The 71,751-nt window shown below is 37.4% G+C and overlaps 6 protein-coding genes across 7 annotated transcripts in view; 5 read left to right on the top strand and 1 right to left on the bottom strand.

Moving 5' to 3' along the window:
• The window catches only part of plaat1 (phospholipase A and acyltransferase 1), an 8,135-nt gene extending 7,977 nt beyond the window's left edge, over positions 1 to 158 (top strand). The window contains exon 6 of the mRNA XM_051673385.1: positions 1 to 158. This exon is cut by the window's left edge and continues 278 nt beyond it. The gene's annotated coding sequence lies outside the window, so the exon portion shown is untranslated.
• Positions 159 to 1,018: 860 nt separating this feature from the next.
• On the top strand, positions 1,019 to 18,094 carry LOC127426502 (eukaryotic initiation factor 4A-II-like). Its single transcript, XM_051673361.1, has 11 exons — positions 1,019 to 1,104; positions 1,807 to 1,858; positions 1,938 to 2,070; positions 5,671 to 5,810; positions 5,981 to 6,149; positions 9,242 to 9,351; positions 9,757 to 9,900; positions 13,429 to 13,566; positions 13,798 to 13,887; positions 14,053 to 14,132; positions 17,511 to 18,094. Exons 1-11 carry the CDS (start codon positions 1,076 to 1,078, stop codon positions 17,653 to 17,655), a joined length of 1,230 nt encoding a protein of 409 aa, XP_051529321.1. The 5' UTR covers positions 1,019 to 1,075; the 3' UTR covers positions 17,656 to 18,094.
• A 4,100-nt stretch (positions 18,095 to 22,194) lies between these two features.
• orc2 (origin recognition complex, subunit 2) lies at positions 22,195 to 38,216 on the top strand. 2 transcript variants are annotated; one of them, XM_051673343.1, is made up of 16 exons: positions 22,195 to 22,436; positions 22,774 to 22,926; positions 27,953 to 28,039; positions 28,151 to 28,243; positions 28,331 to 28,362; positions 28,451 to 28,508; positions 28,630 to 28,802; positions 31,122 to 31,220; positions 31,294 to 31,403; positions 31,488 to 31,620; positions 33,429 to 33,525; positions 35,648 to 35,794; positions 35,886 to 36,057; positions 36,290 to 36,351; positions 37,532 to 37,650; positions 37,723 to 38,216. In XM_051673343.1, exons 1-16 carry the CDS (start codon positions 22,358 to 22,360, stop codon positions 37,804 to 37,806), a joined length of 1,698 nt encoding a protein of 565 aa, XP_051529303.1. In that variant the 5' UTR covers positions 22,195 to 22,357; the 3' UTR covers positions 37,807 to 38,216. The 2 variants fall into 2 exon arrangements, with proteins under 2 accessions (XP_051529303.1, XP_051529304.1); XM_051673344.1 differs by lacking the exon at positions 35,648 to 35,794.
• Positions 38,217 to 38,366: 150 nt separating this feature from the next.
• On the bottom strand, positions 38,367 to 42,897 carry cfap410 (cilia and flagella associated protein 410). Its single transcript, XM_051673375.1, has 7 exons — positions 42,708 to 42,897; positions 42,532 to 42,550; positions 41,104 to 41,150; positions 40,794 to 41,023; positions 40,558 to 40,702; positions 40,375 to 40,471; positions 38,367 to 38,690 (listed from the first exon to the last, which is right to left on the bottom strand). Exons 1-7 carry the CDS (start codon positions 42,782 to 42,784, stop codon positions 38,550 to 38,552), a joined length of 756 nt encoding a protein of 251 aa, XP_051529335.1. The 5' UTR covers positions 42,785 to 42,897; the 3' UTR covers positions 38,367 to 38,549.
• A 1,101-nt stretch (positions 42,898 to 43,998) lies between these two features.
• On the top strand, positions 43,999 to 66,418 carry LOC127426477 (ATP-dependent 6-phosphofructokinase, liver type-like). Its single transcript, XM_051673330.1, has 22 exons — positions 43,999 to 44,215; positions 44,876 to 44,949; positions 45,026 to 45,103; positions 51,645 to 51,834; positions 54,378 to 54,543; positions 54,795 to 54,839; positions 54,931 to 55,039; positions 55,447 to 55,542; positions 57,820 to 57,912; positions 58,159 to 58,284; positions 58,389 to 58,453; positions 58,534 to 58,597; positions 58,702 to 58,848; positions 58,935 to 59,005; positions 59,253 to 59,340; positions 61,900 to 62,052; positions 62,209 to 62,373; positions 62,492 to 62,553; positions 62,640 to 62,751; positions 62,891 to 62,990; positions 64,917 to 65,022; positions 65,472 to 66,418. The coding sequence occupies exons 1-22, from the start codon at positions 44,134 to 44,136 to the stop codon at positions 65,617 to 65,619; spliced, it is 2,340 nt and encodes a 779-aa protein (XP_051529290.1). The 5' UTR covers positions 43,999 to 44,133; the 3' UTR covers positions 65,620 to 66,418.
• A 2,656-nt stretch (positions 66,419 to 69,074) lies between these two features.
• LOC127426523 (60S ribosomal protein L37a) lies at positions 69,075 to 71,094 on the top strand. Its single transcript, XM_051673388.1, has 4 exons — positions 69,075 to 69,145; positions 70,060 to 70,188; positions 70,417 to 70,499; positions 70,923 to 71,094. The coding sequence occupies exons 1-4, from the start codon at positions 69,143 to 69,145 to the stop codon at positions 70,984 to 70,986; spliced, it is 279 nt and encodes a 92-aa protein (XP_051529348.1). The 5' UTR covers positions 69,075 to 69,142; the 3' UTR covers positions 70,987 to 71,094.
• Positions 71,095 to 71,751: the final 657 nt, after the last annotated feature.

Genomic DNA, 71,751 nt, shown 5'->3' with positions numbered 1-71,751 from the left:
TATTTTGTTATTAACAGTAGTTTCAGAGCTATTTAGGAGTTTGGTAGTAATAAAGTAGGTTATGGCTGAAAACAATAAATGTCTGCAATGCATTTTTGGTGTGGGAACATAAGGTATTATTCAAGGAAATTAAATAAAAACTATAAAAAACTTTTGTGTATGGGGAAATTGAAAGATGTATTTATTTAATATAAAGTTCATATGATTTATATATTTAAGGTGTGATTCTTATACTCATAAAAATATTTTTTGGCTTGTTTAGTTAGTAAATGTATTATTATTAGGGCTACCAATCGATTACTTCAATAAATTAATCTTAATTACACGTATATATCCATAATCAAGGGCGTAGATTAGGCTTGAATATTGGGGGGGTTGCAATCTGACGCATTTACCCATGTCTCCATTGATCATGGTATAAATAATGGGGGGAGGGGGGGTTGTACTTGCTTGTTTTGATTATTGGGGGGGAGGAGGACGAATTCCTCCCCCCCCCCCAATTAATGTGCAAGTAAAGCAAAGGGTCGAATTGTACCGTAATGGCACTAACACTATATTAAATTCACACAATAAACTCGTTAGTGGGGGCACCAGAATGGTCTGAAACGGCCCTGTATATAGTATATATTTCTGCCCATATATCTACTGCCCCAATGTAACCATTCTAGATCCGGGCCAGAGCCTATCATTGGCCTGCAGTCCACAACAATCCATTTTGCGGTTCAATTCATCAATCTGTCAAGAGATAGACTTGTTTTAAGAGCTTTTCTAAGGACTCATGCATCAGAAGGATGCTTTTGGAGAGTCTGACTTTGGTTGTATCGCGTCATAAACACAGCGTTTTTAGGACGCTCTGTCAAGTAAAAAGTAGTTACAGTGCGGGGGGCATAATTAATAGTGATAATTTCTTAAACTCATCATTTTTGTATAATTTATTGAACTGAATTAACCCGTTAAATCGACAGCCCTTATAATTACATCATAAAACTACAACTCCCAGAATGCAGTTGTATTTTTCAGTTGCCCATGCGCAGTGAACTTCTTCTCGGCTCGCGCGCTTCAACATCGTCGGATCATGTCAAGCGGTTCCGCGGATTATAACAGGTATGAACGCGTGAAATACACGTCCGACACGTGTGTGGGATGTGATAGAGCGGAATAAACGCGAGCTCTGTGGTCACGTGTGTGTTTAAAGAGCGCAAACATGAAAGCTATTAGTAGCAACGAATCCTGGGCCCGGTTTAAACACACACGCACACACACAACCAGTGTACACACTATACACAACACACGTCACTACAGCTTATAAACACACTGTCATCCACCACAATCATTGTCATTTCATTCCGACAGCTTTTTACTGTCAATTAACGCGTTATAAATAAACACAGTCTGTAACACCGTCATACACATGATATAAGTGGTCTATAACGACTGACCAAGAATAAATCTGTTCAATTTCACAGTCTTTCTCTAGTTAGTGATCAATCTAGAGGTTTGACAGCTGTCAAATTGCTTTATTTGCATGACAGGAGGAAGAATATATAATTATATTACATATGTTCAGTAGACACAGTACATACAGTAAATACAGTATGCTACTTCACAATATACAATAATTACAGGCTCTTATAAAACATATAGATAAAATGAAAACAAGTCTGAACAGTATGAAAGTATGCACATGGACGATATGGACAGCGTACTAAAAACACACTAGATAGAACAACACAACAGAACACATTTCACATAGTGTCGGATGATAATGAGCTAATATTGCATTAATGGTGTTTTGGTTGGTTTAAGCTCCAGAGATCATGGAGGTCCTGAAGGGATGGAGCCTGATGGAATCATCGAGGTGAGCGAATGTTACAAACAAGAATGAAGTTCTTTATATTGTATATTTATTTGCTGTTAACGCTGAACTGTGTCTTCAGAGCAACTGGAACGAGATTACAGACAACTTCGATGACATGAACTTGAGAGAAGCCCTTTTACGGGGGATTTATGCCTATGGGTTTGAGAAACCCTCAGCCATCCAGCAGCGAGCAATCATTCCATGCATTAAAGGTGAGGACAGGGTTAGTCACTTGTTTACATTCATCCAAAACATCCGACTGGGTTCGTGTTAGAATGCCTTTAATATGCACTAGGCTGAAAATGGGTTTCTCTCATAAAACTAAGCTTCAACCGTAGTAGTCAGGATTTCTATATAAAATATTATGTTGAAATTCCAATCTGAAACTTGAACAACCTGAGCACAGGTAAAGCGAATAACGTTGATCATCTCCTAACAAGGTCTGGGTAGATTAGATGGTAAGAGAACAATCAGTTCTCGTAGTCAACGTGTTGAATGCAGGAGAAATGGGCAGGAGTAAAGACCCGAGCGACTTTGATAAGGGCCAAATTATTATGGTCATCATTGAAGCGGCAAGGCTTGTGGGGTGCTCCTGGTCAGCAGTGGGGAGTACCTACCAACAGTGGTCCGAAGAGGGACAAACCACAAACTGGCGACAGGGTGTTGGGCTCCCAAGGCTCATTGATGCACGAGGGCAACGAAGGCTATCCCGTTTGGTCGGAACTGACAGAAGGTCTACTGTGGCACAAGTCACAGAAAATTGTAATGATGGTTATGGGAGGAATGTGTCACAACTCTAAGTGCATCGCAGCTTGTTGTGTATGGGGCTGTGTAGCCGCAGACCGGTCAGAGTGCCCATGATGACCCCTGTCCACCATTGAAAGCATCTACAATGGGCACGCAAGCATTTAAACTGGACCTTGGAGCAGTGGAAGAAGGTCACCTGGTCTGATGAGATCACGTGGACGGCCGTGCACGTATATGCCATTTGTTTGGGGAAGTGATGGCACCAGGATGCACTGTGGAAAGACGACAAGCCAGCAGAGGCAGTGTGATGCTCTGGGCAATGTTCTGCTGGGAAACCCATTCATGTGGATGCCAATTTGACACGTGCCACCTACCTAAACATCGTTGCAGACCAGGTACACCCCTTCATGGTAATGGTATTCCCTGATGGCAGTGGCCTCTTTCAGCAGGATAATGCGCCCTGATACACTGCACACATTGTTCAGGAATGGTTTGAGGAACATGATGAAGAGTTCAAGGTGTTGACTTGACCTCCAAATTCCCCAGATCTCAATTCAATTGAGCATCTATGGGATGTGCTGGACCAACAAGTCTGATCCACGGCGGCTCCACCTCGCAACGTAAAGGACTTGAAGGATCTGCTGCTAACGTCTTGGTGCCAGATACCACAGGACACCTTCAGGGGTCTTGTAGAGTCCATGCCTCGGCGGGTCGGCGCTGTTCGGCGGTACGCAGAGGACCAACAGCATATTAGGCAGGTGGTCATAATGTTTTGGCTCATCAGTGTAAATTGTGAATAGTTCTCATTACCGTAATTTATCATTACTAAAACATGTACCAATAAGAATTTAGATGATATACTGTATAATAATATTTTAACAGTTATTAAATGCCAATTTATCCTTAGATCAACCATTAGAAAAATTGCATTTGAAAATATATATATAAAAAAATAAAAAAGGTATGAATTTTGTTTTTAGTAACTTTTTTTGTATTTATGTATTTTTTATTACTGGAAAAATCAAGTTGTCTTAATCAAACATTACTTGAAATGCAAGTTTTGGGCTCATAACTCAAATATCTATGTTCGTTATTTTTCGTAAAAATCCATAGACTTCCGATTTTAAATGATAATAGCTCAAACTACAAAATTAAGGCTATGGGGAATACCCATAATGCCTTGCATTTGGATTATTTAATTATGTTTCCTTGGTCAAAGGGAACTTATGGAGGCATTTAAATAGTTGTTATTAAGAATTCATAGAGGTTTTAGCTCTTTTGTTGTATTATTTATACTGTTTTTGTGTGGTATCATCATTAGGGTGATCTGTGTCTCGTTTGGTCAAGTTGGACCCTGTTATCACTATCTCAGTTTTCCTTGTTCATGTGCGACTGAAGTGCATTTCTGTGGAGAAATACGTTTATTTCATGATTGACCTAGAATTATTGGGTTTCTGAAGGTCGGAAGGTAGAAATATTAGCATGAATATCCCCCATACCAAATTTGCAGTCTCTGGGACAAACTCTGTAGCGCCACCATCAGTTAAAAATTCATTTTTCTTTTGTGCGTATGTTTTGAACCATTTGTCCTAGAAATTCTTTTGCATGTAATTACTCTCCTCCTGATGATACAAATGGACCACTTAAATTAAAAACTCTGCTCATAATAGTGGCCGCCATCTTGGATTATGATGTTTATCGTTTATTTGCTACTATTCCTGATTTGCCTAAATAATGGCTCAAAATAATCTCCAGACTGAATTCTGATTTTTGAATTTGTTGAAAAGTTATGTTAACACAAATTTAACGAGATCAACATAAAACAGGAAGTGAGGCTATATCTTGCCAAATGATTGTCGTATTGAAACGAAACTTGGTAAGCTTCATCAGGACCATGATCTGAGGGTACATGGAAGGTTTTGTGACAGCGCCACCTATGGGTAAAACATTTGAAAAATAGATATTTTTGCCCTAAACTTTTGAACCGTATGTCCTAAAATCATGTGAGTTTGGTGTCTTTGGATTCCTTGGGTCATGAGGATTTCAAGGATACCCATATCAGCCATACTGCCTCCCTAGCACATTGATTTTTATCAAAAAGTTAAATATCTTCTGAATGCATTGTCATGCATCACTGACATCATGTCCTGAACGTACCTAAATAGATTGGAGACAGCGCCACCTATAGTTCAAAAGATAATCCACACTTGTGTGCTGACTCCAACCTTGGCATGTCTCTTTCATCATGTTATTATAACAAAAGAAAATAAATAAATGCTCCTTTTGTTGAGCTTCTAGATTTAATGACCAAATGTAATTGAATAAAATCTTGATTTTGCATGTTTAATGGTGATAACTTATATTTTATTCCAGAGTTTTGAAGTATATTTGTGTTTAAACACTATTCAAGTGAAATAGCAGTTTCATAGAGGAAAATAGCTGATACAATGTGTCTGATCAGAAGGTAAAAGCAGAGGCTTTCAAGCATTATCATGTTACTTTTTGTAAAATAAATGAAAAGTAATGGAGATCTGTTAAGTTACGTTTTTAAACTTTGAAGTGTGAGTACTGTAAACAGTATATATATGACTGTTCTTGTGCTCCCTAGGCATTTACATTCAGAGATGATTCAGAAATGTATTCCTTAAATTTCCTTTAGTTGGTCTTAAAAAGGTCTTAAATTTAGCTTCATAAAACCTGCAGAAACCCTGAATTAGTTAATCATAATAATCTTCTTTATTTAAGCTGTGTTAATGTATGACCTAAATTTGAGTCCATTCAATGAAAATTCTTAAGTATGAACAACAACATTTAAATAGAAAATCTGAGTTTAGTCTACTTGCATCTAGTTACCTTAACTTAAATAGTAAAGATTATTCTATATGAACACCAAGTTAATTTAGTGAACTTAATTACACAAGTTCTGGAGATGCCATTACATGACCAGACGTCAGAAATGTATTGAATTTAGAAGCAAATTTGAAAGCGGCCCAAATTGACTGAAGAAATTCTGTTGTTTGGATTAAACTCACTCTAAGCGAGTGTTGTCATATCTGTGTTTGAAGGTCATGATGTCATTGCTCAGGCCCAGTCTGGTACTGGGAAGACGGCTACGTTTGCCATTTCCATCCTGCAGCAGCTGGACATTGAGCAGAAAGAGACACAGGCTCTGGTTCTGGCTCCGACCCGAGAGCTGGCCCAACAGGTGCGCTCTACCTGACGCCCATCCGGAAGATCGCCACTTTTCAGCTGATTGTAACATCTTTCATATTGTTCTGTCTTCTTGTTCTATGCTTTTGATGTTTGTTTTGATCTGATTTGGTCAGGTCTTTGATCATGTGCGCAATATTAAAATCCCTGTCTTTGTTCATACAGATTCAGAAAGTAATTTTGGCTCTTGGTGACTACATGGGCGCCACCTGTCACGCTTGCATCGGGGGCACAAACGTCCGTAATGAGATGCAGAAACTGCAGGCGGAGGCGTATCACATAGTAGTGGGGACTCCAGGTCGTGTGTTCGACATGCTGAACAGGAAGTATCTGTGTAAGTGCTCTTCCTGTGTTTGACACATCTGTAAGGGGCTGTTCACACCAAACGCGTTGATTTTTAAATAGTTTTCTATGTAAACATGTGCTAGATGGATGTTTTTGATCGTTGTGCCGTATCTTGCAGTTTTTTCTGCATCGCATGAGTGACGCTACAGAATTTTGGGTTCTCTAGCGCCATCTGTGGTTAAAACCTAAAATTGCAAGTAACTTGCGGAGGAACATTTTATCACAGTTGTGTTTCGGCTCTGCTCTTATGCACGGATTAATCTCATGGTTTGATGTTACCTTTATTGCCTGTAATCACTCAGAGATATTCACCTGCATAGCCGGAGTCATCATGACGTGCTATTTAAACATTTATAAGCAAGAGGTAAACAACACTCTTATTTACATATTTTAATATGATTATTCAAGTGTTTTATCCACTACTCTACTACACATATCAGTTTGAGAGGTGGAACTCGTGATGTGGCTAATATGAGATATGAGTTATGAATGGAAGACCTTTAATTATTTAACTATTTTGAATGTTTAGGATTGTTTTTTTCTTCTGCTAACTTGGAAATTAAAAAAAGTGCAATGTGCAGTGTGAATGTATATCGTGATAAATATCGATTAACGATTTGAAAAATAATATTGTGATAATATTTTTGGCCGTATCGCAAAGCCCTACTTTTAGATGCAATTTTTAATTTTCCACTCTGTTTAACCCTTTAAGCTTGGATGGGCCCAGAAAAATCAGAAGTGTTCTGTTTTGTTAATTTATTAATATGTACGCTGTACATATTATTGCAATCAGTAAAAACATCAAACTGATCAAACAGCCCACTGTTCCCTCTAAGCTGCACACGTGCACAGCGCGCACTTCTAATATTACTCCCGTGCAGATGGAAAAAACATCCGCACACTCTCACAGACTCAAAGATTGGTGGGAAAACTTAGATATTTCTTGCATTGGAGCTAAATGCATGCTTAGTATTTCAACTGGAGTCCATATGGATGTTAATGTTCATTCAAGCTGAAGCTTTAAGTGAAATCTTGTGTGAAAACAAGGTGTAAATATGCATTATTAACTCGTGAAACAACACATACAAATAAGCGCATTTACCGTGAGGCGCGATCGCTATTGGTGAATGCAGCTGCGTGCCCAAATGGTTGTTCTTCATGGTCAGTGCCCATCTCACAAGTGATTAACATAAACAGTCTCTTATGTCTTATGTGAATACAGGCAGGTGCAATGAAATGTATGAAACATACAGGCAGGTATGTTTCATATTGGATCTGTGCATAAGAATGATCGCATGAATAATTCAAAACATTAAACAATGTTTACTTAATCGAGAACACCAAGGCAACATGCCGTTGTTTTAATTTAATAGGTTAATATGACATTAATATTTAACTTTTAATAAAGGAGCATATCCAATAGCATATTAGCCTATCCATTTGTACGGTGTTATGGAAATTTCAAATATCAAGAATTGTGACATTTTACCGGTATTGGTACCAACAAAATTGGTGTGTGTGTGTGTGTGTGTGTGTGTATATGTGTGTGTATATACAGTATATATGTATATATACTGTATATATAATTCTGCTCAGGTGGCCGAAGGTTCTGCCCATTAGAAATAGGATTTACAAAAACAAAAATTAGAGGGAACATTGAAATAGCCATTTGTCATATGTTGTTGGAAAGCTCTTAAAGAGTAAAATACAACCAGATTATTTGTTTTACTCACTGACAAAAATATAGCGAGTAATAGATAAGTATGTCTTTGACAGTTATGTTGGTGTTGCTTATATGCTGCGTTTTCACTTATAACTTCAAGAAATATAAAGATATCACATACCAGGAGGTGATTATCTTTCAAACGAGTCCACACACAAGGTAATCAGATGCATAGATCATTAGATAATCCACATGAAGCACAATGTTACATATGACCACCAGGAGATGGCGCCAAATACATGACACAGACTCAATGATGACTCAAATGACACAGAATGAAACTCATTCTGTGAACTCTCATTACTAAAATCATGTCTGCATGCTATACAAACCTTTAGTCATTGTTGTGTTTGCATGTGTAATTAGTTCTTATGTACAATTATTATGTTTTATTTGTTTGGAGACATTTTTGGACACAATAAATAATTTTTGTAATGCTATAACTTTTGATTGCTTTGTCATATCAACACAAATATTTCAGAGCCACCTTATTTACATCCAGAGATATATAATGTCAAATCAGAAAAATAAGAAAAAAAGTCCATTTATGGCTAAAAAAAAATTTCAGCAGTTTTTTTTTAGTTTTTTTTAGTTATAAGCCTTTAATTTTGGGTATGGCACCGAAACAGGAAATATTTAAAAACACCTTCAGAGCTTAAAGCGTTAAACACACTATCTGCTAAAAGGGCAATGGAAAGTGACGATAACTTTTGTTATTGTCAGTGAATTTCTGCGCCTGGGGTAAAAGTAATGAGAAAAGAGACACTTAGGAAACTACAGCAGTTATAAAATACTCAGAAGTCATAAATATTAGTAAACATGTTACAGTAACTTCACGGGAAAACATAGCCTATTAAACACATTGCAATCGGTAAACACATGAGTAACGTTCGATTAATTAAAATGTGACAACTAATATAAGCTAAACAATCTTACCAGGAAAAATATCTGAGCATTATATCAAGAAATCAATGCTACTGAAACTGCTGCAGCTTCCCCAGCCGACAAACACATTTGACACATGACGTAAACATGCAAGGACGAATGATGTAAGCATATGATTTCGTGCCAAATCTGACCCAACAGCTCCAAATAAAAATCATTATTGTAGGCTCACCGAAGCCTCGGGATAAGACAGGGACAGGGTTTTTTATGTACTTGCTCAATAATGGTTTATTGTTAATTGTAACCAAAAGAAAATGTTCCGTTGTGCAGCTTTAAGTTAAAATAACTTTTTTAAAATGTATCTCAAGACACCTACATTCATGAACGCATTCAGTCTAAACGGCCCCTAACCCATCATTACTGGTGCGCACACTTCAGAACAAGCTGAATCTAGTTCGTTTGTTTTTTTACAGCGCCAAAGTGGATTAAAATGTTTGTCCTGGATGAAGCTGATGAAATGTTGAGTCGAGGGTTCAAGGATCAGATTTATGAAATCTTTCAAAAATTAAGTACCAACATTCAGGTGAGTGAGACACGTTTGTCATTTACTATTGATGTTCAGTTTTGTTAGCACACCATTTTTGTCTATACAAAGAAGAGCCGGTTAAAGTCAGCATGATACAACATTCGCAACCCTTTTTAATTCCATTATGTGGCATACAGTCAAGGGCGTAGATTTGTCTTGAACATTGGGGGGCATGAAGCACTTACATGTTTCCATTGATCATGGTATAAATGTTAGGGGGGTTGTACTTGCTTGTTTTGATTATTGGGAGGGTTACCTCCCACCCATCCCCCCTGGATCTACGTCATTGCATACATTATTTGCGAATAAAGCGGGACAATATAGGGTATATAGGGTCTGTTTTGATTTCATGTTGACTGTAAATGGAAGAGTGATTTTAAGATGGTTATATGTGTGTTGTAGGTGGTTCTCCTCTCAGCAACGATGCCCGCTGATGTGTTAGAAGTGACCAAAAAGTTCATGCGTGACCCGATTCGTATCCTGGTGAAGAAAGAAGAGCTGACACTGGAGGGAATCAAGCAGTTCTACATTAATGTGGAGCGAGAGGTAAATGGCTGTTGTCTTCAAGTTGATGTTTTCCAAGTGAGGCCAAGAATCATATCTGGACACTCTAAACATGCAAGCACTTGCTCTGACATGAGAGAATGTTATACCTGATGATGTTAATAACACTTCAAAATCACAACATCTTATTTTTCAACTAAATGTTGATGTCATGTGTCCTTAACCCTCTTCAACTCAAAATGGGGCGCTATGGGGGGCCTGGGTATCTCAGCGAGTATTGTCACTGACTACCACCCCTGGAGTCACTATTTCGAATCCCAGGGTGTGCTGAGTGACTCCAGCCAGGTCTCCTAAGCAACCAAATTGGCCCGGTTGCTAGGGAGGGTAGAGTCACATGGGGTAACCTCCTCGTGGTCACTATAATGTGGTTCTCGCTCTCGGTGGGGCGTGTGGTAAGTTGTGCATGGATACCTTGGAGAATAGCGTGAAGCCTCCACGTGCGCTACGTCTCCGCGGTAACGCGCTCAACAAGCCACGTGATAAGATGCGTGGATTGACGGTCTCAGACACGGAGGCAACTGAGATTCGTCCTCCGCCACCTGGATTGAGGCGAGTCACTACGCCACCACGAGGACTTAGAGTGCATTGGGAACTGGGCATTCCAAATTGGGGAGAAAAGGGGAGAAAAAAAATGTGCTATGTCACAGAAATATTTACACCTAAAATGTTCAAGTCTCCGTATACAGAAGTCAGCTATATGAGCTATTATTTGAAAGTTTAGAATCTGAACTTTCCATTGATAACAATAATTTCTGCATGTCATTTCTGCAACAATCATTTTATGTTACATAAAATAACAAACTAAGGCCTGAAAACATTTGTGTCGCAAATCAGCGCCACCTAGAGGTAATGGGGTAGAAATATTAATATGAAAATAAAAGTCCTTCACACAGCACCTAAATGGACAAGTCATATACCAAATGAATGCTCTCATTCTCATGAATATGACTGTACAGTTTTACTGTACTAATACCACAGTTTAAAAGATTTTCAAAAGAATCACAAAGTGAAATATGATTTCTGTAAGACATCAGATACAGGTACTCTTTATGCTCCAATCACTGCTGCTGTAAACCCCAAATAGATAAAAACTTTATATCTGCTTTTATCTTAGGCAGTTTTCTACTAAATGAGCCATTGTTTACTTGTCTGTGAGCTTGCTTGTGTGAATAATCCAATGTTATATCTTAGATGTCCAGCAGGAAAAGCATGCTAAACAAATCATCGGAAAAATGTGTTATCGACTACTGATGATACAATTTCAGCTTTCTAGTGACCTCTAGATTGAGCTTCTAGTCCACTCAGAGGCCGAGATATTCAATGAAATAATGAGGGTGGTGCTTGAACTGAAAATTAGACTGAATGTCTATGGACGAGCACATCTGTGAGGACTAAAATGTGTTAGAGCGCAACCTACATTTCAGATCTGTATATTGTGACTGTATGTGGAAGGTGACAGAGAAAAAATAATTTTTTCTAGTACTTGCTGCAATCTAGTGGAATAAAATAAGACTTTTTGGAGGGAGGTGGGGTGAAGAGAACCAGAATTATATGCTTATAAAGTAAGAAAGAAAATGATTTTAGTTAAAAAGAAAATAATAATATAAATATATATATATATATATATATATATATATATATATATATATATATATATATATAGTTGTGCTCAAAAGTTTGCATACCCTGGCAGAAATGGTGAAATTTTGGCATTGATATTATTTAAGGATAGTGATCATATGAAGCCATTTATTATCACATAGTTGTTTGGCTCCTTTTTAAATCATAATGATAACAGAAATCACCCAAATGGCCCTGATCAAAAGTTTACACACCCTTGAATGTTTGGCCTTGTTACAGACACACAAGGTGACACACACAGGTTTAAATGGCACTTAAAGGTTAATTTCCCACACCTGTGGCTTTTAAAATTGCAATTAGTGTCTGTGTATAAATAGTCAATGAGTTTGTTAGCTCTCACGTGGATGCACTGAGCAGGCTAGATACTGAGCCATGGGGAGCAGAAAAGAACTGTCAAAAGACCTGCGTAACAAGGTAATGGGACTTTATAAAGATGGAAAAGGATATAAAAAGATATCCAAAGCCTTGAAAATGCCAGTCAGTACTGTTCAATCACTTATTAAGAAGTGGAAAATTCGGCGATCTCTTGATACCAAGCCAAGGTCAGGTAGACCAAGAAAGATTTCAGCCACAACTGCCAGAAGAATTGTTCAGGATACAAAGAAAAACCCACAGGTAACTGCAGGAGAAATACAGACTGCTCTGGAAAAAGACGGTGTGGTTGTTTCAAGGAGCACAATACGACGATACTTGAACAAAAATGAGCTGCATGGTCGAATTGCCAGAAAGAAGCCTTTACTGCGCCAATGCCACAAAAAAGCCCGGTTACAATATGCCCGACAACACCTTGACACGCCTCACAGCTTCTGGCACACTGTCATTTGGAGTGACGAGACCAAAATAGAGCTTTATGGTCACAACCATAAGCGCTATGTTTGGAGAGTGGTCAACAAGGCCTATAGTGAAAAGAATACCATCCCCACTGTGAAGCATGGTGGTGGCTCACTGATGTTTTGGGGGTGTGTGAGCTCTAAAGGCATGGGGAATCTTGTGAAAATTGATGGCAAGATGAATGCAGCATGTTATCAGAAAATACTGGCAGACAATTTGCATTCTTCTGCACGAAAGCTGCGCGTGGGACGCTCTTGGACTTTCCAGCACAACAATGACCCTAAGCACAAGGCCAAGTTGACCCTCCAGTGGTTACAGCAGAAAAAGGTGAAGGTTCTGGAGTGGCCATCACAGTCTCCTGACCTTAATATCATCGAGCCACTCTGGGGAGATCTCAAACGTGCGGTTCATGCAAGACGACCAAAGACTTTGCATGACCTGGAGGCATTTTGCCAAGATGAATGGGCAGCTATACCACCTGCAAGAATTTGGGGCCTCATAGACAACTATTACAAAAGACTGCACGCTGTCATTGATGCTAAAGGGGGCAATACACAGTATTAAGAACTAAGGGTATGCAGACTTTTGAACAGGGGTCATTTCATGTTTTTCTTTGTTTCCATGTTTTGTTTTATGATTGTGCCATTCTGTTATAACCTACAGTTGAATATGAATCCCATAAGAAATAAAAGAAATGTGTTTTGCCTGCTCACTCATGTTTTCTTTAAAAATGGTACATATATTACCAATTCTCCAAGGGTATGCAAACTTTTGAGCACAATTGACCAATTTTTGGCAATTACTCCACAGTATGTGTAAATGGTGAGCTTTTAAACTTGAGTTTGAAAAATGTAATGCAGCAGCCCAAAAGAGCCCCAGAGTTCAAGACGTTAAAGCGCCTATAGACCTTAAATCCAGATGATTCTTTGTCATTGGAAAACACCCTTAAATTGCTCCATGATGCAGAAAGCTCTCTTGAGGATGTGCATAATTTGTATAATGCTTTAAAATGTCTTGAATTGCTGTTTGTGTTGTCAGGAGTGGAAGTTGGACACACTCTGTGACCTCTATGAGACTCTGACAATCACTCAGGCGGTGATCTTCCTCAACACCAGGAGAAAAGTGGACTGGCTCACCGAGAAAATGCATGCTCGAGACTTCACCGTTTCTGCCTTGGTAAGAAATTCTCTATATATCTCACACTTAAACAATCAGAAAAGGCAAATTTTACATAATCAGTGCTGCGAGTTTGGATGGATTGACTTCATACCAATTGCGAACTATAAAGGAGTTCATGTGAAAGCTACTACGGAACAGCTTTCAGCCAAACCACTTTCACACCAAGCAATCAAAACTCTGACTGCTGTTGCTGTTGATGTACCGAGTGAACGTTCTTTGCACTTTCAGCATGGAGACATGGACCAGAAGGAGCGAGATGTGATCATGAGAGAGTTCAGATCCGGATCCAGTCGAGTTTTGATCACCACTGATTTACTGGTAACAATCAAACTAAGACCTTCATGTACAAATGTAGTTTTATTGCTGTTTTAAATGGTCTTTGTTCACCTCTGCTCTAATCTAATCTTCTAGAATATCTCATGTGTTTTACCTTTATAATATTCTCATGCTGGTGTCATTAATTTAGTGCTGTGTTATAAACAGGCCCGTGGCATTGACGTGCAGCAGGTGTCGCTAGTCATCAACTACGACCTGCCCACTAACCGTGAAAACTACATCCACAGGTTTGTATTGAATGATTGCGACTCATGCTGCGTTCACACTAGACTTTAATGTCTGAGATTTCCAACCCAGCATACACGCTGCTTAAACTACAATGATGGTGACTCTCAAACTAAAACTGCATTATTAAGGGAAAAGAACAAACACACATAGTGCAGTTCAAAAGTTACGAAAATCAAGAGCCACAGATAATTTTCACATGCAAATGAGCTTTGCTACAAACTTGTGGCAAATTGTTCATTGTTGCCAAAGGTTTGCCGGAGGTTCAACACTACCGGCGAAGAGCTGCAAACTTCTGGCAAACATTTGCGGTGAATCAGAAACTCATTTGCATGTGAAAATAACGAGCGGCAAATTTGCATCAAGTTTGCGGCTAGTTTAGATTTTTTTATAAAGGTGATTCAAAATCTAAATTAAACCTGATAATTAACAAGGTTTCAAAATTGTGCACATTTTACATAAAATTGATCATAAATATTTAAAGGTGCAGTATGTAAGATTCAGAAAGCCTTGTTATTAATGACACCTGTGGCCGTTAAGTGAACTGCAGCCTGTTGCTCATGCTCGCGCTCGTGCACACACTCCATAGGGACGCAAGCGAGCGAGCATCGGCCAAAACAATGACGTAACGTACAAAGAGACTGAACGTGATTCACTGGCATCATGCTGACAGATGAGCATAATTAAAATTACACAGTTATGATTGTTTTACTACAAACTTTGAGACTGTATATTATATTTGGTGGATGATGACAGTAGCTGTTTATAAAATAGACTGTACATTATAAATATGTTGACACAATTCAGTATTGATGTGATTCCATCACAACTGTCATGTTGATATATCGATGCGCTATTGTTTTATAATAATAGAGTGTATATATTTTCTATATAACCAAGTTACGTTACACTAATGAATGCAGCTTTTTGCATTATCTTGAACATTGTCTAGCATTCATTTCATGTGTTATTGTAGTTTACCTTGCTGAATAATTACAGATTAACATTGACATTAACCTGACTTTTAGTATAAAGAGAAGATTGCTCAAAATTATCTGAAAGTTACTAAAATGACACAGATCAATCCTTATGGCACTATATTTCACATGCTTTGCAGTTATGTAAGTTTACCTGTCCAATAAGAAGAACGCCAATTCAGGGTCGGTTTTGATCCCCAAAACCGAACGAAGGTCCCTCCAGGAATCAAATGCCCTGCCGATGTTCACTCTAGTTTTCTCTCGACCACGATCACGTTCCCGCTTAGTCAGATTAGATTCAGTAGATCAATTGTTTTATTTTTTTGCTTACTCTGAGTTTGTGTAGGAGTCGGTGTTGTGCTGAGAGCCGGACGTTTGCTGGATTTCATCTCTAAGACAACGTCACCTAGTGTTGCAGTTTGTTTTCGCTGTTGAATAGTGGAAGAGAAGCACTGAGGCTCTCAGGAGCGTGCATAAACGTCACATCCTTTGGATTTTCCTGGCAAAAACCGACCCGCTCCCTTCGCATGAAAATCAGTCTACAGGCTTTAATAGGCAACCTATTAAGTCCAGGAAGGGCTCATTTTTTAAGTTGCGTTACCAGCCGTTCACACATTGGCAAAAAAAAGGCAAATATTACATGAAAATTGTTACATATTGCACCTTTAAGATTCCACACAATTTCTCGGTAAGCAAATTTGTGCCATTAACTGTGTTAACTCTTTTGTACAAAAGGTCAGATTTCCTTACTTCCACTGAAGCACTTATTATGCTCTGTGTGTGTCCCGTGGGCTGCGGGCAGTGACGCTTTTCACCTGTCAATTATTTTACACGTTCTCATAGTATTGTAGTCATTTTTATGGTATGTTGTTCATAACAGTTGTCTGTTGAGGGCGCTATTTTAATACTGTTGTTTTAAACAACTATTTCTGCACAATGTTGGTCTCAATAAAGCTCATTTGGTATCTTTGGAAGGCGGGGTTTTGGAAATGGGGGCGTGGCTAATTAAACGGATCAGTCTCGTGGAAATAGAATGACTGAAATCACTTACAGCACCTTTAATTGAAGAAATATTTGACAGATTAATTGATTATTAAAATAATCTATAGTATCAATAGTAAAAAAAATTAGAATACTGTATTTTAACTGGTTGAATTTATTATTTGTTATTTATAATTTATTATTATAAAAAACAGAATCTCTAGAGCATGACATCATATCCTGTTGCCCATATTCATGGTATTCTTTAAAGTCTAGTGTGAGCGCATCTTTATGCTGGAACTATCGCAAGTGCTTTCGATATTTAATCACATGCTGGAAGTTAATTATAGAAATCTACAATTACATTTTGATCAGTTTTAAATGCTAATTTGTGATATCAGTAATTAGGTTTGCACTAGTAAAAACATTAATTCTTGATATCACAAATGACGTTCTTATGTACGAATATACCGTTTCTTGATATAAGAAATTATATTTTTTTAACTCTTTCTGTAACTGCATTTTCACTAGTACAATTTCACAATGATCTTTCATTCACTCCTGTTCAGAACACAATTACTGATACCTATAATACATTTCTTACTTGTTGAAATTCTAAATACACATATCAGCTATGTACTTCTTACTAGTAAAAACAATAGTTTTTGATATCAGTAATTACATTGTTACTAATGCTGCAAATGTCCATTCCGAATATCAACAGTTAAAAAATACAACTTGTAAAAAAGCAAATTTTTTATATCTGTACATTTATTTCGACATGTTAAACTTGCTATTTCAGATATAAGTAAATTAAAGAGTAAAAATGCTTTTTTACTAGTTACAATAGCATTAAACATATCTTAAATTAAAATTGACACTCCTGAGAACCAAATAACGGATATCAAAAAACTAAAACAAAACAAAAATATTAGTTGTAATTCCATTGTTTATATCAAGAATGGTCATTTGCACTAGTAACAATGCAATTATATATATATATATATATATTTTTTTTTTTTTTACTAGTAAGAACTATATAGCTGATGTGTGTATTAAAAAAATTCTAGTATTCTAGTAAAACTAGTAAAATTATCTATAATTGCATTTTGAACAGGATTGAATGACAGATCATTGTGAAGTTATACTAGTGAAAACAGTCAAAAATTTGAAACGTTTTTACTAGTTGAAATTTAATTTTTGATATCAATAATGGGTATTTCCGCACATAATATCATCATTTGTGATTCAAGAACATATGTTTTTACTAGTGCAAACCTAATTACTTATATAAAGAATTAGCATTTTAACTAGTGAAAATTTAATTATAGATATCATGCATATGATTAAATGTTAATTCGGCTTGCCATACTGTAACAGTCATTTCCACAACCTAACCGTTTTTCTCTGTTATTGTCACAGAATTGGACGTGGTGGCCGTTTTGGCAGGAAAGGTGTAGCTATAAACTTTGTGACGGAGGAGGACAAGAGGATACTTCGTGATATTGAGACTTTTTACAACACCACTGTTGAAGAAATGCCCTTGAATGTGGCTGATCTGATTTAATCTGCTGGCTGGTTGTCTTTGAACGGCGTGCTCGCTGTCACTTTAAATAAACATTGTGCATTGTGCTTGTTTTATATCAAACAATTCTATTGAATCTTGTGGTTTCGATGCCAACAGTGGATCAGAAACTCTGGGTTTTGTGATTTGAAGCAGCTTTGTTCGTGAGCTCTCATGTGGAGGATTGTAGTGAAGGCAGCCCTGTTTATTTTAACTGCTGAGGTGAGACACTATTCAGACATGAAAACTATAAAATTATTGTTCTGTAAGTTAGTTTTTCTAGACCAATAAAGGTGTGTTTGTTAGGTGTTCTCTATCGTTTGATAGTTTACTTGTGGACTAAGAGATATAAGGGCTGTATCAAATCTGCCAATTATTTTAAATTTGCTTCTATTTAATTATTATAGATCATGATTAAGATTAAATGCTTCTCTTACTGTCACATATTCCCTGTTGTTTGTTTTGACTTTTATATTGAAATTCTGGTTTAGTTCCCTGTTCCTGATTCCTGTCAGTTTTGTAGTCCTTTGTAGTTTCTTTTCATGATTGGTTTTCCCCTGATTGTTTCCCCAGGTGTTCCTCGTTTTCTCTTGTGTATTTAAGCCCTTGTTTTCCCCTGGTTTTTGTTAGTCTTCATCTGTATTATGCTGTGCTTTGTTCCCTGTGTTTTGTTTCATTATGTTCTGAGTTACCTGGTTTACTTATTGTTTTATTAAAAAAGGCTGCATTTAGATCCTCATTCCTCTCCTGTCTCATCACAGAAAGACTGACCGAGAAATGGATCTAGCGGCCGTCAGGATTCTACTCCTTCAACAGGGGGACCGTCCAGTTGAGGATCACATCTGTGAGTTTTTTAGAGCTGGCAAACGTAGTGCACTATCCAGACCGCTCTCTGGTGGTTTTCTTCCGGGCTGGTCTGAATAGTGCACTGAGGGAACTCATGCCTCCGGCTGATCCTCACTGGACGCTCGGCGATTATGTGCAGAAGGCTCTGGAACTTAGCGGTTCCCCTTATACAGTGGATTATGGCGGGAACCCTGGGCCAAAACCTGCGTCCACGACCCCTGTCTCAAAGCCTTCCACGGCCCCTGTCTCCAAGTTGTGTGATCTGCCACTGATGTCGGTCAGTGGCAGATCTGACCGACATCAGTGGCAGATCATACAACTTGGAGACAGGGGCCGTGGAAGGCTTCGAGCGTAGGTCCATGAAGACCCTACCTCAAAAATTGTCTGCACCCACGCCTGCCATGGTCAACGAGCCAGTGCCCACGCCTGCCATGGTCAACGAGCCAGTGCCCACGCCTGCCATGGTCAACCAGCCAACGCCAAAGCCTGTCATGGTCAACCAGCCAACGCCCACGCTGCCATGGTCAACCAGCCAACGCCCACGCCTGCCACGGACAACGAGTTGCCAGCCTCGTCCGTCCCAGAGCCAGCGTTGCCAACTTCGGCCATCCAGAGGAGGAGGAAGAGAAGAAAAGTTTCCGTTCCCAAGTCTCTTCCCATGTACACGACCACGGAGGTCGTTTCCGAGTCTCCTCCCATGCCCACGACCACAGAGGTCGTTCCCGAGTCTCTGCCCATGTACACAACCACGGAGGTCGTTTCCGAGTCTCTGCCCATTTTCACGACTACAGAGGTCGTTCCCGAGTCTCTGCCCATGTCCATGACCACGGAGGTCGTTCCCGAGTCTCTGCCCATGTACACAACCACGGAGGTCGTTTCCGAGTCTCTGCCCATGTTCACGACTACAGAGGTCGTTCCTGAGTCTCTTCCCATGTACATGACCATGGAGGTCATTCCCGAGTCTCTGCCCATGTTCACAACCACGGAGGTTGTTTCCGAGTCTCTGGGGGAAACCAGGGGAAAACAAGGGCTTAAATACACAAGGGAAAACAAGAGAATGAGGAACACCTGGGGAAACAATCAGGGGAAAACTAATCATGAAAATAAACTACAAAGGACTACAAAACTAACAGGAAACAGGAACAGGGAACTAAACCAGAATTTCAACATAAAAGTCAAAACAAACAACAGGGAATATGTGACACTTACATTATTAAAGCACTTTTCAGTTCACTTTATATTTGTATTGAAGATATTTGATCTTTCTTTGGTATTACAATGGAAGCGCATATATATATACACTGATCAGCCACAACATTAAAACCACTGACAGGTGAAGTGAATAACATTGATAATCTTGTTACAATGGCACCTGTCAAGGGGTGGGATATATTAGGCAGCAAGTGAACAGTCAGTTCTTGAATTTCATCTGTTAGAAGCAGGAAAAATGGGCAAGCGTAAGGATCTGAGCGACTTTAACAAGGGCCAAATTGTGATGGCTAGACGACTGGATCAGAGCATCTCCAAAACGGCAGGTCTTATGGGGTGCTCCTAGTATGCAGTGGTTAGTACCTGCCAAAAGTGGTCCAAGGAAGGATAACTAGTGAACCGGCAACAGGGTCATGGGTGCCCAAGGCTCATTGTTGCACGTGGGGACTGAAGGCTAGCCCGTCTGGTCCGATCCCACAGAAGAGCTACTGTAGCAGGAGGGGGACCTACACAATATTAGGCAGGTGCTTTTAATGTTATGGCTGATCAGTGTATATATATATATATATACACATATATATGCTAATTATTTACCTTGATGTGTATGTGATCCATTTTAAAATAAATAAACATATGGATAAGTGTGATTGTTTTCTGACTCAGCAGTACAAGAAATTGTTTATAAAATTCCAGATACATTTTTTTGTGGCATTTGTGTTCATAGTGCAAATTCATGTAATCCTCCAAACTCAAAACACACAAGCTTAAAATACAGAACTTGACTAGTCTGAAAATGCTAATTAAAGTTTATCTTTAAAGACTATAACTTTCTGACTTCACACAGGATATCAAAATAGTCAAAATAACCCATAAATAATGTTGTTGTTGTTTTTTTTTACTCAAAAACCGAGGTGCATAAGCTCAGGTCAGTGAGGACTATGATCAATATGTTCCAAAAAGAAATACAAAACCTGTCCTAACTGAAAAAAAACAAGTTGACAAAACGATCTAATTAAATTTTGGTGATAATATAGCATAATGAGTGACATATAAGCAATTTTAAATAGGCCGGTCATTTTTGACCGGGAACACCACAAGTGTGACTTTGTGCAGTTATTTACTAAATAAAAGTGTTTCAAAACAAACATTAAATGCATACTAGTGTGATATATACTGCAGCATGTTTTTATATTTTATTTAATATTGCCAAAATTGGGGGCCTGGGTAGCTCAGTGGTAAAATACGCTGGCTATCACCCCTGGAGTTCGCTAGTTCGAATCCCAGGGCATGCTGAGTGACTCCAGCCAGGTCTCCTAAGCAACCAAATTGGCCCGGTTGCTAGGGAGGGTAGAGTCACATGGGGTAACCTCCTCGTGGTCACTATAATGTGGTTTGTTCTCGGTGGGGCGCATGGTGAATTGAGCATGGATGGCGTGAAGCCTCCACACGCACTATGTCTCCGTGGCAACGCGCTCAACAAGCCACATGATAAGATGCACGGGTTGACGGTCTCGGACGCGGAGGCAACTGGGATTCGTCCTCCACCACCCGGACTGAGGCAAATCACTATGCGACCACGAGGACTTAAAGCACATTGGGAATTGGGCATTCCAAATTGGGAGAAAAAGGGGAAAAATCCCCCCCCCCCAAAAAAAAATATATTGCCAAAATTATCCACAAATAGTGCTTTTTTTTTTACTCAAAAACTGAGGTGCATAAGCTCTGGTCAGTGAGGCCAATGATCAATAAGTTCCTAAAAGAAATACAAAACCTGTCCTAATTGAAAGAAAACAAGCTGACAAAAAGATCTAATCCAATTTTTGTTGATAATATAGCATTATGAGTGATTTATAAGCAATTTTAAATAGGCCGGTCATTTTTGACCGGGGAACTACAAATTAGGATCAAATACACCGAAGAGTAACCAATCAGTAATTACTAAGCCATTTTTTTTAAATAGACAAGTTCTGTTTCCTCCCCCCCTTTAACTTTTGCATAAAAATGAAATGGACAAAGCATGCTGTGAAATTTGATTGCAGCCCATTCTAAATTACATTGCACCCCTGTCTATTTATTAGAATATTTTTTTAAAGAATTTGGCAAACTTATTTCTAAACATTCGGTTGTAGAGTTTTCATATTTTTCTTCCTACACAGAAATCTGTGAATGTACACTGATATATATATATATATCAGTATGATATATATATATATATATATATATCATATATATATATGTTGTTTTATATATATATAAAACAACATATTTGTACATATATGCTGTTGCCTTTTAGTGTTTTCCCAAATAGTAAGTTGTTTTTGTTTCGTTTTTTAAAAATGTACATCGTTCCAATTACGTTTATGTTCGCCGCAATTTCAACCCTCTCTGCGCATGTGCAAACGCTCACGATAGGCTTATGGGAGATGTAGTTTATATGAAAGGTTTATTCTGATAGGTCGGAGCATCTCATGTGACTCTCCTGTGAAACACGTGGGTTAAAATATTTTCCTGCGGCGCCGAATCGACAAAATACACTTGAACTTTTCAACATGTGAAATTCAGTAAAGTATAGCCATAAAAAAAGATATTAAACTTCTCTTTGATATATATATTAATGTTTAAATTCAGACTTTAGTGTGTGAGCTTCAGTATGGCGCAAAAACAAACTTTAGAGGTTCGATTCGTGTCAGATGAAGACGTTTTGGATCATATTGTTGAGAAACAACAAGGTAAAACGAGTTTATCGTTCAGTTAAACTGAACAAAAGAGATGTTTATGTGTTTTACAAAACTTTTGTGACTTAAACGGCCTACTTATATCGAATTGACACCAAGATAACATACAGTAATTTTTGTGATATGGCCCTTTCCTGTGGTGGTACCATGGTAAATATATATATATACCATTGATACATTCATTATGTTACATCAAGATACTTCAAATATGGATGTGCATAAAATGACATGTGCAAAAACATGGTAGTGTTTGTTAGTGGCTGCTTTATGCATGAACACTTGATGCAATCTTATGTTTTGCATTATAATTCTCTCACACATGTTGCTGTAGACACAAAACCATCAGCCCATGGATCCACACAGATGCTGGTGACCCTGAAAACCCCCCAGAAATCAAAGACATCCATTGAGGAAGAAGATGAGGAGGAGGAAGAGCTGTTTAATGAGCAGATCTATGTGGAAGCTCTGGGCACCGGAACACAAGGTGAAGATCTGATCATTAAAAACACATATGGGTCATTCATTAATAATGCTGTCAGAGGTGATAAAAATCAGACATCTTTTAAAAATCTAGTTCAAAACACACGTGTCAGGTTTGGAGAAATGTGATCTTTGTGTCCAGCGTAGTATTCCTCAGACTTTCTCTTCTGAATAGTGTAACACATTTTTATTTATAACTGCTTAATTACTGAAAGTGTATTGGGTCATTAAAGACCCGAGATATGTTATAGCGTTGGAGGGGTTTTGTGCGCTTCCTTAAATCATATTTTTATGATTATTTCATATCTATACAAGTTTACTATCACAGGTTATCTGTTTCTATGTTTATTACAAGAAAATGAGTACTATACTCATATAGATGACTACTACATCACGTTGATTTTCTGTGTGAAAATGGCGAGTTATCGGTATTCCATATGCATGTAGATATACATACATGCTGTTTCTTACTCAGGGTGGTGCTGATGTTTCAGTAGTTGACTTGAGTTACATTTGACATTGGCCACGTTTACATGCAGCCAAATAATCCGTTTATAATCGGACTGATAGCTGATTACAGACTTCATGTAAACACAAAATGATCCGATTGAGCTGGATCCAAATTAAATTTCCATCTGATTGAAGGAGGCGGTGTAGACCTAAGATAATCAGATTAAAAGAAAAATATTAGCCATATAAATGTTTGAATCTGACTACTTTCTCAATCGTATTCAAAAGACCATGCGCTCATGCGCAGAGATGTGGTGCATATGTATGTTTATACATGATACTCTTCACGGGAACCTAATTTATACAGAGTAATGACAAAACGCATTATTAAGGGTATGGGGACTCGCACTGAATATTCTGCAGGGCACATGTGTTCTTTCATGACATCAAATAAAGCAAAAAACAACGTTGTGTCATTCTTAATCGGGACTTTAAGCAGCAGGCACGACTTCACTCACTTCCTGACGTCATAACTATAATTTCTAAAGCATTTCTTCTTTGCCATAGTGACAGTCGATCGTACGTGACAGATTAGGAAAGTAAATGTTAGATTATGTTTTACAAGAGATGATGCAAAGTGAACACAGTAAATAGCATAAACATTATGTTAAATTACACACGTAATTATAGACTTTGAAATAAAACAAAAAAAATAAACTCAAAAATATCGGTAGCCTATTAATAATAATATCTAGGTTTTTGACGTTGGCTATTTATATCGTACAAGAGTAAAACTCTTCTTCTGACAGTTATTTAACACTGCGAGCATCACTTCTCATGCTGTTTTAAATAGCCTACCTTTTTTTTCTTCTTGAATGATTAAATGCTCTGTTCCGCCGTCATTATTTCTTAGTGATTTGTGCGTAGTGTCCTGTCCGCAGATGTTGCTTAAAGTCCCTATCACATCTGTAAACTCCTTTCAGGTCAACTCTCACCCACCTGTCTTTACTTCGTACTCGCATCCAGAGATGCCTGCGTTTAGATTGGAGGAGGAATGGGCATGAGGCAAATACATGGTAAATTCAGACAGGGTGTATTAGACGCTGCTTCTAATTCTTCATTTGCCAAGTAGAGTGAGTAACATAAGAAGAAAGCTTTTCTGCCATATTTTTTTTTTTCATATTGCAACAAAGCAAAAATGCCAATTACAGACTTTGGTGCCATTTTCACTTTCTCAGCCTTTCTCCATTTCAGAACGCAACGACTGATGCTCTTCGCATGCACATGTAAACTAATATTTGTGTCAGATTGCAAAGTTTAGAGGGCATATAAACCGTACATTCAGAATCTGCAATTGGATTGATGAAAATTAGTGAATGTAAACATAGCCAGTGTTATTTGACAAAGAAGCACAGTGGAAGTAAACTATAGCAAGTGTAACACATGAACAGTTGGGATGCACCAATATGACATTTTCTGGCCGATACCGACTTTAACAAAAAACTATTGGCCGATACCATGTTTTGTCATCAGATCACTGTTTTGCTCAGGAATTAAGTTTTAAAAATGTATAAAGAGCTACAAAAGCTTTTTCTCTGTTCTAATAATAAATAATTTCCATTGAACATGGATTGGATCTGTTGAACGCATGGCCACAATTGTAAAGAGAGCCACAATGAAAAATAAATGAAAATCCTTGCATGATGATTAATGTGAAAAAAAAGGTTATTTTGTATCTAAAAAATTTTTGCTCTTCTGTTTTTGCAGTTTACAAACAACAGAACTCACAGTTTACATGTTTGTACTGTATATTATAGAGCATCACAAATTCATATCATGCATATGTTGGGTAATTCCACAGAAACCACATCACTTAAAATAAAAGTTACCAAAGGAACAAAACGCGCATTAAAGTTCTATTGTGTGATGGATGATGAATAATGCCATACACACCGCTAGAGGGCGCCGCGTGCTCACACAATGCTGAATGAAGCGCTGACTGAAGCGCTGATTGCAGTCTGTTTGTAAACACAGCCTTTCAAGCTTTCATAATCGCACAAGACCATATTGCGATTTCAGTCTTAACCATATATATCATACCAATGTCTCAGAAGTCAAAGTTTGCTGGTTTCAAAGTGTATTGGATGATTGTACCTCATCATGTTTAGGTAAGTGCTGTTTTCACAACTGTCACGTAATGACGTTTTTTCCTCATTAATGTGAAAACGAGAATGATTATAAATTGTGGGATTGTGTTGATAATTCATTTGAAATGAACCATCATTTTTCATTTTGCAGTTTTCATGCTTAAATCAGATTTGCTGATGGTTTTAATTTGGTCAATAATTGACCGATAAATATCGGCGGCTGATACATCGGTGCATCCCTAATGAACAGTATGATATGACTATTGTCATTTGGGTGTGCTACTGAAATTGTAGGTGCGTCTGTTTAGACTGAAAATGTGCCTGAGAAAATATTTGTGTAGCTCAATATGTGTTCGACAGCCAGTTGTGTCTCATGAAATTTCGGTATTGGAAGTAATTAATCCTGTTTTAGATTTGTTGCATCATGTATTTGATATATGAAAAATGAAACATCAAAATATATCAGAATATGTATTATATACAGTTGTGCTCAAAAGTTTGCATACCCTGGCAGAAATTGTGAAATTTTGGCATTGATTTTGAAAATATGACTGATCATGCAAAAAAAGTATTTTATTTAAGGATAGTGATCATATGAAGCCATTTATTATCACATAGTTGTTTGGCTCCTTTTTAAATCATAATGATAACAGAAATCACCCAAATGGCCCTGATCAAAAGTTTACACACCCTTGAATGTTTGGCCTTGTTACAGACACACAAGGTGACACACACAGGTTTAAATGGCAATTAAAGGTTAATTTCCCACACCTGTGGCTTTTTAAATTGCAATTAGTGTCTGTGTGTAAATAGTCAATGAGTTTGTTAGCTCTCACGTGGATGCACTGAGCAGGCTAGATCCATGAGGAGCAGAAAAGAACTGTCAAAAGACCTGCGTAACAAGGTAATGGATCTTTATAAAGATGGAAAAGGATATAAAAAGATATCCAAAGCCTTGAAAATGCCAGTCAGTACTGTTCAATCACTTATTAAGAAGTGGAAAATTCAGGGATCTCTTGATACCAAGCCAAGGTCAGGTAGACCAAGAAAGATTTCAGCCACAACTGCCAGAAGAATTGTTCAGGATACAAAGAAAAACCCACAGGTAACTGCAGGAGAAATACAGGCTGCTCTGGAAAAAGACGGTGTGGTTGTTTCAAGGAGCACAATATGACGATACTTGAACAAAAATGAGCTGCATGGTCGAGTTGCCAGAAAGAAGCCTTTACTGCGCCAATGCCACAAAAAAGCCCGGTTACAATATGCCCGACAACACCTTGACACGCCCCACAGCTTCTGGCACACTGTTATTTGGAGTGACGAGACCAAAATAGAGCTTTATGTTCACAACCATAAGCGCTATGTTTGGAGAGGGGTCAACAAGGCCTATAGTGAAAAGAATACCATCCCCACTGTGAAGCATGGTGGTGGCTCACTGATGTTTTGGGGGTGTGTGAGCTCTAAAGGCATGGGGAATCTTGTGACAATTGATGGCAAGATGAATGCAGCATGTTATCAGAAAATACTGGCAGACAGTTTGCATTATTCTGCCTGAAAGCTGAGCATGGGACGCTCTTGGACTTTCCAGCACGACAATGACCCTAAGCACAAGGTCAAGTTGACCCTCCAGTGGTTACAGCAGAAAAAGGTGAAGGTTCTGGAGTGGCCATCACAATCTCCTGACCTTAATATCATCGAGCCATTCTGGGGAGATCTCAAACGTGCGGTTCATGCAAGACGACCAAAGACTTTGCATGACCTGGAGGCATTTTGCCAAGACGAATGGGCAGCTATACCACCTGCAAGAATTTGGGGCCTCATAGACAACTATTACAAAAGACTGCATGCTGTCATTGATGCTAAAGGGGGCAATACACAGTATTAAGAATTAAGGGTATGCAGACTTTTGAGCACAACTGTATATATATATATATATATATATATATATTTTAATTGTACACTATTTGGGCATTTTGTAGATCCATTTGTGAAAGATATAAGTGCTGGGTCTCTAAAGATTTGAGTATGTAATAATGTTTGGCGAAACACCCATGCATTTAAGGGTAAATTACTTAAAAATGTCCAGGGGTGTAACCATCAAGTAAAAGGTTTATCAATAATTATTATTAATAAGGTGGAAAATTAATTTAATTAAGTGTTACAAATACTATCATGAATGATGTGTATTTACAGTTACAAATATACTTTAGAATTTAAATCATTTTTAATAATATTTTTTATTTCAATAATACATATATATTTTGAATAATAACAAAAGAATAATTTTCTGTATGCAAAATATACTTTCATTTTTCTTTTAACATTGGGTTTAAATATGACATGGGCATGTTTTTGACTAATCATTATCCTTTCAATTTAATCTTTATCTGTACTGATTAAACAGTGATGTTAGTTGTGTTTGTAATGTTTCAGATGAGGTTGAGAATGGATCAGTCGCCGCTGGATCTTCTGTTTTCTCTTTCCAGTCCATCAAACGAGCCAATAAGATGGCACAGATGGGTGATTGCACTGACTCTTTACTTTTAGCTTTGATTATTACTTTTATACTTGAATGATCTGTTTTATCTGTATTTAAAGACATATTTGTCTATGTGTGATTTGTCTGTGTAGCGTCTGAGTTGGCTCGCACACCCGGGAAAAGTGTGACTTTCTGCACATCAGACACAAACGAGGAGTCCACAAGCCCGACCCGCACAGCGAAAAGTCTGTGTTTATCCTGTTTTTGTGTTTCTGTCATTTTCTCTTTCTCAGTTTAATGTCTGACCTCTGTTTTTCTTTCATCCGCTACAGAATCAGCCAATCAGAATAAAACCCCTCAGAAGGTGAAGTGACATCATGTGTCACTACAACATTGTAAAGTGTTTATTACATGCTGTTGTGTTTTATTCACTGTAAACTGTGTGTTTCCAGGGCAAGAAGGTGCAGTTTATCTCGACAACACCTCACAGACTGCGCAAGCGACTGTCAGGTTATTAGTTACTACATTATAATTGGTTTAACAATAACATGCACTGATGAATCGTTCACAATAACACCAGAAAGGTGTATTAAGAAAATCTCTTCATGTTGTCTTTATTCTCCTGGTGTAGCTCCGAGTCTGCGGTCTGACAGCGAGAGTGATTTCTCCCCCTCAAACTCTGAGGATGATGATGATGGTGAAGAACTCGATGGAAAGAAAGACACGCAGTCAAAAACACCCAGTAAAAACACTGCGGCTGCGCTCTATAAAACACCCAGTAAGAAAGGCAAGAAAGTGCCAGAGGTGAGAACGTCATCAGAGCTGAACTGACCCTAACGTTGACCTCTTCACATATGAAATGATTAAAAACACTACAGCTGGGAATCGAGACATATTATTCTAATCGATTATGATTCACAAGCTCTCAATATGATTTTGATTAATTAACTGGGTATTAATTAAATTAATATATTTTGATCATTAATTTCAGTTATAATGCTAATTTTGCTTACATATGAAAGCAATTTTACGATTCTCAATACCAATTTTGATGCAGTAAATCTATACTTTACTGGAGAAGCATCAGTAAACTCAAAATCTTGAGCAGCACAAACACGGTCCTGTAGTCCACCATTGTAGTTTTGAATGTCTCGCGCATTGTTTTGAAGTACTCGCGCGCATGCCTATAGACTGAACATGTAAAATCTTTTTGTATGTTTACACGGAGACGATAACGGCATCGTTTTCAAAAACTTGCACTTTGAAACCCGTTTTCAAAAGTTTGCGTTTTCAGGCCCCAAAATGCCGTTGTCACGTAAACGAACAGCCAAAATGCATAAAAAGTTTTCCATTTTTATTTGAAAACGTTGTTGTGTAAACGGCCCCTCAGTCGATTACATTTTTTAATCGCGATTAATTAAGTTCAAGTTTATTATCCCTTTCAGGAAATTTGGTGTGCAGTAGAGTTTATGAGAATACACCATAAATATAAAAATCACACAATGATCACAATCATAAAACACACCACATATTATAACAGAAAATGTAATAAAACTCTCTTTGTTCTGCAAGATCAACATCCTAATTGCTATTGGAATGAAAGATTTTCCCGCTGTGAAAACTCCTGTGAATAAATGCCTTTATTTCCATCTTAGGAAAGAAAACAAAACAATATATAACTATAAAATGCTTTATTTTGTAATTTAAAAAAAATAATTTTTTTTATTTCTTTTGGATTTTCTCCCCTTTTTCTCCCAATTTGGAATGCCCAATTCCCAATGTGCTTTAGGTCCTTGTGGTGGCGTAGTGATTTGCCTCAATCCGGGTGGCGGAGGACGAATCCCAATTGCATCCGCGTCTGAGACATCAACCGGCGCATCTTATCACGTGGCTTGTTGAGCGCGTTGCCACAGAGACATAGTGCATGTGGAGGCTTCACGCCATCCACCACGGCATCCGCACACAACTCACCACACGCCCCACCGAGAACGAACCACATTATAGCGATCACGAGGAGGTTACCCCATGTGACTCTACCCTCACTAGCAACCGGGCCAATTTGGTTGCTTAGGAGACCTGGCTGGAGTCACTCAGCACGTCCTGGATTTCGAACAAGCAAACTAGCGAACTCCAGGGGTGGTAGCCAACGTCTTTACCACTGAGCTACCCAGGCCCCCTTATAAAATGCTTTATTAACATTTTCCAAACAAAGCCTTCCACAAGAAATGCACTAAAATAGCAACAATTCAAGATATTAAACGTTTCCCAAAGTCTAAGTGGGAGTTTGACTAATTGAAGGAACTAGATTCCCCAAAGGTTACATATTTATTGCAATGCACATTAAATCTCTTAAACTCTCCACAATATTAATCTGCCAGTAGACTGTGGCTATCTGCTTTCCTACAGCAATCGTGAAGCTGCATTCAAGATTTGCGTCAACGCCAGCGTCGAGTGCGCTTCGAACTCCACATGAAAAGCGCTTGAAGACAAAAACGTCTCATTCTGTTTTTTCTACTTTCTACTTTCCAACCCAGCATTCAGGTACACTGTCCTTAAACCATAGTCACATTCAAAATTACATTAAACGATTAAAAGAGAAAACATAAACCATCGTGTGGTTCAAAAATCTGAGTCTATTCAAAATATACATTAAACCTGGAAATAAAGTTTTAGGATTTTACAGGTGCTTGCCCCCCCAACAACACCCCAGTGGTCACACATGCTTATAGACACACAAAAAATATATATAAATAACCAACCACATTAACCACTACACCTGTCTCTCCACTGCCCCTCCCTGAGGACGCCAGATATTTGCCCCACTCCTGAAATGTGGGCGCTCCAGCCGACTTCCATTCCCTTAAAACTATTTGTCTGGCGATCATGACACTGGTTAGGACCCAACTCTCAACTGTTTCCCCCCTTTTTGTCCTGTTAATGAGATCAACCAGTGACTGTCTTGCTGTCAACGTAATGAACACCTCTGGAATAGGGAAAAGATCGATCTTGTGATTGTAAGAATCGATATTATGATTATTGATGAAAAAATAAACACCTCAAGTTGCTGTTCCTAAGTAAGTTATTTATAAATTATTGATGTGTGTTTTGTATGTACTTCTGCAGTCTGATCTGGTGGAGGAATATTTTGAAGCCCACAGCAGCTCTAAAGTTCTCACATCTGATCGGACCCTCCAGAAACTACAGACGCCCAAACTGGACCGGGTGAGTGATATAAACCTCTCATGTAGCTGGTGATTATGAAATCTGTATTAAATTGTTCATTGTGTTTTAAAAGGAAACGCTTCTCAGCCTGTTGAGCAAAAATCCCTCGAGTTTTGCTGAAGAAATTCATCAACTTAATGCAAAACATGAGAAGAACTTCAACAAATGGATGCTGCAGCTACAGTTGAGTTGATTTGCATTTATTTCTGTGTGTGTCAGAATTATGAAGTTGCACATTGTAATTTTCTTTATTCATTAATATTTCAGCATGGGCTTCAACATCTTGATTTACGGTTTGGGCTCCAAAAAACTTTTACTGGAGAAGTTCCGCACATCAATGCTCTCCGACTACGATCACCTGGTGGTCAACGGCTTTTTTCCGAGTATCACCCTCAAATCGGTCAGTTTGCACATGCTTTTCTCTTTTAGTTATGCGAAACTTGTACACTGACGATTTTAAACAAATCACCTCACTGTAACTAGAATAATGTATTAATGTGTAACTTATTAATAAGTATTAATAATTTTCCTGTAGAAATTAATTCTAAACACTTATCTCAGAGTACAGCTGATGATATTTCTGGTGATATTTAAGTCAGAAGTTTACATACACTTAGGTTGAAGTCATTAAAACTCATTTTTTAACCACTCCACAGATTTCATATTAGCAAACTATAGTTTTGGCAAGTCGTTTAGGACATCTACTTTGTGCATGACATGAGTAATTTTTCCAACAATTGTTTACAGACAGATTGTTTCACTTTTAATTGACTATATCACAATTCCAGTGGGTCAGAAGTTTACATACAATAAGTTAACTGTGCCTTTACGCAGCTTGGAAAATTCCAGACAATGATGTCAAGCCTTTAGACAATTAGCTTCTGATAGGAGGTGTACTGAATTGGAGGTGTACCTGTGGATGTATTTTAAGGCCTACCTTCAAACTCAGTGCCTCTTTGCTTGACATCATGGGGAAAACAAATTGTGGATCTCCACAAGTCTGGTTCATCCTTGGGGGTAATTTCCAAACACCTGAAGATACGACGTTCATCTGTACAAACAATAGTACGCAAGTATAAACACCATGGGACCACACAGCCATCATACCGCTCAGGAAGGAGACACATTCTGTCTCCTAGAGATGAACGTAGTTTGGTGCAAAAAGTGCAAATCAATCCCAGAACAACAGCAAAGGACCTTGTGAAGATGCTGGAGGAAACAGGTAAACAAGTATCTATATCCACAGTAAAACGAGTCCTATATCGACATAACCTGAAAGGCTGCTCAGCAAGGAAGAAGCCACTGCTCCAAAACCACCATAAAAAAGCCAGACTACAGTTTGCAAGTGCACATGGGGACAAAGATCTTACTTCTTGGAGAAATGTCCTCTGGTCTGATGAAACAAAAATTGAACTTTTTGGCCATAATGACCATCGTTATGTTTGGAGGAAAAAGGGTGAGACTTGCAAGCCGAAGAACACCATCCCAACCGTGAAGCATGGGGGTGGCAGCATGATGTTGTGGGGGTGCTCTGCTGCAGGAGGGACTGGTGCACTTCACAAAATAGATCATGAGGAAGGAAAATTATGTGGATATATTGAAGCAACGTCTCAAGACATCAGCCAGGATGTTAAAGCTCGGTTGCAAATGGGTCTTCCAAATGGACAATGACCCCAAGCATACCTCCAAAGTTGTGGCAAAATGGCTTAAGGACAAAGTCAAGGTGTTGGAGTGGCCATCACAATGCCCTGACCTCAATCCGATAGAAAATTTGTGGGCAGAACTGAAAAAGCATGTGCGAGCAAGGAGGTCTACAAACCTGACTCAGTTACACCAGTTCTGTCTGGAGGAATGGGACAACATTCCAGCAATTTATTGTGAGAAGCTTGTGGAAGGATACCCAAAACATTTGACCCAAGTTAAACAATTTAAAGGCAATGCTACCAAATACTAACAAAGTGTATGTAAACTTCTGACCCACTGGGAATGTGATGAAAGAAATAAAAGCTGAAATAAATCATTCTCTCTACTATTATTCTGACATTTCACATTCTTTAAATAAAGTAGTGATCCTAACTGACCTAAGACAGGGAATGTTTTCTACGATTAAATGTCAGGAATTGTGAAAAACTGAGTTTAAATGTATTTGGCTACGGTGTATATAAACTTCTGACTTCAACTGTATCTGTAATATGTGTTGTTTGACAGATTTTAAACTCCATCACTGGAGACGTCTTAGAACATGAGGGAACGTTCCGTAATCTTACAGACCAGATCAACTTCATTGTGAAAACTCTAAAAGAAGGTACTGTTCATGTTTTTTTATTTTTATGTTGTCATCAGCAGGTTTAAGCTAAATTTGGACTCACTTTCAATTTATTAGTGTGAATTTGACCACAGGATGTTGAATTTGAATGGCTGTAAGAGGAATTTACTGAATTGCAAGTAACCCTTTAAGCTCTGAAGGTGTTTTTAAAGATTTCAGTGGCATACCCAAAATTAAAGGTTATAAAACAAAAAACAAAAAAAGGAGGGTCAAGTGTTTGGTGTCATTGCCTTTTTTAAAGATAGAGATTATGAGACATTCTGAGACTCTCGGCCTAAGAAACTGCTGAAAAAAATATATAAAAAATAAATAAATAAAAAATCTTACCTTATTTTTCTGATTTGACATTATATATCTCTGGGTTTAAGTAAGATGTCTCCAAAAAACTGCTTTTGTTTTGTTTCCAGTCATGTCAATTGTAACTGAGAAAGCAATCAAAAGTTATAACATTACAAAAATAATTTATCATAGTGTCCAAAAGCCTCTCCAAATAAATAAAACATAATAATTGCACATAAGAACTAATTACACATGCAAACACAACAATGACTAAAGGTTTGCATAGCATGCAGACATGATTTTAGTAATGAGATTTCACAGAATGAGTTTCATTCTGTGTCATTTGAGTCATCATTGAGTCTGTGTCATGTACTTGACGCCATCTCCTGGTGGCCATATGTAACAGTCACGAATCACATGTCTTTCTGCCCATATATGGATGACTTTTTGCACTGATCTGACCCCAATCCGATTTGTTTAGCATTCCATGATGCTACATTATTTTCGATGACATCATCTGATCCAGGAAAGCTAATGTGTTTTCAGCTAGATAGCCATATGCTGTGTGCACATTGTGCTTCATGTGGATTATTTAATGATCTCTGCATCTGATTCCTTTGTGTGTGAACTCGTTTGAAAGATAATCACCTCCTCTAAGTAATGTGTATTTTATGTTCTGTTCACATAAAACATAATTGTCAAAGACATATAATTAGCTATTACTCAATATATTTTTGTCTGTGAGTAAAACAAATTTTGGTTGTATTTTACTCTTTCAGAGCTTTCCAACAACATATGACACATGACTATTTGATGAGTTTGATGTTTTTACTGATTGTAATAATATGTGCAGTGCAAATTTTTTGATAATCTATTAAAACAGAACACTTCTGATTTGTCTGCAAATTTCAAAGCACTTGTTCAGTTTTGATCATAATGTCTACATGCATTGGAAAGTAGAGCTTCTAAACTTTAAAATGATATCTATTTTGTGTTGGTCAAGACTGTAGTTATTAATATTTTGAAGAAAAAAAAAACATTTCTTGTGGGCCAATCCGAGCTTAAAGGTTTAAAAGTAGAAATTAAATTAGCTCTTTAGTCCTTTTGTGATAAAAAAAAATATATATATATATATATATATATATATATATATATATATATATATATATATATATATATATAACACCATTAATTTTGACTAATTATGCCTATTTATTCCCTGAAATGTCAAATTCATGTACCTGTATACATTTAGCATTTACATATTTTAAACATTTCTGAAGTATACTTTGGGCTTAACACAGCCATCAAAACAGATTTTAAAGTTACCAAACAGCACCACAAAATGTGTACCACATTGTTTTCAGATATCTTATTAATGTAAATGTGTATAAAATGAACGTGACGTTAACATTTTGATCTATTGATTTTGTTAATATAATGATATAATTGAGTTGTAACTGCTAATAGTACCTCATACTGTATGTTGTATGAGTGTTGGGTAAATTACTTAAAGTAATTCACTACAAATTACTAACTACTCTTAAACTAGAATCAGATTACTTTATTGATTACTTTCAAGTTACTTTTTAAAACACTTTTCCACTCAACAAATTCTAAATAATGTCTATTTTCTCCTTGTTCATTGTTGCACACCCTTCAGATGTCACAGAAACGCAAACAGATGAAATTTGAATGACAGTTTTGTATCCTGTTGGCTACTTCTGAACTGAAATTGAAAAGACATTCTTAATTCAGTCATTATGAGGTTAATCATCTCACCGATGGTCTCCAGTGACTGTAAGTCGTGTTTTTCTCACAGATCCGAGTAATCACGTGTTTCTGATCATCAATAACATCGACGGGCCGATGCTGCGTGGAGACAAGAACCAGCAGGCACTGGGGCAGCTCGCATCCATTCCCAACATGCACCTGCTCGCCTCCATCGACCACATAAACGCCCCACTGAGTCAGTGTGTGCTTGGGGAAGTTCCACATGTATTTGTGTGTGCTGTGATGTTTTCAGCACCATGATTTACTGCTTCATGTGTGTGTTTCAGTTTGGGATCAAGCCAAGACGAGTATGTTCAGCTGGCTCTGGTACGAAACCACCACGTACCTGCCGTACACTGAAGAGACGTCATACGAGAATTCACTCCTCGTGCAGCAGACGGGAGCGCTGGCGCTCAGCTCGCTCACACACGTCATGCGCAGTCTGACGCCCAACGCCAGGTAACACACACACCTCCCCAGAACATTCCTCCACATGCTCAGGTGTTTAAACTACATTATTCCACATATAAAAACATAAAACAAATGTATTTTGATTTGGGTGACAGTAGAGGAGAAATTGAATACAGGACAGATTAGTTCTACATTACAGCAATTATTGGTTCAAATGATACAGTCGTTGAATTCAGAGTTTGGAAGGTGTCACATGTTGTTTCATGTCTGTCTCATACAGAGGGATCTTCAGATTACTGGCGGAGTTTCAGCTGGAGAATAAAGACAACCCTGCGTACACGGGTAAGTTAACAATGATTAACCAGTTGTTCACCAAAAAACTACTAAAACAAAACTCTGCAGGATTTCATACTGTAACTTATGTGCTGTAAGAAGGTTTTTCCTGAATGTGTCTGAAATCTGATGATGTTTCCACTGAAGATGTTATTTTGAACAAAATCTATTATGAACACTATTATGAAAAATATTTTTTAACTAAAATAAAAATTCACGGGAGTTTACAAAAGAACAAAAACTAAGCTGAAACGGAACGTGCAATAAAACATGAACACACATTCAATACAGTTATAGAGAAAATTATATCTATTATAAAACTAGCATTGAAAAATATTTTTTAAATCAAATTAAGATAGAGTTTACAAAAGAACAAAAACCAGGGGGTCTGGGTAGCTCAGCGAGTACTGACGCTGACTATCACCCCTGGAGTCGCGAGTTTGAATCCAGGGCGTGCTGAGTGACTCCAGCCAGATCTCCTAAGCAACCAAATTGGGCCAGTTGCTAGGGAGGGTAGAGTCACATGGGGTAACCTCCTCGTGGTTGTGATTAGTGGTTCTCGCTCTCAATGGGGCGTGTGGTAAGTTGTGTGTTGATCGTGGAGAGTAACATGAGCCTCCACATGCTGTGAGTCTCCGCGGTGTCATGCACAACGAGTCACGTGATAAGATGCGCGGATTGACGGTCTCAGAAGCGGAGGCAACTGAGACTTGTCCTCCGCCACCCGGATTGAGATGAGTAACCACGCCACCACGAGGACTTACTAAGTAGTGGGAATTGGACATTCCAAATTGGGAGAAAAAGGGGGATAAAATAAAAAGAAAAACTAAACTGAAATTATAAATGTGCACAATAATACTAACAAAAACTCAAAAAATTACAAAGAAAATGACTTTGTTTATAGTTATATATATTTTATTATATTATATATAAAGATAAATATTTAATATTTAAATTATATATATTTACATAAATGAATAAATATTTATTTTTATGAACAATTAAAGCTAAACTGAAATTAAAGTCAAAATACTAAAGCAAATATAAATTAAACTTTGTGACATTTATGAAACTTTAGTAACAGTTTCCAGTGAACAGCTCTTTTATAATAAAGTCTGACCTCCTGTTCATATGAATATATATGAAGTTTATTTTATTATTAAGTGAATATTTTTTGTTGTTTGTTCAGGTTTGTCGTTCCAGGATTTCTACCAGCGTTGTCGTGAAGCGTTCCTGGTCAACAGTGACATCACACTACGAACACAGCTGACCGAGTTCAGAGATCATAAATTGATTCGCACCAAGAAGGTCAGAAGCGTTTCATCATTTCATACTTAAACACAAACTCAAGTCAGTATTTAACCTGTGTGTGTGTCACAGGGTGCTGATGGGGTGGAATATCTGCTCATTCCTGTCGATAACGGAACTCTGACGGACTTTCTGGAGCGAAACGATGTGGAGTGACATCACCAGAGCAAACGTTTCAAAACCCAAAGCTCTGCAGTCACATCCAATCATATGGTTTCTTTTTCTGAATAACACTGATATTTCTGATAAACATCAAGAAATAACTTGTAGATAGAAAAGAGTGTCACAAATTATTAGATTTTCAGTATCTGTGCAGTTACAGTGTAAACGGCATTTAAACATTCCTGTTTTCACAACTTAATCATGTACATTATACTGTAAAAAGAATAAACATTTTGTACAATCATGATTGAAATAATAAATATTCTTGTGCATCTCAGTTTATTTACATAGAAAAATACATCAACAAATTATTGAAAACATGAGCAACTAAATTTCCTCCGAAACAAAAACTGTTTGTTTAAACAGAAGGCGGCAACTCGGTAACAATCATGAGCTGGACAAACTGATGCAAGCATTAAAGACCCAAACAAACTATACATTAAACGTGCAAACCGTAATTCATAATTCATAGCTGGAAACAAACCTCTCCAATGTGTTTAATGGGTGAAACTCAATATTTGGTCTTTCCCTGTTTTTCTTTTAAATCTCATTGGAAACACTCAAACCAGTGTGGAATTTGTTCTGAACTGAGAATAAATGTATTTTTTATATATATATATATATATATATAGTATTGAAATATTTAGAAATGTATCGCATTTAATTTAAAAAATAATTCAGTTTGAAACAGTTTCCTGTTGCTTGTGTGCAGCTGGTATAAATATGATGATTAGTGTTTAAGAGCAGATCGGAGATGTCTCGCGCTCTCTCTGTCGACTGCGTGATCGGAGTTTACCCTCGGCGACCGACTGAACAATTTTCAGCTCCTCGACGTCCAGATCCTTCATTAGAAGCAGAATGGCCTCCAGTATGTGACACTAACAAGACAGAGAAAACCATTCACAAACTCTCAACTGACAACTTACATACACGGGCAAGAAAAAGTATGTGAACCCTTTGGAATTAGCTGGTTTTCTGCATGAATTGGTCATAAAATGTGATCTCATCTTCATCAAAGTCACAAGTATAGACAAACACAATGTGCTTAAGATAACAACACACACACATGTATAATCTTTCATGTCTTTATTGAACATCACATTAAACATTCACAGTGCTGTGGAAAAAGTAAGTGAACCTTTGGATTTAATAACTAGTTGATCCTCCTTTGGCAGCAATAATCTCAACCAAGTGTTTCCTGTAGCTGCGGATTAGACCTGCACAACGTTCAGAAGGAATTTTAGACCATTCTTCCTTACAGAACTGCTTCAGCTCAGACATATTCTTAGGATGTCTGGTGTGAATGGCTCTCTTAAGGTCATTTCACAGCATCTCTATTGGGTTAAGGTCTGGACTCTGACTGGGACACTCCAAAAGGTGGATTTTCTTTTTCTGTAGTAGATTTACTTCGATTTTTAAGGTCATTGTCCTGCTGTATCACTCAACTTCTGCTGAGCTTCAGCTGGTGCACAACCACCCTGATATTATCCTGTAGGATATCTTGATAAACTTGGGAATTCATTTTCCCCCTTGATGATGGCAAGTGGTCCAGGCCCCGAAGCAGCAAAGCAGCCCCAAATCATGATGCTCCCCCCACCGTACTTCACCGTTGGGATGATGTTTTCATGTTGGTATGCGGTGCCCTTTTTATGCCATATGTAGTGCTGCGTGTTCTTCCCAAACAATTCAACCGTAGTTTCATCAGTCCACAAAACATTTTCCCAGTAGTGTTGTGGAGTGTCAAGGTGGTCTTTGTCAAGCTTCAGATGCACAGAAATGTTTTTGTTGGAAAGCAGCGGCTTCCTTCATGATGTCCTTTCATGGACACCATACCTGTTTAATGTTTTCCGTATAGTAGACTCATGATCAGAGATGTTAACCAGTTCCAATGATTCCTTCAAGTCTTTATCTGTCACTCTAGGGTTCTTTTTTACCTCATTGAGCATTCTGCGGTGTGTCCTTTGAGTCATCTTGACTGGACGGCCACTTCTAGTGAGAGTACCCACAGTACTAAATCATCTCCATTTATAGACAATTTGTCAAACTGTGGACAGATGAATATCTAATCTCTTCGAGATAACTTTGTAACCCTTTCCAGATTTATGCAAAGCAACGATTCTTGATCGTAGGTCTTCTGAGATCTCTTTTTTATGAGGCATGGTCCACATCAGCAGATGCTTCTTGTGAATAGCAAACTCAAAATGTTTGAGTGCTTTTTATAAGTCAACGTAGCTCTAACCCACACCTACAATCTCGCTTCATTAATTGGATGCCAGGCTTGCCAACTCCTGACTCTAATTAGCTTTTGTTCACATATTTTTTCCCAACCTACACTGTGAATGTTCGAATGATGTATTCAATATGTACAATAAAAATATAATAATTTGTGTGTTATTAGTTAAAACAGATTGTGTTTGTTCACTATTGTAACTTAGATGAATATTACAATAGGTTTTATCACACCAGATTTTAAAACAAATTTATTCATAAATGCAGGTCATTCCAAAGGGATCACATAATTTTCTTGCCACAGACAGAGACAGTGTTTGTGTTTCTTTGTACCTTTCTCTTAGTCATGTCTCCGTTCTCTCGTGGTGATGTCAGTGATGGGAATTTGTCTCTGGGCAACAGCTTCATTCCCAGTTGAGCACGAATTTTACTGAATATCAAAGTGCACTACATTAGAGCAGGTTCAGGTTACATGTTTGAAATAATTACATGAGACCAGAATGAAGAAAATCTTACTTGGTTTCCTCCATACTGTAATTAAGGTCGTTCTCCAAGTCCGCTTCTGTAAGGCCATTAGTGGAGCTGCTGGGGGCGGAGCCTGGAGGGGTGACAAGCTCCTCCCCCTCCTTCAATGCTAGTGTAATCTCCTCCTCTGTGACCACTGACAGAAGAACAAATACACAGGCTGTGTTCCTAATAGCATACTAAAATTGAGTATATAGTATATAGTATACAGTCCTAACTCATCTCACCCTGGTTGTCGAGTTTGTGCAGTCCAGGCAGGTTTCTGATGACGGTCAGACGGTATTTGTCCGGGTCAAAATCACAGCACGGATTCTCTGCCAGCCACAGAACTTTCAGACGGGTCAAATTCTTCAGATGTTTCAATTCTGACAAGCTCTGAATGTTATTACGTCTCAAATACAGCTCACTAAGATGCTGACACGACGATATGTGCTCCAGAGATGAGATCTGATTAGCACTAAGAGAGACAGAGTGTTGTTACAAATACTTGATCACAATGAAAGTGATTGTATCAATTAATAATAAAAACACACAAACCTCAGTGTGAGGACCTCGACATTAGGAATCTCCAAAAATATTGAGATCTGTGAAAAATTATCACAAAGATAAGAAGATCAAGACTCAAAATTGCCATCAGATGGTAATACCATGGTACTTTGATATGATATGTACTGAATCACTGTCATATTCAAATACCATATTTAACCCTCCTATGGTATTCGGTCATTTTTGACCGAAATAAATTTTTTACATTTTCTAAAAATGGTTTCCTTTTTCTGAGCACTACAAGACTTGCCGACTTTTCCTCCATTTGTCATCTGAACATACAAACAAAAAAATTGGGGTTTATTCGATAAGTCTAAGTGGTCATAAAAAAAGCGACACCTTTGTTATTCACGGTCAAAATTGACTGACCATTGAAAATGAAAGGGAAAGACTAAAAAACAGCAATTCTTCTTTTTTAATCTATCAAATATAATCAATAAATCAGCCACAATGCAGAAAAAACTGACAGAAATTACAGGGTGAGACTCTAAAACACCCTCAATGCAAAACATACACACCCACTCACACACAAACACACACACACAAATGAACTGGTGAGACTATAACACAGAGCTTTTTCATATTTGTCAAATAAAACCAATAAATCAGCCACAATGCTAAACACACACTCTCAGAAATGAAGGGGTGAGTAGACGACACACAATGCAGAACACACACACAGAACCAGGGCATCAATAAGTGGAGCTCTATGGCCTCTTTTGATCATTGTTAGCAATAACAAGTCATCTATTGTTTTCCAGCTGATAACAGCAATCTGACACACACATTTGCTAAATTAATTTTTACTATAGAAAGTTTGAAACTGCAAAATGTTTACTCTGATTCTTCTGTTTTACACTCTAAATGAATTTGCAGTTAATTTCTGTTTCTTTATGTTTACTTTCTTGACATTATTATGCATTTACTTTGAGTTATTACATTTTTATGTTTGAAATAAATTATTGGTAGAAAAATGGTTATTCTGTGTCTTCTCTTTGTAACACCATGGTCAGGTTTGATTGCAAGTATCATTATCATCATCATCTTTATCATCATCATAAAAAAAAAATGGTTTACACATCTGACATTTTTGGTAAAAAATGACCGAATATCAAAGGGAGGTGCCATTTTTCAATACAATAGGAGGGTTAGTTTGACGCATTCCAAAATACTTGCTAACCTAAACAGCATTTTTTTTTTTTTTTTTGGCATAATAGACACCTTTTCCATATTGATTGATGCTGCCTAGGTAGTGAACTTACTAGGTTTTGAAACACAAACAAGCTCCGTGTACAGTTCCATGTAAATACCATGGTGATACCATCAATGTACCATAGTACCACCACAGTCATTTTTGGTAATACCATATTTTAAGTATCATTAGAAAATAAAAGTAATTTTTTCATGTTTACAACTCACATCTGTCAGATTACATCCCCTGAAACACATTAGGAAATGATTAGTGAATACAAGTATACAGCAGATATGTTCAATTAAATCCAAACTGATCATGCTTAAACAGATACGATATTAATAAAATTAACAATATAAATAACGCTGAAGTTTTTCATCAAGCTAACACGCAGAAAACCCACCAGCAGTTTAATTTTCTCACGCTTTCCAGGTCCGAAGCTTTAGCCCGAGCTAGAACTAGTTTACGGGTTAATTTCATGATGTCAAATTCAAGATTTTGTTTGTAAATTCGTCACTATGTCGTTCAATCGCTCCAGTAAACATCACGTTGCTGTTGAACGTCAGTCAGTGCGCATGCGCGTCACTCAGCGTCTATGACATCAGCGCGTTACCATCCGTTCAGTTCACAACATGACCAGCAGTGACGTGTTTCCGCTTTTAGCAATGTAAATGGAGCAAACTTTTTTATATTTACAATTTAAAAAAAATATTCACTGTAAATGTTTAAAATTTTACTTTGTATTATATTACCATGGAATAAGTAAAAAAAAAATAAATAAAAACAGTTAACACAGCTGCTGAGGGAGTGACAGAACATTTGGTCTGTTTCTCTCTTTTACTGCAGTTATCCAGCGCTGTATATTTTTATCTTCTTTTGCAAAGCTATGAAAGCCTCATCGTTGATTTTTTTTATTTTGCTGTTCGAGCAAACGGATAAACAAAAAATAAATTTGCTGTGGTCCTCCATTCACCGCCATTCAAGTTTACCCAACTATGACGACTTCCGCTGTGTGAAAAGGGTCAACACACATTCCTGAATGTGTAACTTGGCGTTGGGGGCTTATCTCCATTTCATTATAGACTACATTTAAAATGCAAGAAAATAAAAATTAAGACATGGAAATGAAGTTGAAGAACGTGAATTGCTTCACACTGTGCATCCAATGGCCTTTTTACTAACCATAGTAATTAAGACAGTAATATTATTTGTGTTATGTGCTTAACGGATAACTTAACTGATTTCAACCCCATGAACGTGCAGATAATTAATTAGTCCAAATTGTCCAAATGGATAGTCTTTGTCTGTTCTGTTCACTTTTTCTGCTTATAAAGTAGAGAACAAGATTGTTTTTATGCCGCATTGTTTAGAAAGTCTAGCCTGAGGCACCTCTGTACTAATGCCAACGTTTCAATTCATTGACTGAAGAAGAAAAATTCAATTATTCACATGAACGCGCTGGGGCTGGATGTGTCTAGAAGGTAACCCCCGGCAGAATAGGTCTCGCGAGAGTCTCATTCGCCTTTACTAAGGTTAGATTTAGTGGTTAGGTTAAGGTTGGGGTTAAGTTCAGGGGTAGGGGTAGGGTTTCTGTAGGACTCTAAATAAACACAAAAATCACAGTGTGAACATTCAATGCGGTTCTCGCGAGACTTTATGTAGCTGGGGGTTACCTTCTAGACACAACACCGACGGGGCGGGCCGCGAGTACGTGTGGGTGCTCCGTGCGCTGCGTGCAGTGGATGTGAAAGAAGCTTTCACAGGAATCCGTGCGGAGGAAACACCTGTATTTTCCGCTTTTGAAAGGTTTATATTTGTGATTTTTCATCATGCATGTGGACTTTGAGAAGCTGCGGATGAGCGGCGCAGGAAAAGCCATCGCGGTTCTCACGAGCGGCGGAGATGCGCAAGGTAAATTAAGATAAATAAAGCGAATATAGTAATAAATACAGTCTCTGACAGGACAGTCTGACTGTGGCTGTGTCTCAAAGCCTACTTCGACATTTTGGACAACATAAACGCGTACTAAACGCGTCTCTCACACTACCATTAAAACACACTGACAGCTCTATGCAACAATGCATTTAATGATTTACTGCAAACGTGCTACTAATCCAAAGTGATGCAAGGAAGAGTTATAGCTTAGTGTGCACAGAAATATGCGTATTTTCTTAATTATTTTCTATGTATGATTCTATTTCATGGGAGAATAAATATTTAGAGCATGAGTAATGCACACATTGGGTGTTATGCAACTTATTCGATCAGCTCAGCAGCAGTTTGAGTCATGACCCCTATCTAGTGTCCATGCATGTTTCGTGTGACCCAGTTATTCTCCTTGTTTTCAAATGAAATGTGCATACTATGAAAATGTCAGAGAAACACATGCATGAGTGGTTAATGCATTTTACTTTGCATCTATGGACAGTGAGCCAGTGCAGTTTTGGGGACTAAATCTCACTTTTAGATGCATGGCAATCTGTCTTCACTGGTACACTTGCAGCAGTGACTAGTTAAGTAATAAACCATAGTGAATTGCACAGTGACATGTGTGTTTGTGATTTTCTGCAGGTATGAATGCGGCCGTTCGTGCAGTAACACGCATGGGCATCTATGTGGGCGCCAAAGTTTACCTTATTTATGAGGTAAGAAATGTTGTTTCAAATGCACCTGAGTCACAGTTGTTCAGTGATACTGAAACTCTGATTGATGTTTTTACAGGGTTATCAGGGCTTGGTAGATGGAGGCGACCATATCAAAATCGCCAACTGGCAGAGTGTCACCAACATCATTCAGCTTGTGAGTACCAGACTCTCCATCAGTTTTATGAAAGTTTACGTCGCATGGATTTACAGAGCTGTCAAGACTGATTTAAAGTCATCATGAAGCGGCATTTGCAACCTATTTCACTTCCATAATGTGACGTATTTAAGAGTGAAAAGGGATATTCAGTGAAAAAGCGTAATAAAAATGAGGTGGGGGTTTATCCAGATTTGATCCATGGTGAGCTGATTGGTTTGTGATGGCAGTCAGAGGGGAGGAGTTAAAAATAAGAGGGCTTGGTGATGTCATCAGAAAAGGAAAGTTGTGTAAAGAAAGCTTTGTGTCTCACAAAATCGATTATTTCTGACAACATTTGGGTCAAAATCAAAATATGTTGACAAACATGTCCCTTGACTTTTTAGTCATGAAAAAGCTTTCAAATAGCCAAAAAATAATAATTAAAAGGTGTAATTTTATAACCTAACCTTTAATGATATGAAAAGGCTTAAATCTGTTTTGCACATTTTTTAGAAAATATATTTGAAATTGTAAATTGCTTGAATAAACTTCTTGTTCCCTTCATCTGGTACACCACTTCTATGACATGTAAAGTTATTTGTATTTATTTTGTACTTATTTTTAATAAAAGCATTAGTGCAAAAACAAGTGTGCAAAAAAACAAAATTATTATTAATAATTTAAATAATCAAAAAATAATGTTTGTCCCTTGATTTCATGGCATTGGTGTTATCAATTTTAAAACTTTTTATTTTTTTATTTTTTTAATATATATATATATAAAAAGTTGTAGAAAATAATTTTTAAGGTCAAAGTTCAGAGGCTGCTTAAATATGCATATAGTGATTTTTCCCAGCATGTTTTAACTGTAATATTAACTGTAATATTTTCACACAAAAACGTGGTGTTGTAACCCTCATTAGTTTTAACTATTATATTTAACTATAATAATTTTTGTGAAACAAAATTAAATAATAAAAGAACAACAGTCACATTGTCCTTTTATGAATAAAAATAATGTCAAAATGTTTACCCTCAGCGTTTATAGGTAAAATCTGAACTGAACAGAAGATTTCAATATTTTGTAAGTTGGAAAGTCAACATTTTTTGAGAAAGACCCATTTATAATTTGGGTCAGTTCCTCATCATCTTTGGTACGCCATTCCTGCTTCCTTGTGTCATCTCTTCTTGTGACTGCCTTGGTCCTTATCACACTACACTTCTATAAGTTGAAACATGAAGAGATGTCATGTATTTTGCTGCCAGCTGGTGAAAAAAAAAGAACAATGACACGACTTGAAAGTCATGTCATGACAAAAATAACCAGTAGATGGCTACAGAGATTTCATTCCTGGATGTAACGAGATGAATTTGTGTGTGTGTTCAGCATTGTGGCTGAATTATTGATTTTATTTGACAAATTCCCAAAAGATTGCTCTGTGTTATAGTCTCACCCATTCATTTCCTATGGTCGGTCAAATTTGACCGCGAACAACACAAGTGCTGCTTCATTTGTCAGACCAGATTTTTGTGTGTTCAGATGGCAAATGTAGTTAAAGTAACCAAGCCTCAAGCCACTCAGATGAAGTATACCATTTTTATTAAAGAAACAAAATTGATTTTTGAGAGCACAAGGGTAAAGTAATATAGTTTCATCAGCTATACATTGCTCTTTTTGAGTGCAATTACAATGAAATGTTTTTTTTTACAAAACTCTACACAGTCTTTTTTTATTATCTTCCCTGAGGTCCACTTGTAATGTTAGTAAAGTTTTTTTGCACCAAAACAGTCATAATTTAGTAATATACAATCATTTTCCACCCTGTCTCTGGCCCTCTGTCTAAACGCTCGGTTTTGGTCTAAGCGCCTCCTTAAAACTTCAACGTAAACGCCCACTGTTCTGATGGGCTAAAATTGTACAGCCCCTCGAATAGAGCCATTTTTGAAACTCAATCGGAAGAGAATGAACCAGCTCCACAACTAGGGCTGAAACAATTAGTCGACGTTATCGACAATAGCGACAATAAAAAATTGTCGACAAAAAGTTTCATTGTCGAATAGTCCTTTGATGCCATTTAATATACACGTTACATTGACATAGTTTCCACATCTGTCTTGCAACAACTTAAAGAACATTTATCTGGTCTATTGCACTTTTTATTATACTCAAACTGTGAACTGTTCTGTTCTGTTTTCCATTTGCACATTCTATGGTTCATATTCTGCACATATTTTGCACAGCTGTACAGCTCCTTTAGTAAAACCAGTCAGTTTACTTTTTCTCTATATATTGTATCTTAAATATAGTTTATTAGTTATCTTACTATGTTTATTGTTTATTGTTATTGTATGTATCAAACACCAAGGCAAATTCCTTGTATGTGAAAACTTACTTGCAATAAAGTCAGTTCTGATTCTGATAACATGAGATCACATTAAACTCTAATGATGATGCATGAGAGCAGCACTGCAGTTCACGACTGACTGATGAGATGAAGAATTACACAGATCACAGTCCAGATGCACTCTAAACTTTACAAACAGTTTCAGCTGATGTAGATCACAAAGTATGAGGAAATTATAATGCAAAAATACAAAATAAGTAAATACAGAAGCACTCTTGTTGTGGAATAAGTGGAGCCGGAGCTCTTTAAAGGAAACACCCCGGCGTTACATCTTTAATGCGGTTATATTTAATGCGTTGCATCGTTAATGCGGTTATATTTAATGCGTTGCATCTTTAATGCGGATGTATTTAATGCGTTACATCTTTAATGCGGTTGTATTTAATGCGTTACATCTTTAATGCGGTTGTATTTAATGCGTTACATCTTTAATGCGGTTATATTTAATGCGTTGCATCGTTAATGCGGTTATATTTAATGCGTTGCATCGTTAATGCGGTTATATTTAATGCGTTACATCTTTAATGCGGTTGTATTTAATGCGTTACATCTTTAATGCGGTTGTATTTGTCATGATTGAGGGGCAGTGGTAGCTCAGCGGTTAAGGCTCTGGGTTACTGATCAGAAGGTCGGGGGTTCAAGCCCCAGCACCGCCAAGATGCCACTGTTGGGCCCTTGAGCAAGGCCCTTGACCCTATCTGCTCCAGGGGCGCCATATCATGGCTGACCCTGCACTCTGACCCCAGCCTAGCTGGGATATGTGAAAAAGAAGAATTTCACTGTATATGTGCAAATGTATAATGTGTGATAAATAAAGAAAATTATTATAATTATAAATTATAATTATAATTATAATTATAAAATTATAATTTAATGTGTGACATCTTTAATGCGGTTGTATTTAATGCGTGACATCTTTAATGCGGTTGTATTTAATGTGTTTCATCTTTAATGCGCTTGTATTTAATCTGTTTCATCTTTAATGCGGTTGTATTTAATGCGTGACATCTTTAATGCGGTTATATTTAATGTGTTACATCTTTAATGCGCTTGTATTTAATGTGTTTCATTTTTAATGCTGTTGTATTTAATGTGTTTCATCTTTAATGCGGTTATATTTAATGTGTTACATCTTTAATGCGCTTGTATTTAATGTGTTTCATCTTTAATGCGCTTGTATTTAATGCGTGACATCTTTAATGCGGTTATATTTAATGTGTTTCATCTTTAATGCGCTTGTATTTAATGCGTGACATCTTTAATGCGGTTGTATTTAATGTGTTACATCTTTAATGCGCTTGTATTTAATGTGTTTCATCTTTAATGCGCTTGTATTTAATGCGTGACATCTTTAATGCGCTTGTATTTAATGTGTTTCATCTTTAATGCGCTTGTATTTAATGCGTGACATCTTTAATGCGGTTATATTTAATGTGTTACATCTTTAATGCGCTTGTATTTAATGTGTTTCATCTTTAATGCGGTTATATTTAATGTGTTACATCTTTAATGCGCTTGTATTTAATGCGTGACATCTTTAATGCGGTTGTATTTAATGCGTGACATCTTTAATGCGGTTGTATTTAATGCGTTTCATCTTTAATGCAGTTCTATTTAATGCGTTTCATCTTTAATGCGGTTGTATTTAATGCGTGACATCTTTAATGCAGTTATATTGCATGTCACGGAACGCTCATCCCTCGAGCGCACACGCTTAATGCAGCTAGATTATAACGTGATGACTCATGACTTATTGAATCATAATATATGTGTCACTGTGCATTTCTTATCGTGAAGAACATTGTCAATATGCAGCTTTATTAATAAGAGAGAGTTTGTTTTGTTGTGAGTTAAAGATGGATTGAAGTGAACAGAAAGGTGAGAGGGGGTAGTCTTCGCCCCATTATACACCGCAACAAAATACATTTTTTATTTGTTTTTGTTTTGGCTTGTTTTCCAATATAAATATCTAAAACTCCTTTAAAACAACATACATTTACTTTAGCAGCTATACTGCAGGAGAAAAAAATGTTATCTGAGAATGTTGAATATAATATTAAAAATACAAATATTTTAAAATATCTAAAAATCCTTTAAAAAGATGCATTCACCTGAGAAGCAGCATATCAGATATTTAGACTTTTAGAGAATAGATCTTGAATATAAGTGTATTTTGTCTTTACTGCACTCGCAGAAGTATAACCAAGTGAAAAAATACACTTATATATAAAATACACTTATATTTAAGATACATTCTCTTAAAGTCTAAATATCTTATATGTTGCGTCTCAAGTAAATGTATCTTGTTTTAAGGATTTTTAGACAATTTTAAATGGAAAACTAGACAAAACACTTGATAACAAGAGGATTATTTGCAGTGAATTTCTTTACTGAATTAAACTTAATAAAAAGTATTTTTTTCCTTGAATTCAGTGAATGTCATGTAGAGGTATTTTTAAAAGATGATTTTGTCCTCTTTATTGTTAGTAAGCATGTTTAATACAACCTTTTAAGTCGGGGCACAAGCTGAATAATCGGTTAAGAGCTAATGATTAATCGTTGCAATAATCGCCGAATAGTCGAATAATTGTTATAATAATCGTTAGATTAATCGATTATCAAAATAATCGTTAGTTGCAGCCCAATCCACAGCATTACAAAACTAAATGTCAGAGTGTACACATAACACACATCCAACACATTGCATCTGAATATATTAAACTGTTCATCTCAAGCACAACTGTTAACACTCACATGCTGTCTACACTGGACACGAGACGCGTTGTGTCAAAAGCAATATAACCAATTATAATCAGTGATGCTGTCTACCATGGAAGCGTACGTAGCGACGCATCAACAGTAAACAGATGTCCCGTTCCATTTTGCTCTGCACGTGTAGGGTGTCCTGTGTAAGTTCACTTTGGATGAATCACCCATGACAGTCCCATCTCTCTCCACTTCACCTGTGTGACTGACTGAGCACCAGTGGGTGGGGCCAAGGGTGCAATGATGAAAAATAGGCGTTGCATATGCAGATGTATTTGCACCTTGAGATGTCACAAGTTGCATGAATTCCAGCTTGGTTTAAATAAATGCTTTTTTTCTATTGAGGAAGTTTTCAATTCTGAAACTTACAGGATGTTTTTATAGTTCAATGACCTCTTATATTTCAAAAGATCAAGGAAAATTTGATTCCTCATGTCATGACCCCTTAAAGAAATTAAATTGTATAACTTATAATAGTAATTCTTTTTTTCTCCCCAATTCCCAATGTGCTCTAAGTCCTCGTGGTGGCGGAGGACGAATCTCAATTGCCTCCGCATCTGAGACCATCAATCCGCAAATCTTATCACGTGGCTTGATGAGCGCATTGCCACGGAGACATAGTGTGTGTGGAGGCTTCACACTATTCTCCGTGGCATCCACGCACATCTCACCACACGCCCCACCGAGAGCGAACCACATTATAGCGACCACGAGGAGGTTACCCCATGTGACTCTACCCTCCCTAGCAACCGGGCCAATTTGGTTGCTTAGGAGACCTGGCTGGAGTCACTCAGCACACCCTGGATTCAAACTCGCGACTCCAGGGGTGATAGTCAGCATCTTTATTCACTGAGCTACCCAGGCCTCCCTTTTAATAGTAATGTTGACTTCATTTTGATTTTGATTTCCTAAATTCTCAAAGATATGACGTGTGCACAGTCAGTTTCAGCTGTTTTTGTGAGTGTTTGTGCAGGAGATCTTTGTCTATTGTCCTTCACTGTGTCTTTGTGCTCATTTAAATGGATAGTAGCAGGAAACAGGATTGAGATTAAAGCGTCTGCGTTTAGAGAGGAGATTAAATCTATGAGAATACAGCAGTTATCCTCGGAATTGTTCCCACGTAAAGACTCGTAGGTCATTACACCAGTTACATTGTAGTAATTAAAAATTGTACAAGAAACTGAATGCATTATGTAAACATAATAAACATTTCCAGAATAGTATGCTTCAGTGTTGTCACTTGACCTCATGGCATGATTGATTCAGTGAGTGACATCCATTTGTTATCTTGGTAATAAATAGTTTGTGGAATAGTTAATATAATAGTATGCTATTCTGTTCACAGCCCATGTGTTATAAAATATCTAATGAAGTGTCATTGATGTCAGGGTGGCACAATCATTGGCAGTGCCCGCTGTAAGGCCTTCACCACGCGAGAGGGGCGTCTAGCGGCGGCGTTTCACCTGGTCCAGCGCGGCATCACGAATCTGTGTGTGTGCGGAGGAGACGGCAGTCTGACAGGAGCAAATATCTTCCGTAGTGAGTGGAGCGACCTCCTGGCAGAGCTGGTGACACAAGGTAAAACCACTAAAGATGAAAACATGGAAACAATTGTTATTTTTGCAATGGCGTTTGCTGACACAAGTGGTGCGGAAATGACACATTTTAGCTTTTAAAGACTCACTAACAGTACGACTAAAGCGAGAGATTGCTGTTCAGTTTGAATGTCATGTCTCTCTCTCTGTTGTGTGGTTTGATTTACGCTCCACCAACTTCAAGTACAGCAGCATCAATGGTGGTTCTGTTTGCACTCCTGCTGCCAAGAACGTCCTGTGGCTTTTAACTTCAAATGTGGGAACAAACATTTCCTCAGCTGCCCTTCAATGTGTGTGGAATAATTAAATTGGAAGGAAAAAACCCAAGCTGTCAGTCAAAGGGTGCATATCTTTTGTTATGCAAAATTGGATTTAAACTAGGTTTAGTTGATGCACAAAACCGTCTGATGCATATTGCACATAGACGTGGCAAATAGGACTGGATAAAAATATTGATTTTCCAATGCATCATGATCTTTATTTGATCTATCCAGAGATGTTGATCCTTAAATCCTATATCCTTTATATCCTTTATGTCTTGTGGATATACTTGTGTGTATTGAGTGTAAAAGTGAGTATTTTAACATAAAAAAAAATTGGCCCCATTCACTTCCATTGTAAGTGCCTCACTGTAATCTCGATTTATTTTAATTTTTTAAAGAAAAGGAGGAATGAGTCAAAATAAATTTTTGTGGTAAACAACATTATGCCAAAAATGCGGTCGATTGAGCTTAACTTGTGTTAAACCTGTAACATTCCTTTAAGCTTACAACACAAACATTTATAATCTTTCATGCCTTTATTGAACACATCCCATTAAACATTTGCAGTGCTGTGGGAAAAGTATGTGAACCCATAGGCTAAAGACATAAACAAAAGCTAATTAGAGTCAGGAGTTGGCAAACCTGGCATCCCATTAATGAATTGAGATTGGAGGTGTGGGTTTGAGCTACTTTGACTAATAAACAGCACTCAAACATTTTGAGTTCGCTATTCACAAGAAGCATCTGCTGACATGGACCGTGCCACAGAATGCTCAATGAGGTAAAAAAGAATCCTAGAGTGACAGATAAAGACTTGAAGGAATCATTGGAACTGGTTAACATCTCTGTTCATGAGTCTGCTATATGGAAAACATTAAACAGGTATGGTGTCCATGGCAGGACACAACGAAGGAAGCCGCTGCTTTCCAACAAAAACATTTCTGTGCACCTGAAGTTTGCCAAAGACCACTTGACACTCCACAACACTACTGGGAAAATGTTTTGTGGACTGATGAAACTACGGTTGAATTGTTTGGGAAAAACACGCAGCACTATGTATGGCATAAAAAGGGCACCGCATACCAACATGAAAACATCATCCCAACAGTGAAGTACGGTGGGGGGAGCATCATGATTTGGGGCTGATTTGCTGCTTCGGGGCCTGGACCGCTTGCCATCATCAAGGGGGAAAATGAATTCCCAAGTTTATCAAGATATCCTACAGGATAATATCAGTGTGGCTGTGTGTCAGCTGAAACTCGCAGCAGGACAATGCGAAAAACGTTTTTGCTTAAAATGTTAAAGTCTCCGTATACATAAGTCAGGCATATGAGGTATTTTTGGAAAACTCTGCATTTGTTACTTAAAATAACAAAATAAGGTCTCAAAACATTTACATTGATAATTAGCGCCCCCTAGAGGTAATGGGGTAAAAATATTAATATGAAAATAAAAGTCCTTCACATACAGGACCTGAATGGACAAGTCATACATCAAATGAAAGCTCTCATTCTCATGAATGTGACTGTACAGTTTTATTGCACTAATACCACAGTTTAAAAGAATTTAAAAACAATCACAAAGTGAAATATGATTTCTGTAAGACATCAAATACAATGTCTCTTTATGCTCCGATCACTGCTGCTGTAAACCCCAAATAGATAAAAACTTTATATCTGCTTTTATCTTAGGCAGTTTTCTACTAAATGCATTGTTTACTTGTCTGTGAGTTTGCTTGTGTGATTAATCCAGTGTTATATCTTAGACGTTATATCTTAGACGTCCAGAACAAAATATGCGGTCAGGCAGGAAAAGCATGCTAAACAAATCATATCAAATATATATTATCGACTGTTGATGATAAAATTTCAGCTTTCTATTGACCTCTAGATTGAGCTTCTAGTCCACTCAGAGGCCGAGATATTCAATGAAATAATGAGGGTGGTGCTTGAACTGAACATTAGACTGAATGTCTATGGACGAGCACATCTGTGAGGAATAAAATGTGTTAGAGCGCCACCTACATTTCAGATCTGTATATTGTGATGGAATGTGGTTAAATGGGGTTAAATCAGTGAAAGATATATTTCGAGTTTTGATTGAAACACTTAGTAACAAGTGATTCTTCTTTATTCTCAAAGTTTTGTCTGATTTCAGATTTACTTGTGCCTAAACTTCACTTGGTCATTTTATGTGTCAGTCAGAAGTGAGCAGAATTGATAGTCAATAGTCTGACTGTGAACTTAGGTTTTTGTTTTTTTAGAGCGAATCACAGACTCTCTGGCGCAGCAGTACACTCATCTGAACATCGTGGGTCTCGTGGGCTCTATTGATAATGATTTCTGTGGGACTGACATGACGATCGGCGCCGATTCTGCTCTGCATCGAATCATGGAAGTTATTGATGCCATCACGACAACTGCACAAAGGTTAAAACACACTAACAGTCTAGAGGTCAAAAGTAACAATCGCACAGTGCCAAATATAACTAGCAACTGCCATGACTCGTGAATACTCATGAATATTCCTCATTTTAAACCACCAAAGCAAATATTTGAGGTGCAAATTCATGATTTGTCTGATGAATCAAAATACAAATGTATAGTCTCAAATTCTCACTTTTGGACATTTACATAATTATGACACGTGTGTGAATCACATGAATGTGTGTTGTTTACAGTCATCAGAGAACGTTTGTGCTGGAGGTGATGGGACGCCACTGCGGGTACGTCCTGTTTGCTGGACTCATTTATATTCTGAATTGGTCTCTCTGATCAGGTCTGAGGTGGTTCTGGTTCTGTTCTCGGGTTCTGCAGGTATCTTGCGGTGGTGTCTGCTCTGGCGTCCGGTGCTGATTGGCTATTCATTCCAGAAGCTCCACCAGAGGACGACTGGGAGGATCACATGTGTGCTCGACTGGGAGAGGTGTGACAAGACTTGACAGTTATTGTAGATTGTACTGATGTATATCGGCAAAACATTTTCTAATCAGTAGTACATTTGTGTACGATAATAAATTAACAACATATACCTTGAAAAAAGATATATTCATAAATAAGCACAATTTATTAGATTTTTCAGTAGTATTGAGTTCAAGAGGTTCTTGATCATTTAGTCAATTGTGGCTGGTAGTGTATATTTAGTACATTTTGAGTAATCGTTAACACAAATGTTTATTTTTACAATTATGTGTGCAAGTCACTTGCCATCATTAAATGAAATTACATAACTACTACTCATCGCCAAACCTGCTCTGTAGATATTGGGATCAGCCATCGAAAAACCTACAATATATCAGGTAATCAATGGTGGGTGTGTGTGTGATTTGACAGAGTCGCAGTAAAGGATCTCGTCTGAACATTGTGATCATTGCAGAAGGAGCTATTGACAAACACGGCCAGCAGATCTCATCAAACTATGTTAAAGATGTGAGTTTGAAATACCTGTCTAAAGCAGCATCAGTCTATCTAATGACAGTTTTGTCACATGCCTTTTTTATTGTTGTTATTCACCTGTAGGCATGTGATGGTATTACATTTTCCCATCACGATAATTGCTGAAGCTTTTATCATGGTATACAGTATTATTAAGGTATTGAATTACATTACAAAAACATGTTGAAAGATAAACAAATTTGATTGTTGTTCTCTTTATAACAAGTTTACAAAACTGAACAAGTGCTTTGAAATTTGCAGACAAATCAGAAGTGTTCTGTTTTGATAATTAATTAATTAATTAATTTGATCTCCTTTTCTCCCAATTTGGAATGCCCAATTCCCATTACTTAGTAGGTCCTCGTGGTGGCGCGGTTACTCAATCCGGGTGGTGGAGGACAAGTCTCAGTTGCCTCCGCTTCTGAGACCGTCAATCCGCGCATCTTATCACGTGACTCGCTGTGCATGACACCGCGGAGACTCACAGCATGTGGAGGCTCATGCTACTCTCCACAATCCACGCACAACTTACCACACACCCCATTGAGAGCAAGAACCACTAATCACGACCACGAGGAGGTTACCCCATGTGACTCTACCCTCCCTAGCAACCGGGCCAATTTGGTTGCTTAGGAGACCTGGCTGGAGTCACTCAGCACGCCCTGGATTCGAACTCGCGACTCCAGGGGTGATAGTCAGCGTCAATACTCGCTGAGATACCCAGGCCCCTGTTTTGATAATTTATTAAACATTTTGCACTGTACATATTATTGTAATCAGTAAAACATCAAACTGATCAAATAGTCATGTGTCATATGTTGTTGGAAAGCTCTCAAAGAGTAGAATACAACCAGCCTATTTGTTGGTGTTGCTTATATGCCGAATTTTCACTTATAACTTCATGTAATATAAATGTAACAAAGTTACTTAGAAGAGGCAATTATCTTTTAAATGAGTCCACACACAATCAGATGTATAGATCATTAGATAATCCACATGAAGCACAATGTTACAAATGACCACCAGGAGATGGCGCCAAATACATGTTACAGACTCGATGACTCCAATGACACAGAATGAAACTCATTCTGTGAAATCTCATTACTAAAATCATGTCTGCATGTGATACAGTTGACATGATTGGGAACAAAACAAAATCAGTTTTTCTGAGCCACCTCATTTACACCCAGAGATATATAATGTCAAATAAGAAAAATACGAAAAAAGTAAATTTTTGGCTCAACTTTTTTGTGATTTTGTTTTTTCTTTTTCTTTTTCTTTTTTCTTTTTTCTTTTTTTTCTTTTATATTTTTTTAAGCTGAGAGTCTCAGAATGTATCATAATCTATATCATTAAAAAAAAATTTGAAAAGTTTTCTTTACAGTGACACCAAACACTTTTCTTTTTTTTTTTTTTTTTTGGTCGAGTTATAAGCCTTTAATTTTGGGTATGCCACAACCAGGAAATCTTTAAAAACACCCTCAGAGCTTAAAGCGTTAATATTGAAATCATCATTGTGCCACATTGCCATTATTAATTACAGGGCTTCTTATTAGCTAATTACAACTGTATTTTAGTTGTTACTACAAGACGCAAACGTTATGCTAGCGGAGTTTTGCCGAACTATTCTTTGGGCACTTGAAAGCAAGCTACACATTATTTGCAAATGGCAACAACAGTTCACGTTCTTTGTCATCTTAGTTGTCACTTAAAGTGTTGTCTCTCAGTTTTCAAAAATAGTTTGGAGAAACGAGCAGAACTCTCACAACTTACCCTTATCTCACTGATGCACAAGATGATTCTCCTGCAATTGAGCAAACATGTTGGAGGTGTTCCCGTGTTTTGTTGCCACTTTTCTGCCTCATGTTTTACACAAAGGGAAATCATCTTCGACCAACAATCCCACTACATTTTATGGAACCCAAAATACTTCCACACTTCCGACATTACCGTATTAGAAGGTGAATAAAGGGTCGGCTGTGTTCCTCTTTCAGCCATGCTTCTCATCCATGCTGGTTTTGTTTACATCAAAGTGCGGATGTGTTATTTATGCCGCATATATGCAGTGATTCTTTGATGGGAAAATAATACTGTGTGATCAGAAATGTTTTTTTACAAATTGGCTAAAAGGTTATCTAGAATTATTTACAGTATTTTGAAGTACCCATGATAACAATGTGCATGATATACCATATTACCGAACACCGCCACATGCCTATTCACCTGTCTGTCTGTCTGTCTGTCTGTCTGTCTTTCTCTCTTTCTCTTTAGCTTGTGGTTCAGAGGTTGGGTTACGACACGCGTGTGACCATTCTTGGTCACGTTCAGAGGGGAGGAACTCCGTCTGCATTTGATAGAGTTCTGGTGAGTGTGTAAATTATGATACAGACGTCCATTAGATTCAGATGAATATTTCACACTGGATTTGATGATGTTTGGATTTGATTTGTGATTGGATGGAACAAGACAATGTTCTTATGTTTTGGTCTTTTTGTAACACTGATATTTACTTTATTCTTGCTTTTGTTTACAGAGTTTAATGTTATTTCATATTTTATGGTTCAATAGCAGCCAGACATATTGAATTGTTTCCTGTCTGTCTGTCTGTAGAGCAGTAAGATGGGTGTGGAGGCCGTTGTGGCGCTGTTAGAAGCCACTCCAGAGACTCCAGCGTGTGTCATCGGCCTGTCGGGGAATCAAGCCATGCGGCTGCCGCTCATGGAGTGTGTGAACATGGTGAGTCACACACCTGATCATCAAACACACTCTGACCTTTGACCTGCAGCCTGCATGAACAGAGGACAGATTTTTTTGTTATCTGAATGATTTTGTGGTTTTAGACGAAGGAGGTGCAGAAAGCCATGAATGAGCAGAGATTTGAAGAGGCCATTCAGCTCCGAGGAAAGTGAGTTTTGTTCAGTTGTCTGTTTGTTTTTTATGTTAATGAGTCTCTGTAATGGATCATTAATTATTCCGTCATTGCAGGAGTTTTGAGAACAACTGGAACACGTATAAACTTCTAGCTCATCAGAAGCCTGCTCAATCAAAGGTGAAGAACAAAAACTAGAACATTACAGAAGTTAATCTGTTTTTTCTTATTGTTTTCAAAAATAGAAATGTATTTTGTGGATGTATATTCTTGTTTCTCTCTAGAGTAATCACTCGATGGCGATTCTAAACGTTGGCGCTCCGGCCGCGGGGATGAACGCTGCGGTGAGGTCAGCGGTCAGGGTTGGACTCGCTCAGGGTCACAGAGTTTACAACGTTCATGACGGGTTTGAGGGTCTCGCCAATGGCGCGGTGAGAAACACACACACCTGACATGTGCTTGAGCCCTGTGCCATCTGAGTGAGTACAGGAAGTGAAACGGCTGTGTTTTTCTGCAGTTGATGGAGGTGCACTGGCATGATGTGGCCGGATGGACGGGTCAGGGCGGGTCACTGCTGGGCACCAAACGGTCAGTTCCGTGTGTCGTTTTTGACGCAGTTCCATTAATTCACAAGAGATTAATCAAATTTCTACCATGAATCCGAGTCCTTTCGTTTCTGCTGTGTTACACTGGTGATTTCATTGGTCCAAACTCTCGCTCTACATACTGTAGCTGTATATTAAACATTACATCAGATCTGATTAGCTGTTCGGCAGTAATTAGAATGTACTGTTTTATTTGTTTATTCATTCATTCGTGTTTTTAATCATTGTAGAACTCTTCCTAACTCCTGTATGGAGAGCATTGTGGAGAATATTAGAAAATACGGCATTCAATCTCTGCTGGTGATTGGTGGATTTGAGGTAAAAATACCATGAATATCTATGTTTACTTATTTTTAATATGTGATGTAGCAGGTGTGGGTGTGTGTGTGTATGTACAGGGTTGGGAGGATTACTTCTGAAATGTATTCCACTACAGATTACAGAATACATGCTGTAAAATGTCATTTGTAACGTATTCTGTTAGATTACTCAAGGTCAGTAATGTATTTGCCTTTACAGTAAAATAAACATATATATATAAAAAAAACATTCTCGGCCTGGGTAGCTCAGTGGTAAAATACGCTGGCTACCACCCCTGGAGTTCGCTAGTTTGAATCCAGGGCGTGCTGAGTGACTCCAGCCAGGTCTCCTAAGCAACCAAATTGGCCCGGTTGCTAGGGAGGGTAGAGTCACATGGGGTAACCTCCTCGTGGTTGCTATAATGTGGTTTGTTCTCGGTGGGGCGTGTGGTGAGTTGAGCGCGGATGCCGCGGTAGATGGCGTGAAGCCTCCACATGCACTATGTCTCCGTGGCAACGCGCTCAACAAGACACGTGATAAGATGCGCGGATTGACGGTATCAGACGCGGACGCAACTGAGATTCGTTCTCCGCCACCCGGATTGAGGCGAATCACTATGCCACCACGAGGACTTAAAAGCACATTGGGAATTGGGCATTCCAAATTGGGAGAAAAGGGGAGAAAATCCACAAAAAAAACCCTAAAAAAAACATTCTCTGAAAAAGCCTAATTATCTTATGCAGTGTAGCTTCTCAAGTAAATGTATTTTAAGGATTTATTCGATACTATTTTACCTCAAAATGTCACATGGCAATTTTCACAAGGAACTATTTCTGATGCTCCAAACTTGCGTCAAAACCCCACAGAGTGTAAACAACAACAACATCTTCTGATTGTTTGTGGATTCTGTTCATAGAATGATGCAGAAAATCTATTATTTATTGGATTTATATTTCATGTGTCAGAGGGTTTTGTTCTCGAATGGCGTCAGAACCAGTTTTTCACTCATAACAGTGTATCAGCGCCCTCTGTCTGCTCGTATGAATGTAACACATTATTTTAAAGTGTTTCACCGCTGTTCAAACGTTTCTCAGATTGCGTCATTTATACCAGAGGTGCACAAACGTTTTCCTACGAAGAGCCAAAAATCAAAAATTGATTGTAGCTGTGGGCCGAAGGTAAACCTTGCATTATAACAAACTCACGGCCTGAAATTCATTTCTGAAAATGCTATTTCTGTCTTTATTGTATATGTGCGTAATAAGGGAGCGTGCAGATATGAAAGGCAGCAAAACTATCACACTCCAATGTCACGCGCTTGCAGTGTTAACAGCTTTGTTGAGTATAAACAGGAACTATATAGTTTTATCGCAATACTCGCTTACAGCGATGTGATTAAACGGCATTTGCATGTCGTGATAACGGGTTACACTTCTGACACGAGAGAGAGAGCAGATTTACTCGCGCAGCTTCTGCAATTACAGTTTGATACAAATTACAAAAAGTTTATAGATTTGATTGTTCATCTGTATGTATTGGTTTATTAATTCGCAGCTGTACGGTAAAATAGATGGACATGGACGCGGGAATTATTAAAATTGTGTGTAATACCTGCAATCCCGTGCCGAATTTCAGGCCCTGCAAACTGTATTATACATGTTTTTATTATATTCGATTGTTTTATATAAAAAAACATTACTCTGCACTGAAAAGCTGCATCAATAGCATTTAAAACAAAAACAAAAATAATGTTCCTCTTGTCATGTACGTCAAGGCGCAGGACAAATCAAGTGTCATCACGGGACAACTTTGGCCCGCGGGCATTGGTTTGGGCATTTCTGATTTATACAGATTCATGTTTTCCAACTGAATACATTAAATATAAAATGAAACAAATGACAATAAAATACAAAGTGATCTCTTAACAAAATACTTTTTTTTAAAGTAACTATATTCTGATAATCAGTGATTGAATTTGTAACTAGTGGAATACAGGTTTTCTTTCTGTTATATGAAGGTTTCATTAAAACTGATTTGGAAACGTTTTATCCGGTGTTCATCGTTTATTCTTGTGTAGATTTCACTGTTTTAGCTTTGTCCCAGACTTTCAATATTAAACTATGAAAATACATTATAAAAATACTAATTATTACATGTTTAAAGTATGAGTCTAAATATATATAAAAAAAAAAGAAAAAATAAATTAAATGACATCTGTGACACCACACCAGATGAGTTTGCCCCTAATATTTTAGTTAGTAGTTTTAGACAAAAGTGTCAGTGAAGAGCATGCTTGAGATGAAATATGAGACAATGAAAAATCAAGAGAAATATCACTTTTTATTTTGCTGTAATTGTGCCAAATTTAAGCAAAAAGTGTGAAAATATGATTTAATTGTGTGTATTTAGGACACATCAAATGTTAGCTATAAAATTAGTCTTAGCAAGACAAAAGAGTCGGTCCTTTTATTTGAAAAAGGTTCAAAATGTCATTTCCATCAGCGTCATCTCCAGCACAGAATACTGTTAAACACATGATACAGAATGTGAGATGATGTTCTTGTGTAATTCACGCAGGCGTATGAAGGCGTTCTGCAGCTGGTTGAAGCTCGCGGTCGATATGATGAACTCTGTATCGCCATGTGTGTGATGCCTGCCACAATCAGTAATAACGTCCCGGGCACAGACTTCAGTTTGGGTGCAGACACGGCAGTGAACGCCGCCATGGAGGTGAGACTCAAAACAGCCTGTGTATGGTCAAAAAAAAATCTCCTACAGACAGGTAATCTGGCCCCAAACTCATGCCATCGAGTCAGAAACAGACAAGTTACAACATTCAATTACACACTATCGAGACTGTAATTAGTGATTTATTTATTTTTTCAGAGTTGTGATAAAATCAAGCAGTCTGCGTCGGGAACAAAGCGGCGAGTCTTCATCGTGGAAACCATGGGCGGATACTGTGGTTACCTAGCAACCACTACAGGCATCGCCGTGGGCGCAGATGCTGTGTACATCTTTGAGGAGCCGTTCAACATTCATGAACTCGAGGTGATCTTTTAAAGTCCTCTTTATAGTTCTCCTAAACCTAGTGAGCCGTCTACTGTCTGCATGGGCTTACCATCAGTAATTGGAAAATGTGTAATTACATCAACCTGTTCTCTCACAGACGAACGTGGAGCATCTCACAGAAAAAATGAAGAATGATATTCAGAGAGGACTCGTGCTGAGGTGACACGTCCCATAACTGGCTCTTTCTCGTTTCTTACACACTTTGTTTCAGTGTGGTCTGTTAACAGATCTCGTTGTGTCTGTAGGAACGAGAAGTCTCACAAGCACTACACGACCGATTTCATTCACAATCTGTATTCTGCCGAGGGGAAGGGCGTCTTCGACTGCAGGGTCAATGTGCTGGGTCACCTGCAGCAGGTCAGTGGTCTATGTAGTGATCATGTGACCAGCATCCAGAGAGCAAACTGTTATTAACCTTTGACCTTGTTTGTTTTGAGTGAATCTGACCACATGTTGGCATGTAAAAGAGATGTTAATGTTTTATTTCTTTGTGTAGGGTGGAGTGCCAACACCGTTTGACAGGAATTTTGGCACTAAACTGGGAGTGAAGGCTGTTCTGTGGCTCACAGAGAAGATGAACGCTACTTACAGACAGGGTGAGAGATGGAGGAATATAGTCTGTTTTACAATCAAAATACAGTACAAATATATTAGAATATGTGTATAACAGTTACACTAGCTAACTAAAGTTTAAACACACTTGTTTCTCATGATCTAAAGGCTTACGCTTAAATGCTTTGTAGATAAATAAAGGAAAAGAGTTGTAGGAAAAGCCATCAACAAGTGTTATAAATTAATATTTAATTTATTATTATTTTAATGTATTATCAATATTATTTATTACAATTAGTTTAAAACATTTTTTGAAATGGATGAGTTGTAGCAGAGAGTTAAGGAAAAGTGATCAAGTGCTTTTATTTGTTATTATGATATAATATATGTATTATTATTACTACTACTAATAATAATATTATTATTAATAATTAATAGTCATTAAAAATAATTGATAAGTTGTAGCAGATAGTGAAGGAAAAGCAGTGATCAATTGTTATTAATATCATTTAATTTATTAGTTTTGTATTTTTTAAATTAGTTAATATTTATAATATACTTGTATTATTATTATTATTATTATTATTAATTAGCATTAATAAAAAAATAATGGAGTTGTTACAGATAGTGAAAGAAAAGCAGTGAACAAGTGTTATTAATTATTAATGTAATTTCTTTTAATTTTGTTTTTAATCATTATTAATTTAAGTACAATTTAATTGTATTATTCATAATATAATAATAATTAGTATTAATTAAAATAAATTGATAAGTTGTTGCAGGTAGTGAAGGAAAAGCAATCATCAAGTGTTATTAATATTTATTTTATTACTTTTGTATTTAATTATTAGGAATTGTTATTTACAATGTAATGTTATTATTAATAGTATTATTGTTAATAATTACTATTCATTTAAAAATAAGAAAAGCAGTGAACAAGTGTTATTAATTATTAATATAATTTATTTTAATGTTGTATTTAATCATTCTTAATTATTATGTACAATATAATTTATTAATAATAATAATATTTACTATTAATTTATTTATTTTTAAATTACATGGATAAGTTGTTGCAGATAGTGAAGGAAAAGCAGTGAACACGTGTTAATAATTATTCATTTAATTTCTTTAAAAAAATTATTATTTTAAATACTTTTATTATTATTATTATTATTATTATTAATAATATTATTAATTACCATTAATAAAATAAAAAAGAAATGGATAAGTTGTTGCAGATAGTGAAGGAAAAGCAGTGATCAAGTGTCCAGATCACATGTGAACTCTTTTTTTTAAAAAGCATCTCAGAATAAAACACCTCATGAGTTGCTGAGCTGGAATCTACACAAACAACGGAAGAAACAAGAACATTTAATTAACATCACTATATAATTCCCATACTTCCATTTGTGTTATTTTATTGTTTTGATGACTTTACTATTATTCTTTTTTTTATTTATTTATTTTTTAATCCCCTTTTCTCCCAATTTGGAATGCCCAATTCCCACTACTTAGTAGGTCCTCGTGGTGGCGCGGTTACTCACCTCAATCCGGGTGGTGGAGGACAAGTCTCAGTTGCCTCCGCTTCTGAGACCCTCAATCTGCGCATCTTATCACGTGACTCGTTGTGCATGACACCGCGGAGACTCACAGCATGTGGAGGCTCATGCTACTCTCCACGATCCACGCACAACTTACCACATGCCCCATTGAGAGCGAGAACCGCTAATCACGACCACGAGGAGGTTACCCCATGTGACTCTACCCTCCCTAGCAACCGGGCCAATTTGGTTGCTTAGGAGACCTGGCTGGAGTCACTCAACACACCCTGGATTCGAACTCACGACTCCAGGGGTGATAGTCAGCGTCAGTACTCGCTGAGATACCCAGACCTCCATTTTACTATTATTCTTAAATGTGGAAATGTCTGGATATGAACATTTTCAATATATTCTTGTGAATTTCAGGTCGTGTGTTTGCGAACGCTCCTGACACCGCCTGTGTGATTGGCATGAAGAAGAAAGTGATGTCATTCAGTCCCGTCACAGAACTCAAGTCACACACAGACTTCGAGTAAGTGCCACATGTCTTACCTCATGAATAATTAACAGCATCCAGAAAATGAGCTCATAATGAGATGATGTAACATGTTTAGATCCTCATTAAACAAGACGCACGACAGGAGTGTTTCATGGTCAGAATAATATAATGTCTATGTTGAGAATTGCGTGTTACCACACCACTTGTGCTATTTCTGCAGTATATAGTTTTATACTCTGCATGTGAATGTTCTGTACGTATAGAATCTTTCTTGACTCATTGTTTCAACACAAAACAGGATTGAAATTGCAACATGCAACATTACGAGGTCATGTGACACCACTATGGCATACAACTGTTTGAGACGTTTATCATAATTACTTTAAAAAAAAATAGTAGCCAGTATATACTTCCCCAAATGTAGTATACAGTATGCCATTCCAAACATGTTTATAATATCCAAGTTCTCCCTGTTTCTGCAGACACCGGATGCCGAAGGAACAATGGTGGTTGAACCTGCGGCCGATGTTGAAGATGTTGGCCAAATATCAGACCAGCTTTGACGAGTATGTGACAGGAGAGATTGAACACGTGACGCGTCGCACCCTCAGCATCGAAACTGGATTTTAAAAGCTGCACACTCTCTCTTGTGTTAACAACCCTCACATCCTAATACCAAACAACCCTGATGACCCCTGAATAAAGTTAATAAATCCTGTAATGTTCATAACTGCGTTAATGGTGCTTCATTACGATACAGTTATTAACAGAACAGTGACTGCTCCGATTAGTGTTCATTGATTATTCTCATCATGAAATGTGACAAATCTGTTTCCTATTTTCACAAATACTAATAATGCCAAGTTAATGTTATGTGATGTTGTATTAGTGGTTGTTGTGCCTTTGTCTAGTATTTATTCGTTTTAAACAGTAACATTCCTTAAATGTGAGTTATTTCATCGTTTGACACACAAATGGGGTTTTGTGCGTGAAAGAGATTTGATGTATTCTTTCAGATACAAATGTGCACTAATGTGTTTTGAAGAAATGGTTTATTGTGAAATGTGTTGCTGAATGGATGAATGTGTTTTTGTCTTATTGTGAATTCTGCATTCCAGCGTTCCTTTATAACGTGCTTTTTCTCTATAATTCCTCGACTGTTGTTTGTTTCCTTATTCTAGAAGACATTTGCATTATTCCTCTGATCGTGTATGTGTGTTACTGAAGTCGATGTGTTGAGTATTGAAGCGGTCGTGTGTGTTTCTCAGTATTTTCTGAACTGACCTGTAGAAATGCTGCTCAAATTTGAACTCTAAATCATGTTTACAGATCGATCTATTCTCCAGGTTTGCATGTCGGATCCTTTAAGATGTGCTTCAGTAATAAAACTACAAAATAATAATAAATACATTTTCTGCTGATTAACAGATCGCTTGAGTCGTGTTTTATGTACATCAGTAATAGATTTTCATCATCAGGTGAGACCTAATTAAAAACAAACAAACAACAACAAAAATATAGATATATAAAATATTTTTTGTTGATAAACATTTTATGTACTATATTTTCATCTTTAAGTAAGTTGAGAAACCTTGAAGATTTTACTAAAGTAGTATAAATCCATGAAGTGACAAAAGAAATTAAAATATTTTTTTTTATATTGTAATTATTAACTTAATATTAAGTTATTTAAGCTAAATACATTGTTATTTGACTTATATACTAATAAAATATATACAACGATTTATATATATATATATATATATATATATATATATATATATATATAGTGTTGGGGAGTAATGGATTACATGTAATGGGATTACGTATTTAAAATACAAAATATAAGTAACTGTATTCCACTACAGTTACAATTGAAATCATTGGTAATTAGAATACAGTTACATTCAAAAAGTATTTGGATTACGGAAGAGATTACTTTGCATATTATTGTCATTTGTTTCATTTAATATTTAGTCCTTTCAGATAGAAAACATTTATACATATAAATGATGTGATCCAAAGTGCATTTGAACAGCGGTGAAACACTTTCTTATGATGTGTTACATTCATACGAGCAGACAGAGAAGTACGTTTGAAGTAAGTTTGGAGCAGAAGAAATAGAAATAAACCTTGTGTAAATTGTCAGCTTTACGCTAAGATAAAATGCTATTTCTAGCCATTTTACATGCATGTTACCAGACACGATCATATTTTTTATCAAGAAAATTCACATTAGATCATAATTTCTTTTTTTCTAGTAAAATCTTTGATATTAGGGCAAAAAAAATTTATTCTTGATAATAATTTGTATATTGTTTTCCTCTAAAAATATCTAAAAATCAATTAGATTGATCTTGTTTTAGAAACAACACTGCATAAGATATTTCGGTTTTTCAGAGAATGTATTTTTAACGTGTATTTTGTCTTACTGTACTGACAGAGTTTTTATAGTCAAAACAAGTGAAAAAATCTACCAGTGCTGAAGAAGTAATCCAAAGTATTTAGATTACATTACTGACCTTGAGTAATCTAACGGAATACATTACAAATTACATTTTACAGCATGTATTCTGTAATCTGTAGTGGAATACATTTCAAAAGTAACCCTCCCAACACTGACTGTATATATATATATATATATATATATATATATATATATATATATATATATATATATATATAATAAAAGTAAATTATAAACCCAATGTGTATAATAAAAAAAATAAAGTCGTCAGGGGAATAAAATTCAAATCAATGATTTCAACAAAAAAAGTTTACAGTATTCTACTATTAAGTTTTGCTTTATGATTATCTTGAGTCTCAATATAATTAATCAGTTGCCTGTTATCCAGTAATATAGTGGGTTTAGCAGCTGTTTGCCTGATTTATTATAATATTTTGTTCAAGAATCTTGTTCTTATGCAACAAAAAACATATTTACCAGTTCATCAGTTTATCATCTTCATTGTTTGTTTAAATGAACTTTTTGTTAAAATTAAAAGTGCACTCAGTAATTTTGTCTTTGACTTATGCTGACATGTAGTTTCAGATGCCATTGTAGAAATGTAGTATTCAAAGTCAGTCCTGAAAATTTAATCAATGATTGAAATGGGGCTTTTCCACTGCACGGTACGGCTCGACTCGTCTCTGCTCACTTTTTGGATGTTTTCCACTGTGGATAGTACCTGGTACTTTTTTTAGTACCACCTCGGTCGAGGTTCCAAGCGAGCCGAGCCGATACTAAATGTGACATCAAAACCCTGCAGATCACTGATTGGTCAGAGAGAATCGTCACTACCAGCGTCACTGGATTTGCGACACGGGGCATCAACCCGCTAGTTTTAAAGTTAGCAACAGCGATAGCAGTATCATTTGTTCACGCGACTTTCGGATTATAAAAAAGAAACGGCTGTGCGCAATAAATGAGGTGCAGACGTTCCTCTCTTTAGTAGCCATTACTTCGATATCCTCCATTGCTCCTTTGTTGTGTGTTTGTGTCACGTTTATGATGATGTCACGGCAGTAGAGGCAGCACAACTATGACGATCAGTCTATAATCCCACCCATGTTGAGGCGGCACTAACTGCAGTGGAAAAGCAAGCTCAGAAAAGTAAAGCGAGCAGAGTCGAATCGAACCATAACATGCAGTAGAAAAGTGCCAGAAGTGTCCAATAACAGGACAGTTACTGAGATTAAGTGAGTAGTATTCAGCTGGTCATGTGATTCTAACATGGCTGTCCCCATGTGTGGACCCTCTCCATGTAGATTAAAACAGCTTTTATAAGGTTAGTCTTTGTTTTAATGTGAGTGATCATGATTTTATACATATATTGCAAAATTACAATTCATGTATTTAGGAGTTAAAACGTTTTAATGAGGAAAAAATTACTGAGTGCACCTTTAAATGCTCAATGTCAATCCCAAAAATTGGTACACACATACATTCATAGAATGATTTAGCGTCTCTTCATCTGTATCACTACGCTACACATGTAGTTTCCACGTCTGTGTACATGAAATGATTATTTATCGGTGTAAATAACATTCCGCTGTGAGTCCTCCAGTATCCCACAATGCGTCCCTTCGCGCGCTGGTAAATCGCGCATGCGCAGTTGTTCGGTCTCTTTGGTTCCGCACCTCTTCTGCTAAAATGGTGAGTGTGAAAGATCCGAGAGAATAATCTGCAGATATCTGATTAATCTCTCCATTATAACTCACTGTTCTCCTTGTTTAATGTTTGGAAGAGTGCACTTAACATCATCGATGCAGTAGTTGTCAGTTTAGACGATGATGAAGTGATTAAATGACATTGATATGCGTTTGTGTCTGGTGTTCGCTAGTCGCCACCTTGACTTCTCATATGAACTCAATGCAGTCTGAATAAACTCGAGTTTAATCATGATATTCGTGTTTAAACTTCTCAAGGAAGATTTTACTCCAGAATGAGGTTTGGTTTGGAATAGTGTGTATTATCCAGCGATATAATGAGTGTTGATGAGTTAAATCCAGTGAGCATCAGTGAGTTTGTTGAAGAATTTATGTTTGTAATCCTTAAAATTGAGTAGTGAAACCCTGCAGATTTATCATTCCACCTCTGAAGTCATTATATATTGTGTAATACTAATGTTTGCGTTAATTTGAGCTGTTACTGCTGCATTATACAGAAGAAGAGATTAATACTCTAAAACAACTGTTTGATGCTTGTAAATAACAAATCAGATTTAAAGGTGCAGTAAACGATTTATATATATATATATATATACACACACACACATGACAAGCAGAAACTTCTATTTTCCATTAAAGATTGAAAAATTGGTCGCGGTCAGTTTGATGTTTCACTCCTGTTACTTTTAGAGTTCTAGAACTTTTACAATTTCTTATTGCATCTTTTAATATTTTATTCAAACTCATTGATATTTGTTATATAATGTCATTATATATATAAATAAATACTATATTTTTACAGGAGTAAAATTTAAGTTGCTTGGAGGATCAAGTGCATTGTGGATTTTTCCAACCTGGGAAGTTCCAGATTTATTGAAATGTTTATTTTTCTGTCTTCAGGCCAAGCGCACTAAGAAGGTGGGGATTGTGGGGAAGTACGGCACCCGTTATGGTGCATCCCTCAGGAAGATGGTGAAGAAAATTGAGATCAGCCAACACGCCAAATACACCTGCTCCTTCTGCGGCAAGGTGAGACGCACCTGAGAAATGAGCTCCTGAAACTCTTAAGGTCATCTCTCAAAGCTCACATCTCATTATGTTGGGTTGTGAATAATAAAGGAGTGTCATCGCTGCTGTTAGATACCTGAAAAACTTCAAGCACTGTGTACTTTTAATACATTCAGGTTTAATTTCTTACAGAAAACAGGGTAATTTTCATTGTAATTACTCATTGTTGAGCTATGTCTCTATGTCCAGACTAAGATGAAGAGAAGGGCTGTTGGTATCTGGCATTGTGGGTCCTGCATGAAAACCGTCGCCGGAGGCGCTTGGACATACAAGTAAGAATCGTGTTTCTTATCAAAGTCTCTCAAATGTTCATGTTATACTTTGTTTTTTTCAGCCCCTTTTCTCCACAATTTGGAATGCCCAATTCCCACTACTTAGTAGGTCATCGTGGTGGTGCAGTTACTCGCCTCAATCCGGGTGGCGGAGGACAAGTCTCAGTTGCCTCCGCTTCTGAGACCGTCAATCTGCGCATCTTATCACGTGACTCGTTGTGCATGACACCGCGGAGACTCACAGCATGTGGAGGCTCATGCTACTCTCCGCGATCCACACACAACTTACCACACACCCCATTGAGAGTGAGAGCACACCCTGGCTTCGAACTCGCGACTCCAGGGGTGATAGTCAGTGTCAATACTCGCTGAGATACAGATCCCCATCATCACAAGTTTAATGTTTCTCTCTGTGTTCCACAGCACAACGTCAGCTGTCACAGTGAAATCTGCCATCAAGAGACTGAAGGAGCTCAAGGACCAGTAAAACCAGCTGACTGGACTGTTGTTGTACAGATTATCACCTTGTTTCAGACTGTAATTCTCAATGTGGCTCATTGGAACATCCCACAATAAATCTGAGTCTTGAGCTGGATTTTGTCTTTGTTTTGTTATTATTAAGAGGACAGTCTGTAGAAATATAGTTGCTTCATGGTAAATTCGACCTTTTGAAGAGTTCTAAAGCTAAATACAGACCAGAGCTAAAATAAGCTCAAATTTAAGATCTGTTAGGGTGCCTTTCAATAACTGGGTTTCCATTCACATATTGTTTTTGTTAATTTTTGGATGGCAAGGCCAAGATGCATTAAAAAAATGTACATGCTCTCTTGATAAGACTTATATAATCTCAAAAACTGTGTCTCTGTGGCATTATAAAAATTAAAACCCACTTGGACCCGCCCCAACAACAAAAGGGGGCAGGAGCTCCAAACCACCCACAGAGATACAGGGAGCCCCACAGGGGCACAACTACTAATTTTTGAGAATATATACAGTACCTACATTTGCGCCCCCCTTTTGGTCTCCGGGTGGGGTGATCCCAGTTGCCCGGCACACCCCTTAGAATGGCACCCATATGCGTTGCATACATTGTATATAGTGTTTTTGCTCCTCTGGATCCCTTAACTGTGTGGAAGTGATGCCCCCTTTTGGAGTTGGCACAACTCCCTTTTTTGAGTAACCCCACCCTCTTTTGGAGATACCCCCATTTGAGGTCTCTGGCCTGCAGCAATACCGACTCGGACGAAGAGCA

The sequence above is a fragment of the Myxocyprinus asiaticus genome, chromosome 35 (assembly GCF_019703515.2).
Source record: "Myxocyprinus asiaticus isolate MX2 ecotype Aquarium Trade chromosome 35, UBuf_Myxa_2, whole genome shotgun sequence".
In the NCBI taxonomy this organism is placed as follows: Eukaryota; Metazoa; Chordata; class Actinopteri; order Cypriniformes; family Catostomidae; genus Myxocyprinus; species Myxocyprinus asiaticus.
The sequence above is the reverse complement of the archived record's forward strand: the minus strand, read 5'-3'. Positions and strand labels throughout refer to the sequence as shown.

Excerpts from the sequence above, each read along its gene's own strand:
- LOC127426502 (XM_051673361.1), top strand. The coding sequence starts at position 1,076 with ATGTCAAGCGGTTCCGCGGATTATAACAG. Across the intron at positions 1,859-1,937 it reads AGCCTGATGGAATCATCGAG|AGCAACTGGAACGAGATTAC; the intron begins GTGAGCGAATGT and ends CTGTGTCTTCAG. Across the intron at positions 9,901-13,428 it reads ACATTAATGTGGAGCGAGAG|GAGTGGAAGTTGGACACACT; the intron begins GTAAATGGCTGT and ends TTGTGTTGTCAG.
- orc2 (XM_051673343.1), top strand. The coding sequence starts at position 22,358 with ATGGCGCAAAAACAAACTTTAGAGGTTCGATTCGTGTCAGATGAAGAC. Across the intron at positions 31,404-31,487 it reads AAATGGATGCTGCAGCTACA|CATGGGCTTCAACATCTTGA; the intron begins GTTGAGTTGATT and ends TTAATATTTCAG. Across the intron at positions 37,651-37,722 it reads AATTGATTCGCACCAAGAAG|GGTGCTGATGGGGTGGAATA; the intron begins GTCAGAAGCGTT and ends TGTGTGTCACAG.
- cfap410 (XM_051673375.1), bottom strand. The coding sequence starts at position 42,784 with ATGAAATTAACCCGTAAACTAGTTCTAGCTCGGGCTAAAGCTTCGGAC. Across the intron at positions 41,024-41,103 it reads GTCGAGGTCCTCACACTGAG|TGCTAATCAGATCTCATCTC; the intron begins GTTTGTGTGTTT and ends TGTCTCTCTTAG. Across the intron at positions 40,703-40,793 it reads GCACAAACTCGACAACCAGG|TGGTCACAGAGGAGGAGATT; the intron begins GTGAGATGAGTT and ends TTCTTCTGTCAG.
- LOC127426477 (XM_051673330.1), top strand. The coding sequence starts at position 44,134 with ATGCATGTGGACTTTGAGAAGCTGCGGATGAGCGGCGCAGGAAAAGCC. Across the intron at positions 59,006-59,252 it reads TCACTGCTGGGCACCAAACG|AACTCTTCCTAACTCCTGTA; the intron begins GTCAGTTCCGTG and ends TAATCATTGTAG. Across the intron at positions 65,023-65,471 it reads AAGTCACACACAGACTTCGA|ACACCGGATGCCGAAGGAAC; the intron begins GTAAGTGCCACA and ends CTGTTTCTGCAG.
- LOC127426523 (XM_051673388.1), top strand. Across the intron at positions 70,189-70,416 it reads CCTGCTCCTTCTGCGGCAAG|ACTAAGATGAAGAGAAGGGC; the intron begins GTGAGACGCACC and ends CTCTATGTCCAG. Across the intron at positions 70,500-70,922 it reads GGAGGCGCTTGGACATACAA|CACAACGTCAGCTGTCACAG; the intron begins GTAAGAATCGTG and ends TGTGTTCCACAG.